General features: G+C 40.6%; 1 protein-coding gene across 2 annotated transcripts; it reads left to right on the top strand.

Annotated features, from left to right (window-relative positions):
* Positions 1–7,780: 7,780 nt before the first annotated feature.
* Positions 7,781–59,525, top strand: tent4a (terminal nucleotidyltransferase 4A). Of its 2 annotated transcripts, none has more exons than XM_052016524.1 (12): positions 7,781–8,645; positions 34,986–35,109; positions 36,689–36,735; positions 38,323–38,443; positions 38,535–38,642; positions 42,431–42,559; positions 43,269–43,482; positions 45,821–45,947; positions 46,021–46,124; positions 50,104–50,282; positions 52,953–53,018; positions 55,722–59,525. In XM_052016524.1, the coding sequence occupies exons 1-12, from the start codon at positions 7,807–7,809 to the stop codon at positions 55,896–55,898; spliced, it is 2,235 nt and encodes a 744-aa protein (XP_051872484.1). In that variant the 5' UTR covers positions 7,781–7,806; the 3' UTR covers positions 55,899–59,525. The 2 variants fall into 2 exon arrangements, with proteins under 2 accessions (XP_051872484.1, XP_051872483.1); XM_052016523.1 differs by having other exon boundaries at positions 52,953–53,120; positions 55,722–59,520.
* Positions 59,526–61,052: the final 1,527 nt, after the last annotated feature.

The following is a 61,052-nucleotide window of genomic DNA, read 5'->3' on the forward strand; positions in this document are numbered from 1 at the left end:
AGACCTCTCACACTGCCACTGGGTCCTACTGCTCTGCTGCTTTTTCTACCACACCCCTTGCCTTCCCTGGTCTCCCAAGCCCCCCCCCCCCACCCCTTGACCCCCCCATTCCTCTGAGCCCTCGACTTCCTCCAACACCACCATCCCTGACCCCTCTAATTCTCCCCTGACCCCAGCTCCAACCCCTGCCACATCTTTACTATCCTCTCCGACCTTCCCTTCTGAGGCTGAAAATCCTGTTCTTAGCAGGGGCCTTACCTTTGTCCCCCTATGCCCACAGCTCAGAGCTCCACACCCGCCATGACACTGAGCTCTTCTTCCGCTGCCATCTCCGGGCCTAGTTCTTTGGCAAGGATTCCCCACCCCCCACGGATGACCCCTTCTCCTGCCTTAAGCCCTTCTCCTCCTCTTGGACACCTCGTCCTGGTCTTTCTGTTTGCTCTGGATCTCTATTTCTAACTGCTGACGGGACATTAACCATCTCAACTTCATCACTCCCCTCACCTATTCCAACCTCACCCCCTCTTAACGCACTGCCCTCCACTCCCTCCGCACCAATCCTAATCTCACTATCAAGCCCCACAGACAAGGGTGGTGCTGTTGTAGTCCTGGCGGACTGACCTTTACATTGCCGAGGCCAGACGTCAAACTCTCGGACATCTCCTCTTACTTATCCCTCAACCTTGACTCCACCAAGGAGCATCAGGCCATTGTCTCCTGCACTATCACTGACTTCATCGCCTCAGAAGACCTCCCCTCTACAGCTTCCAACCTCAGTTTCCCTACCCTGCACTGCCTGTTTCTACCTCTCACCCAAGATTCACAACCCAACTGCCCTGGTAGACCCATTGGTTCTGCCTGTTCCTGCCCCACTGAACTTGTGTTCTCATATCTTGACTCCATTTTGTCCCCCTTAGTTCAGTCCCTTCCTACCTATGCCCGTGACACTTTACATGCTCTCCATCACTTCAACTTCTATTTCCCCAGCCCTGACTGCCTCATTTTCACCATGGATGTCAAGTCTCTGCTCACTTCCATCCCCCATCAGGAAAGCATCAGGCTCTCTGTTTCTTTCTCAATAACAGACCCAACCAGTTCCCCTCCACCACCATCCCCCGTTGTGTGAAATGGTTCTTTTCGGCCTTAAGGATGAAGGACTCTGGACATGAGCTTTGGATATCAAAACTAGTTTAATCACAAAGGCAAATGCGGGATCAGAATGGATGGGAACAGCTACACTCACACACACACAGGAGACCGCAAACGTGAGGGGGAAATCACAACACACACACATACACACAAGCACACAATAACAATGTGCAACTTCAGGATATAATACTTCAATGCTAGACCCACACTAGCATTGGTCCTTAACGCTCCCTGAGTCTGAGTAAAACACTCCCAAACCACGTGGTGATGCACTCTTACCAGTGATCTCTGCAGCGTTGTCTCACTACTCCTGGGGTCGTCAAAGAGGGAGAGCTAGGGGATTGCAACCCTTTTTATGGTGCTAGGAGGCTGGGTGGAGCCAGAATGATTTAAATGGGCCAATGGTTTGGAGGTCAAGGACAAAAGGTGCCTGCCACAGCCAATGGTCGGGCAAGTTCCGAGACAAAAGGTACTCTCACGTCTGAGGGGAGGGGTGGAGCCTCACCTTGATTGACAGTGGTATCACTTCCAATCAGAGGAGCAATGCTGTCCTCTGACCAGTAGGGGTCAGTGTCATCACTGTCACATGACAGCCATGTGCTTTCTCACTGCACCCCGTCTGGTAGAACTGGTACTCACCCTTAACAACTTTTCTTTCAGCTCCTCCCTCTTTCTCCAAACTAAAGGTGTAGCCATGGGCACTAGCATTGGTCCCAGCTATGCCTGCCTCTTTGTCAGCTATGTTGAACAGTCTATGTTCCAAGCATACACCAGTAATGCCCCCCAACTCTTTCTCTGCTACATTGATGATTGCATTGGGGCTGCTTCCTGCACCTGTGCTGAGATTGCCAGTTTCATCAACTTTGCCTCCAGCTTCCACCCTGCCCTCAGATTCACTTGGTCCGTCTCCGACACCTCTCTCCCCTTCCTGGATCTCTGTCTCCATCTCCAGAGACAGATTAACCACATATCTTCTACAAACCCACTGACTCCCACAGTTACCTTCACTACACCTCTTCCCACCCTGTCACTTATAAGGATGCCATCCCCTTCTCCCAGTTTCTCTGCCTCCACTGCATCTGTTCCCATGTTGAGGCTTTCCATTCCAGGACATCAGAGATGGCCTCCTTTTTCGGTAACCGGGGTTTCCCTTCCATCACCAATGCTGCCCTTGCCCGTATCTCCTCCACTTCCCACACATCTGCCCTCACCCCCTCCCCCTGCCGACATAACCTGGACTGGGTTCCCCTAGTCCTCACCTACCACCCCACAAGCCTCCGCATCCAACATCATTCTTCGCAACTTCTGCCACCTCCAACGGGATCCTACCGCCAGGCACATCTTCCCCTCACCCCCTCTCTCCACTTTCCAAAGGGACTGCTCTCTCTGCAACTCCCTTGTCCACTCATCCCTCCCCACCGATTACCCCCCTGGCACTTATGCCTGCAACCGCACCAAGTACTACACCTGTCCCTACACCTCGTCCCTCACTACCATTCAGAGTCCCAGACAGTTCTTCCAGGTGAGGCAGCGCTTCACCTGAGTCCGAGGGTGTCATTTATTGCATCCGGTGCTCCTGATGTGGCCTCTTGTACATCCGTGAGACCCGACGCAGATTGGGTGACCACTTCATCGAGCACCTTCGCTCCATCCGCCGCAACAGCCAGCACCTCCCGTTGGCCACCCACTTCAATTCCACATCCCATTCCCATACTGACATGTCAATCCATGGCCTCTACTGCCACGCTGAGGCCAGACGCAGGTTGGAGGAAAAACACCTCACATTCTGCTTTGGTAGTCTCCAACCTAATGGCCCTAACATCGATTTCTCCAACTTCTGGTAACCCCACCCCTTTTTCTTGCCTGTACCCCCCCCCCCCCATCTTCCCTTAGTCCTATGGTTCCCTCCCCCCACCTTGATAACCTGCCCATCATCTCCTCCCCCATCCTTTATTCCATGGTCCACAGCCCTGTCCTACCGGATTCCTCCTCCTTCAGCTCTTGGCCTCTTCTACCTCTTACCTCTCAGCTTATTACATCTTCTCCCCCTCTCACCTGGACTCACCTATCACCTGAACTCACCTGCCTCTCCCCCACCTTCTTATTCTGGCTTCTGCCCTCTTCCTTTTCTGTCCTGATGAAGGGTCTTGGCCCAAAATGTCAACAGTTTATTTAACTCCAGGGATGCTGCCTGACCTGCTGAGTTCCTTCAGCATTTCTTGTGTATTGCTCCAGATTCCAGCATCTGCAGAATTTCTTGTGCCTCTGAGGCAGAATTTGTTTAGCCAGAGGGTGGTGAATCTGTGGAATTTATTGCCATGGATGCTGTGGAGGCCAAGTCATTGGGTATACTTAAAGTGGAGGTTGATCGGTCCTTGATTAGTAAGGGCGTCAAAGGTTACGGGGAGAAGGCAGGAGAATGGGGTTGAGAGGGAAAAATAAATCAGCCATGATCAAATGGCAGAGCAGAATCGAAGGGCTGAATGGCCTAATTCTGCTCATATCTTATGGTCTTATGATTAATAATAGAATTAGTTAATAAAGGTTATTCACTTTATCTCCATTCTATTGGACTTATTTGACCCCTATGGGCCTGTGGGAGCATGAAAAGCAATCAGAGGGAATACTGGCAGCAAAGGCCAGTGGAGGGGTTGCATAAAAACAAATTTTAGGAAACATAGTTTAGGATTAATGGTTGGTCCACCAAAACCATCTACTACAAGGTTTTGCCTTTCCAGGTAACAAATCCTCCTCAATGAATCTACTGTAATCCTAGTCCAACTCTACTGTGAGACCAACCATGATTCTAATTTCACCCATGTCTTTGCCAATAATGTTTGTAAGCTTTGCAGCACTTTTAAAGTAATAAAATGTTTCAAAAAAATTAATAAATAAAACTTAGTGAGCCATACAACTTCCCACTGGATACAGCCTTCCATTTGCAAAAATTTCTGTCCACCATTGCCTCTGCTACATAGCACTGAATCAATTTTGCATCCAATTTGCTATTTAAGGAAACATTGGGAAAGAAGAAAGGTAATTTTTAACGAATGTCTTAAAGGACAACAGATGCAGGTTTAAGGAGGGAATCCCAGACCACAGGGCCAAGTCAGCTGAAGGCAGAGCCATGAAAGGATGGTTTAAATAAAACTAAAGAGGCACGTGATAAGAAAAGGGGAAACAAATCTGAGTTTCTCGAGTTTCTGGAGATAGGAAAGGGCAAGGAATTGTGTACAGTCTGGCATACAAGAAAATAGAAGCAGGAGCATCACTTTAAATACTTTTAATGATCCAGCTTCCACCACCTGCAGAGGTAGGGAATTCCAGAGATTCACCATCCTCTGAAGAAGAAATTTCTATGTACATCATTTTTAAATGACCAGCCCCTTATTTTGTAGTCATGTCTCCTTGTTTGAAACTCTTCCACTAGTGAAAACATTCCAAATTCTATCCTGTCATGCCCCCTTGGATCTTATATGTTTGAATAAGGTCATCATTCATTCTTCTAAACTCCAAGGAAAACAGACCCAAAACTATCTACTCTCTCCTGGTAGAATGCAACTCCTATTCTTTTGATCTCTGCCTCAGCTAATAAAGAAAAGAAGTTAGCCCTTTTAATCACCAGACTGTGCTGCTTCTATGTTCTATGTACTTTTAATAAGTTGTCAACATACAGCCCAAGGTCTCTCTGTTCCGCCAAACCTCTCAGTATCCTCCCACTTATGTATTCTCAGCCTTGTTGTACCTCTGCATTGAATTCCATTTCCTCTTTATGTGCAATTGATGCATATGACAATAAACTTGACTTTGACAACCTTAGTGAGCCCTGCAATACCCTACTGGATACAGCCTTCCATTTACAAAAACATCTGTCAACCATTACCTCTGTAACATAGCATAGAGCCAATTTTGGTTCCAATTTTCCACACTTGAATTGCTTGGGTTTTTACTTTTTTGACTAGCCTGCCATCTGGTAACTTGTCAAAAATCAATGTCGACCACATCAAATGCACTGAACTCATCAATACCCCTCGTTACTGCCTCAAAATTCAATCAAGTGGTCAGACACCATATTTTCTTAGAACATAGAAATGGATTGTTTGTGATTATTCTGTACCTTTCGAACCAAAGGTTTATACTGTAATGGATTTGAATATTTGGCCCACCACCAAAACTAAATTAATCTAACTGGCCTGTAATTACTTGAGTTATTGCTTCCTCTGTTTTCAGATAAATTAAATAACTGTAGGTTTAGTGGCCGTCTAATAGTATATCATCACTTTTGCAGCCAGAGAGGATTGGAAAATACTGGCGATGTTGCCATGATTTCCTCTCTTGTTTCTTTTAACAGCTTGAGAAATATTTAATCTGGTCCTGGTGATTTAGCTACTTTTGTAAATGTTAAACACCATCCCAACTCCCTTCAGACTCTTTATTCTGTCCAATATTTCACTTACTTCATTCTTAACAATAATCATCACATGTGCAGATAGCCATTCATCAAGAACCTTACCAATTTCCTCTACCTCCACACATGGACAATTTTTAGATCCCCAATAGGCTCCCTTTTCCTTTTGATTTTCCTTGCTAATATTATTTTCCTTTTTTTTCCTAATTTCTCTTTTTACTTGATTGCTACACTTTCTATTTTCTCCTCGGCTTTGAGAATTGAGCTCCTGGTGTCTGACGTGAGCTTTCCTTATCCTTTATGCACCTTGGCATCTGGGGAATTGAGAATGGTTATCCTACCTTTTTTCTTCACAGGGACGTACTTAGCTTGAATCGTCTGAATCTCCTTGAATGCCTTCCACAGCTATGATACTCATTTACTTTCAATTAACTGCTTTCAAGTCACATCTCAGCTTGCAAAATCTGTCTTACTCCATTTTAGAACCTTTACTATTTTATCCATGTTCTTATCCACAACTATGCTAAACCCTACAGAATTATGATCACCACTATAAGAAGGTTCTCTCACTGATATGCGTTCCATCTACCTAGATTCATTCCCTAAAATCAAATCTAGAATTGCCTCCCTGTTTTGGGGCTTATTATACGCCAGTTAATAATGTTCTCCTGAATGCAATTCAGGAATTTTTTGCCACCTATAGCCTTTATGCTAGCTAATGATGGCTAATATTAGGGTAATTGATAAGACCCACTAATGCCACCAATTTCCTTTGCACTTGTCAGAGAGTTGCTTGATGATTTGCTCTTCCATTTCCTTAAGTCTGTTTGGAGAACCTTAGTGTACACCCAGCTGTGTGATCACCCCTTTTGTTTTCTTTAGTTCAACCAATAAAGCCTCATTTGACATCATTCCCTTTCACAACTGCAATTATTTCTACTAGTCACCCCTGCCTGCTTTTATCCCCTGCTCAGCCTCACCTGAAACCCTGTCAGCAGGAATGTTCCTGCCCCTCTTTCTATTGACAAAAACCTATACTTAATCTAATAGTCTGATTAGTCTGTACGTAATTTAATAACCAAGACATCCAAATTCTGCTGAATTTTTTGCTATTTTGACTAAATCACTAAACACTACTGTGCTAATATTGCTAATATTGTCAAAAATCTTGGTTTTGGCAAAGTTCAAACTGTACTATAGACTATACTATTGCAATCAAAATAAACAGAATATGCTATAAACACTCAGCGGGTCAGGCAGCATCCGTGGAAAGAGAGAAAGAGTTAACATGCCAGGTCAAACTGAGAGAGAAAAATAAGTTCGTTTTAAGTTGCAGAGAAGTTAGAAAGACGAAAGGGACGGGGTGAAGCCAGGTCACATGGGTTAATGCATGCAATTATTTGGTGATTACACTTATTTGTCTGTGTTGTTAATAGGTCAGGCTGCACTACTGGAAATAAGCCAAAATGAGGGGGAGAAAAGTTCTGCTCCCCCATTATTTCACATCGTCAACGCGTGTAAAATGTTTCACGAATAAAAGCGAGACAAGATTGCAACTTTATTCCAGGGCTCGCTGTAATTAATGAAGACAATCAAAAACGAGTCGATGAATGGGTAATAACACAAAAACTGAAAATTAACAAACACTTCAACCATGCATCAGAGCGGGGGTGGAGGATTGCCAGAGAAAACAAAATCCAATGCCTCCCCGCACCACCACGCCTCTCCCTCTGCCTCTGCCGGCAACGGCGCATGCGCGAGGGAGGTGGGCAGCGAGCCGGCGGCGGGGAGGGGGGCCGAAGTGGGGAAGAGCGCATGCGCGAAGGAGGCGGGCTCTGAGCAAGAGCGGAGGGGGGAAGAGAGTGAGCGAAGAGGGCGCATGCGCAGAGGAGGCGGGCTGTGGACAGGAGCCGGCGGGAGGGGGAAAAGAGGTGGGTGGGGAGGACCGAAGAGCGGGAAGGGCGCATGCGCGGAGGCGGGCTGTGAGCCGGCGGGAGGCGTGGGGAGAGACAACCGGAGAGGGGAAGGGCGCATGCGCGCCTCTGGCGGTTGGAGACCCGGGGGCGAAGCATTTAAAAATGCGCGCGCATGCGCGGCGGGGGCGGCCAGGGCAAGGACGCCATATTGTCAAAGTGCAGCGTTAGTTTGTGTGTGGGGTGGGGGGAGGAGCGACGACCCGGTCTCGGGCTTTCCTTTGTAAAAAGGGGGGTGGGGGGGGAAATTTACACAGAGAGGGAAAAAAAGTTTACATGCAATTTTTTTATAAAAGAAAAGGAAAAGCAGATCGCAGGAAGAGGAGGCGAGGACGGGAGGCAAAGTCAAGTCCGGAGGAGGCTGCCCGGTGTGTGGCCGCCGAGCCGGTGGGTCGTGAGGTGATCGGCGCTTTGTTTTACCGGAGCTCGGCCGGGGCTGAGTGCTGTTTGATGGATCCGAGGGTGGCTTGGATACAGCCGGAGCAGAAGGGACCCGCCAATGCCTTGTGGATGCAGATCTGGGAGACGTCTCAGGGAATGCGCAGCAACTCCGCTCACCACCACCACCAGCACCACCACCCGCTGTACCTGAACTCGCCGGCGCTCGACACCGCACCAACCGGAGGCGGAGGGACCCCCGGCAGCCCGGCCACCGAGCACGGTCACAGGACGGGTCCCCCGCCCGCCGGCGGTGGCGGCCCCGACACCGGCATAGGCCCGGGGCCAGGGCCGGGCAACGGCGAGGGTTGTAGGGCGCTGCAGAAATCGTCCTCGGCCTCGTCGTCTTCCTCCTCGTCCCCTTCCCCCGAATCAGGTATCGGCAGCTCCTCGTCTTCGTGCTGTTCCACCTCCTCCTCGGGAAGGACTAAAGCCGGCACCGGCACCTACTTCAATCATCACAATCTCACGGAAATGAATGGTGGTGGGAATGGCAACAACTTGGTGAAGAACAACAACTACCACAATAACAGTTTGAAGAGCTTGGTGGGAGGGAGAAGGAAGAGGGAGAATAAGGCCAGCACTTACGGCATAAATTATATGCTGAGCTCCAGCAATGGGAATTACTACAGCGGGACCCCCTGGAAAACCATGAAATATAACGTGGGGGTGACGGGGTAAGAGACTCGGTGACCGCGTTGTGTGTGTATCTTATGTGCAAATTCGGGGCTTCTCTTCGGATATTGGCAGCTGCATTCGTGTAATGAGCAGGGGGCGGGGTACCTCGTGTATATCAATTCATTTAAATATAATACATCTAGTGAAGTCTGTTTCAATGATTGATTAACTTTAAGTGTCGTGTTACGAAAATATATTGGAGAAAACACTGAGGCGTGTAGAATGTGGAGGCAGTGCTTGCAATGTAAGGAGCACATGGGCACGACCTGAGATGGGATGCTGTGTGTAAATCGCTGCATGTAATTACACCTCATTTTAAGTAATGTATAATTTTAAACAGATTTTTTTTTAGCAGTGTAACAGTGACACTAGAATAGGCCGCTTAATTTTGTGTTTTTTGGTTGGATCTTAAACTAATTTGAAAACAAAATAATAGAATTAGCCAACCCGGTAACCTTAGTGCCTAAATTCTGGTGAGGATGGCTAACAGCCTTTATAAGGGAGATGTAGAAGCCCCCGACTGAGATGCTTAAACTAAAAAAAATGGCGTTGACTGAGGTAGGTGGGTAAGGTTCGTGATGAAGCATGGTCGGTAAAAGCAATAGTATTTTCTAGAGTTATCGGCCTGCGTGCATTTAGATAAGCTTTTGATAACCGTGTATTGGATTTTGCTCAAACTCACAGAAATTGATATCTTTGCTAAACTAAAACGATGTTTTTTTTAAAGGCGTTTAATTTTGTAAAAGAGCTGACTTATTTCTGTTACCACATTGGACCTGATTTGAAATCGCATCCACGTACTGACAGATTTGGATAGGTGTTTAGAATTTGATTTAAATCTTATTCTATTACCATTGTCTGAAATTTAAGAAACTTCTTTTGCAGCCAAGGTTTTATAAAATTTTAGGAACTAAAATGTTACAAATAGTTCCAAGGAAATGACAGCATTGGTTGTACTAGTTTTAAATGTGTAACTTTAAAAAAAAAATGTCCTTCTCTACAATCTGGCTGAGATCTTAAGTAAGAAAAAGTGAAATTAGGTGAGACCCAGAAACCAAGAAATATTTCAGGACTTCAAAAATATTAGAGGCCTCAATTAATCTGTCTCCAACAAGTTTTATTATTATTTTTTACCAGAAGCATCATAATTTGAGTCACTTATAATTTACTTTTAAGTGGGCCTGTATACCTAAAATTGAATATAAATTGTTTTTCTGCTAGATCAGTCTTCATAATGTACATGTAGTTGAAATAACCAGGTAACTGAGATCGTTAGTAGGATTTTACTTTTATCTAAAGCCTGTGCTGAAAGCTAAAAATTGGTATTACTTCTTAATTTAACTGCAGCAATTTTCAAGTTTCGAGGTTTTAAGGGGAAGTCACACTGTCAGCATTAGTGTTGTATAATTGAAATTAAATTCTTTCATTAAAGTTAACAACGTTGCAGAATAATTCAGTGGGAGTGAAATTAAGGATGTATTAGAGCTTAACTTTAGACTATTTTATAAGAAAAATAAAGCATGGGAAGCTTGTGGTTAGGGATTACATTTTCCAAGGCACTCAAGCTTCTTATGTAAGAACTTTAGTTTTTGGATCATTGACAGCTAATAACAGATCCCGTGGTAGGGAAAAATTTCTGCTGTGGGTGCTGTTCTTGTTGAAAATGATAAATAATAGTAAATTCCAAATTTCGGAGTAAAATATCTGCAGACTGGTTGAACTTCACAACAGTGAGCAGATTGATGCCATTGTGACCAGAGGTCCAAATGTCATTAGGAAGTGTTCCACAGGAAGTGTTCCCCCATTCATAATGGAACATTACCTGATTGCTTTGTATAAGGAGATGGTTGGACCTCTTTAGATCTTTGTAGTTTTGGCCATTGGTTAGAGTGGGGAGAGTGTGGCAGATTTGTTTTCAGCTTGTTGGGATAAGTGGTGACTCCAGGGTGGATGACTATCTGGCCAGTCCATCATGGTGCTGGAAGCCATTCAGATGGGAGAGAAAACAAGAATGTTGTCAGAGCAGGGGACTGTGTAAGGAAATATATCTTTTGAATCTTTGGAACTCCCTGCCCAGGAGGGCTGTAAAGGCTCAAGCATGCAAGTACTGATCAATAGATGTCTCAATGTTAGGAGAATCTTGGGTTATGGGAATGGTGCTGGAAAATGGTGCTGAGGTAGAATATTAGCCATGATCCTAATGAAGCAGGCTTGAAGGGCTGAATGGCCTGTTCCTGCTGTTTCTTATAGTATGGATGGCTAACGTTCTTTGTAGAATGCAAAAGGTTCTTTTCCTTGTCTGGTCTCTGTATGAAACATTTGTGCACAGCAAGGAAGAAATTTGTGGTGGGAAGGGAGGATCCAGTTGCTGTGGTGTAGATGAGGACCAATAAATAGGATCAAGAAGGAGGTTCTGCATAGTTGACACAAGGAGGTAGACACCAAATTAAAAGCAGAACTCAGGTGGTAATCTCTGGATTGGGACAGCGTAAATATGATTTGAGAGATGAATGCTTTGCTCAAAGACTGGTGTGGTGGAAGTGGATTCTGGTTCGTGGTTTTTATATCTGCACCCGAACTGCGCTGGGACCGTTGTTCCAGCAGATCACAACTGGGAAAAGTAGTGAGGATTATAAACTGAATTGTGGATGCAAGGGATCAAAATTGAGATGATGTAACAAATCAAATTGCAGAGGCAAGTTTAGAGAAAAAGGTTTTATTATGGGGAATAGATTATGATAGGAAGGGGTAGAGAGTACAACTCTTTAGGCTTGGGTGCTGATTTAGTCTTGAGATGACAAAGATAAATGGACAAAACTAAAAGCTCTATCTGAGAGTACGCAGCATTCAAAATAAAGTGAATGAACTGAGATCACAAATAGAAATAAATTTGATCTTCTGGCAGTTAGAGACGTGGCTACAACAGAGATTGGGGCCTGAATGTTGAAGGGTACATGACGTTTAGGAAGAACAGGAATTTGTAACAAAAAAAAGTGGACAGTTTATAAAGAAAGAAATAACGGGAGCTTGTCAGAAAGGTGTGCTGATAATTATGGGGATTAATTTCCATATGGACTGGAAAATCAGATGGTCAAAAGTGGTCTGGATGAGGAGTTCATAATGTTTTCTAGATAGAACAGCATGTTCTGGTACCAACCAAAGGGCAGCCTATACTAGATGAAATAAAAAAAAATCTCCTTGGTTTCTCTTGGTAACAGTAATCATTAAGTAATTAAATTTTGTATTCAGTTTGAGGGAGAGAAGAATGCGTCTAAGACGAGTATTTTAAACTTAAATAATAGCAATTACGTGATGAAGCAGAGCTACATAAAGTGAACTGGCAAATTAGGATAAGAGAGTGGTCAATGAAGATGCAGTGGTAGACTTGAGGATCTTTCTAAATACATAGAATTGATACGTTCCAATGAGAAACAAAGAATTCCAAGAGACAATACCCAGAGGGGTGAACTTGTTTAAAAAGTTAAAGATAGTATCCAAGAGGAAAAAGGATGTAATTGCGTAGAACCTGGTGGCAGATTGGACAATGTGAATAATTAAAAGTTTAAAACAATGAAAATCAGAATATAAAACAACATTAGCTAGAAATATAAAAAGGTGGATTAATATGGATACTAGAGAAAAGTAGTGAGAGTCTGATAGAAAATGAGTCTGGGGAATTAATGATGGAAAATAAGGAATTGCCTGTTGAATTAGACTGGTGTTTCTGCACCAGTACTCATTATTGAGGATGCAAGTAACATCCCACACAAAGCTGTGAATGGGGGGAAAAAAAGAAAGGAGGAAGGAGTTCTAGAAAATTACAATCACCAGCACTGATCAAATTGCTGCCGGCTGATACGTGTGAGCCCTGATGCACTTTATCCGAGTACCTTAAAAGAAGTGGCTACTGAGAAAGTTGATGCATTGGTTTTACTTTTCCAAAAATTCTTAGATTTGGGGACATTAGATTAGAAAATAGCAAATTTAACTGCTTATTCAAATAGGAAAGCAGGAAACTGAAGACCAGTTAGCTTAGCATCATCATTGGGGAATTGTTATTAGCTATTATTAGAAATGCTGTAGCTGGACATTTGGAAATATTCAAGGCAATCGGGAAAGGCCGACATGGTTTTATGAAAGAGAGGTTGTGTTTGAGCACTTTATTGGCATTCTTTTGAAGAAGTAGCATGTGCTTTGTATAAAGGGATTTTAGTAGATGCGCTACACAGCTTTCCAGAAGGCATTCGATAAGGTACCATGTCAAAGGTTATTGCAGGGAAAAATAACTTGTGGTGTAGGAGTTAATATGTAATGAGTTCTCAAAGACGAAATGTTGAAACGCTTAGCAGGTAAGGCAGCATCTTTGGAAAGGGAAACAATTAATGTGTCAAGCTTGGGACCTTTCATCAGAAGTGGCAGTTTTCAAATTCCATCTGAACATTTTCCTGTGGAGGGAGAAGGTGGGATTCTAGTACAAATTACCATCAAAGAGGAGCAGCTATTAGATTGCTTAGTGGGCTTTAAGATGGATAAATCCCCAGGGTCTAATAAGTTAAATTCCAGGCTGGGAGGTGAGGAGATTGCTGAAGCACTGACAGAATTTTTCAAATCTTCTCTGACTACAGAAGAAATCCCAATGATGAGAGAAGAGCAAATGTACTACCTTGATTCAAGACGGGAAGCAGGCATAAGCTGGGTATTAGCAGACCAGTGACACTTAATGTCACTGATAAGGAAGTAAATGTAGCTGCTGCTGTGGGAAATGTATTTGATGTAGTCTACATGGGCTTTAGTAAAGCCTTTGTCAAGTCCCCACATGGAAGAGTAATAGTTAAATGGTAAGAACCCATGGGATTGAGGGCAGATTGGATCTGAAATTGGCTTGGTAGAGGCGGAGGATGATGGTCAAGGGTTAATTTTTGTGATTGGAAGCCTGTGGACCAATGGTGTACCTCGGGGATTGGTGCTTGAACTCTTGTTTAATACATCAGGGATCTGGAAGTACACTAGTAAGTTTGGACTTGATGTGAATATTGGTGGTTTCATTGATAGTGAGGAAGATATTCTTTGGCTAAAAAATAATTTTGATGAGTTGGTACGATGGTTGGAGGAAAATCAAATGACATTCAATTGCATTTGGATCATTAATATCCCCCCTGCCAAACAATGGCCTGGGGGTTACCCTTGACCAGAAAATAAACTGGAGGAGCCATATACACAATGTCATACAAGAGTAAGTCAGAAGGTAGGAATGCTGTGGCAACTAACTTGCCTCTAAACTGCTCAGACTGTTTTTTGTTCATCAGGAGTGTGTTGGAATAATCTCCACTTATCTGGATAAGTGCACCTTCAACAACATTCAAGAAACTCTACACCATACAGGTCATAGGCTGCTTGATAGGCTTCCCATCCACAACCATTCACTCACTCCATCAGTGCACAGTACAGTCTACTGGATGTACTGCAGCAACTTTCCAAGACTCATTTGACAGCACTTTCCAAACCCATGACCTCTCAGCTGGAAGTACAAGGGCAGCAAAAGCATGGGAGCACCACCACCTGGAAGGTGCCCTCCAACCACACACCATCCTGACTCAAAAACATCATCATTCATTCCCCATCTTAGAGGGGCAACTTGATTCTGAGGTGTCTTGACAGAGTAATGTTTTCTCTTGAGGGAACATTTAGAACTAGGGGTCACTTTTTTTTAAACAAAAATGCGGCATTGGCCCAATTAAGAGAGATGAGCAGAAGAAGGTTGAAATTCTCTTCCTCAAAGGTCTTTGAAATTCTCTTCATCAAAGGGGTAGTGGATGTAGAGTCTTTGAATGACTTTACGGTAGATGCTTAATTATTAAGGGGTGAAAGGTTGTTGGAGGTAGGCAAGGACAGGGTTATATTTAAATCAGCCATGATTTTATTGAATAGTAGAGTAGACTTGAGGGGCTGAGTGGCCTCCTACTACTTCCTATTTGTATGTTTGTATATTAGAGTATTGGTGAGAGTGCAACTTCATACCATTGATCCATGTCTTTGACTGTGGTGTAATTGGATAGATTATGTATAGTTCAAAACCAAAATCCTTTCTGTGCATTGGCTGTACACTAGCATTTTGCACAGAAATTTGGTTAGAATTGAGACTAGCTTTGGAGTACAAGTCTACGTTCAGGATGTTGTCTGATTCCATGGCATTGACTGTATCCAGTTCTGTCATTTATTTGTATCATAGTTATAGAGCATGGAAACGGGCCTTTTGGCCCAAATCATCCATGCTGATCAAATTATCTTCCTGAGCTAGTCCCATTTCTCTCCTTTCCCTCTCTCCATTGGAGCAGATTGATGGAGGGATATCTAGCAAGGCATGAGGTCATGTTAGGGTAGATGGGCAACAAGGTCAGCAAGGAAGTGATGGGCAAAAGGGCCTTTTTCTGTGCTGTACACTTCTATAATTCTATGATTCATCAGTAGCAGGCAATTCCAGACTTGGACTGCTTCTATCCTGCTGTTGTCAGACTCTTGAACAGACTGCTAGTACACTAAAGGTGAACTCTTAATCTCCCAGTCTACCTCATCGTGGCCCTCACACTTTATTTGTATATCTGCACTGCATTTTCTCTGTAACTGTAACGTTATATTTTGTTTTCTTTTTACTACCTCAAAGTACTTGTGTATGGAATGATCTGTCTGGATGGCACGCGAACAAAAGTTTTTCACTGCATCTCGGTACATGTGACGATAATAAACCGATCCAATTCCACCTCTTGCACTACAACTGATGTTACAAATGTGGAAACATCTATGTACGTCAACAATCATACCGTAGACCTCTGGACCTGCCTGAAGCCATATATTCCTTCTCTTTTTCTCATGGTCCTTTGTGTAACTTCTTTCTCCTATTCTGACCTAAATCTGAGTCTCCATCTTCCTGCTTCATCAGTTTATACTCCACCCCTTCCAAGTACATGACTAATTTCTCCTCTGGTCCCTTGTCCTAGTTCCACTGAGGTGCAACCCACCTGGTCTGAGCTGATCCCACCTCCCCAGCAATCTAAAGCGTTCGTTCCTGCACCATTTCCCAAACAAGAAATTTACCTGCACCATCGTCCTGTTTCTCTCCCCACCAGAACATGGCACTGGGAGTCATCCAGGAATCACTAGCTTTTCAGATATTAAACTATTGTCTTAAAAACTTCTTGCAGGACATCATCCATTTTTCTTTGTCATTGGTATTACAACTTTGGGCTCAGTCCCTTCTTCCTCTTGAGTCAAGTTTATTGTCATGGGCACAAGTACATGAATGCACAGGTGCAATGAAAAGCTTACTTGCAGCAGCATCACAGGGGGTGCATGTCATCATATAAAGAGTATTCACAAGAAAAATGTGAATTAATCATGTTATATCCCACTTTTACAAGAAAGAATGCAATTAGAACAGAAAAAGAAACTGTCGATTTTGGTGCAAAGTGATTAAAGTAGTGATAATGTTGCTAAACTGTAGTGATTAGGATTGTGCCAGTTGGTTCAAGAAATGAATGGTTGAAGAGAATTAGCTGTTTTTGAACCTGGTGGTTTGGCACTTCAGGCTTCTGTACAGTGATTACCCTGCTACGGGGGAGGGCTACACACCACTGATGTTGCAGAAATGTCTATCTCCCTACTAACTATTGAAACCCCAATGACCACTGCTATTCCCTCCTCTACAGTCACTTGTTCAGTGGAATTAATGCAGGCAAGTGGGATTAGTATATTCTTTCTAGTCACTAGTTTAGAAAGGATGTCATTAAGCTAGAGATGGTGCAGAAAACATTCACAAAAATGTTGCTGGGACTGGAAGTCTTGAGTTATAAGGAGAGACTGGATAGGCTGAGTCTGTTTTTCCTGGAGTGAGAGAGGCTGAGGTATATAAAATCACAGGGTGCATAGATAGTGTAGACAGCTAGTCTTTTTCCCAGAGGAGTCTAAAACTAGGGGGAAGTTTAAGGTGAGATGGTTTAAAGGATGATGGTTTAAATGAGATGAAAAGGTTTAAACACAGGGTAGTAGATATATGGAATGAGCTGCCAGAGAAAGCGGTAGAGGCAGGTACAATTATAACGTTTAAAAGACGCTTGGACTGGTACATGGACAGGAAAGGTTTAGAAGGGTATGGCCCAAATGCAGGCAGTGGGACTAGCTCAGGAAGGCACCTTGGTCGGCATGGACGAGTTGGGCTAAAGGGCCTGTTTCTGCGCTGTACAGATGTATGACTGTGTATGTAATTGCCTGTTTGGCCCACATCCCTCTTAAATCTTTCCTATCCATGTACCTGTCTAACTGTCTTTCAAGTGTTGTAATTGTATCTGCCTCTGCTGCTGCTTCTGGCAGCTTATTCCATTATACCCACCACCCTCTGTGTGGAAAAAGTTGCCCCTCGGGGCTATTTTTAAATCTTTCCCCCTTCTCCTTAAATCTTGGTTCTCTAGTTTTAGACTCGCCTACCTTGGGAAAAAGACTGTGACCATCCGTCTTATCAATGCCCCTCATGATTTTATATACCTCCTCTAACGTCACCCCTTGTCCTCCTACGCTCCAGGGGAAAAAAGCCCCAGCCTCTCCTCAGAACTCGAGTTGTCCAGTCCTGGTAACATCCATGTGAATCTTTTCTGCACCCTTTCCAGCTTTGTGACATCCTCCTACAGCTGGGCATCCAGATCTTCACACAATACTCCAACGAGGAGTAAATTGAATTAGCTGCTGATGTACTTGTGTGATGATGAGATCTTGGGAATATGCTGAGACAAATCATTCACCTGGAATTCTTGGCTGGATATGATTGTAATATGGACATTGGGAGTACGATATAACTACGTTAACAGATTTATGTTAACATCTAAGTTCTTGAAAACAGTAAATGATGCAGTTGAATCTGGATGGGAGAGAATTTGCTTTTTTCTTGGATATCTTATTCAAAGTTGGCAAATGTAGTTGTATAAAAGGGTAAGGCAATACAGGTCCTCCCCATCTTATGAGCAGCCAACTTATATACAGCCTATGCATGTGAACAAGTGTTTGGGAGACTGATGGTATGGATTCGCTCGCTGCTGTTTCTGCTGTGAGAGAACTCAGTTTACAGGTGCAGTTCTGATTTGCAAACTGTTCAGGTTATGAACTGTTTACAAGAATGGAACCCTGAACAGGAAGGACCTATTCCAAGCATTTATTACTGTGTGAGCTTTGAATTTTATAAAAATTGTCAAGCTAGAAAATTATTATACCACCTGATGCTCTGAAAGTGCACAACTCAGATTATTTCAAAAGCAGTAGTGGAGAAATATTATGATGTGTGAACCCTATGGTCCAATGTAAAACTCGCCGCCAAAAGATCATTGTACAAAATTACACTTGAGCCACGTTTCGGATATTGTGATGAATTTTGGTCACCTTCCAAGGTGGGAAGTGTGGTTTTCCCCCAAAATAGGTGGGAGGAGGGAAGCTGCTAGAATAATTCTTGGTTTTAAAACCCTTAGTTTTATTAGTTCAATATAAGTTGATGTTACTGGCAATGCTAGCATTTTGTTCATTCCCTAATTGTCCCTTAAATCAAGTGGATTGATGCCTTACTGTGAGTCTGGAGTCACTTTGTGTAGTCTAGGTAAAGGTAGCACATTTCCTTCCCGAATGATATTAGTGGACCAATTATTACTTTCTAACAATCTGGTAGTTTCATGGTCATTGTTACTGATGTTTTTTAATTCCAGTTTTATTAATTGTGTTTAGATTTGTTTATTGCCAGGGCAAGATTCAAACATCTCGATCAATAAGCCAGGTCTCGGAATGCTTGACCAGTAGCAAAGCCACTTTGTTGATGTACCCCTTAGTCAACTGATTTTGTCCATTCACTAGTTATAACTTTCCATAAAATTCATGAGTTGGCATTGCATGATCTTGAACCATTCATGCACTGTTCTCAAGCAGTGGATTTAAAACAAAAGGTGCTGTGTGGTCTGCTCTTGCTCCAATTGCAGCCCTTGGTTCTTATAGCTGCATTCCACCATATTGGTTCTTGACCAGCTAACTTGGGAACACAGGCAGTTTGTACTTGCACGTGGTCACTTTCTCTTCTGTTCCTGCAGGGGAATGCTCAGTCACTTTAATGTCCATGTTGCCACAACTCCCAGATGGTTGCAGTAGGAGTGTGGGATACTTGTGTTATGAGGAAGTTCCTGTGTGACAGGTGATTTTTCTGTGGTAGTATGACCATGTCGAGTGTGTCTAGCAACTTTGTTTGCCATTTTCTTTCTCAGTTCACCACAGCATTTTGGATGTTTGAGGATGCTATTCAATTAAGGATGTACAAGCTGTTGACATTTGTTGTCATTAGGCAGTCTGTAAAGATTCTGCAGCTGCCGTTCAACACCATCTGAATTTCTTTACTTTCCTTTTCTGCACAGAGTCTTCCCATTCCAGGCAAGCATTCTCAGTAAAGGAGAAACATTAGTCTGAGTGTGATGTTTGAATTTAGCGTTGGTGTACCCACCGTTTCAATTTGCAACCTTCCAGATGTTGGGTACTAACTTCTCATTGTGGTTCTAATAAGGAAATGAAAGGTGCAAGCTTCCCCAGCGCTAATCCGGATTTGTGTATTGAGTGAGATGAGCACCATTTCAGTTATGTTTAGCTTTAGCTTTTAATTTGTGTTGCAATTGTGCAGGTGGGAAAAGCTGACCTGTAATTTGTTCGGGTTTGGTTTTAGTAGGATAGTATGTTGTTGGTCTGGTTAATGCAAAGTTATGATGTACTTGATCTGTGCACAGTGCCCTGCTATTACTAGCCCTTTGGCATTGATAAAGTAACTGTGTTTGGGTGGATTGGTCATTCCGTGGAAGTGTTAGAGCAGGGGTGCTAATGGCGTGTAGATGCCAGATTTTCACTTAGTAGGAGTGAATAGATACATGAAGATGTAGCTAAGTTGTACATTGAACAGAAATGCTCTGTTTAAAATCTGTGTCTTTTGAGGCCTTAACTGTATTTGCTTTTTAATAATCTGAGATGAGAACCTCTGAGTAAAGAGAAACTGTGGGCATGCATGTTGTTTAGTGAATGCACCGCCTACTTGCTGACAAAGAACCTAACAAAACTGCATTTTGTGCAACCAATTGCAGTAAGACTTGTCTAATGATGTATCTTTCTCAGAAATACTCCCTTCATCACCCCACATGTCAAGTTTCCGAAGTCGCTTATCTACTGCAGCAAAGAAAATAAGGTGTTCCCAGATCTATTTTGATTCTGCAATTGACTGAGCTGGAGGAGGTACTCAACGTGATTACTGACAATTCACCAACTGATTTCTGCAGCTTTTCCTATGCATGAAGTGTACAATTATTTTAAATGAGCATACAATTTAATTACACTATATGGAAGGAAAACTTTTCCGGATGGATGTTTGACATAGTACAAATGCAAGCAACTATAGTCAGAATATATCTTTCGTCAGGGCATCCAAGTAAAGATTTTTGTAAATTCTGACTTTGCATAGCAGTTGTTCAGTCAATTCTGAAATATTGTCACTCATTCTGGGTGGTTGCTGTTTTTACATGGACCCTAAAAGTGAATCCTTGTGCATTGAATTAATCTTTAATCCACTCTTTTACAATCTGACTGTCACGCAGACTGTCCAGTTTTGTTGTATCGTCCTGGAGCCCATTTCAGCCCTTGGTCTTGGGGAGTCAGTCCATCCAACTCACCTGGGCCTTCTTTTTGAGGGGTTGGCTGAATGGACTATGTCCATGACCAATCGCCTTCAGGCTGCAAGGACACTCCAGGTATCAGCAATAACTTAAATTGTTAAATTAGAAAAATTAATACCATATACGGTACAACCTCCATAATGTGGATGTTGGGGGTCAACTTTAACATCTTAGAAGCTATTTGTGTAGTAATTGAAACTAACAGTTGCTTAAGTTTTGTACCCACTTTAATGCCCACTATATACCTGAAGCCATGATATAATATAACACTGCATTATATCAAGGTTGCAGTGTAATTATAAACATTGAAATAAAGTAAAATAAGTAACCGGCTTTGGTGTCCTCCTTGAAGTGAATGAAATAACCATTTGTGGTGAATCCATCCCTGATGTAGGGTTATGTCCCAAGTGCACCCAGATTCACTCTCCAGCACATTAGTGTTGTGCTGTTGGGCTCAGTGACAAGTCCAGCAGGAGAGAAGGTGATCGGGTGCGAGACAGCTAGTGTCTTTAATGTATGTGTTTTGCCAAGTATGTACATGGAGCTGACAGTGTTAACACTGACAGGTTTTTGGGGGGGGGGGGGGAGGGGAAGAAGGATGGGAAGTTAAAGTGAAATACTTCCCCCAAGTGGAAGCATAGAAAATGCTGAGCAGTCTCTCTGAAGCTTTGCCTCAAATAGCCATTTCTAGTGCAAAAGAAGAGTGTCATTTACGTGGCAAAATCAGACCTGCCTATAAAATAAATAAAAAGGAAGTTGAATTAATTCCATTAAACTTATTTCCATCCCATTCATGTAATTTCTTATTTTTGCTGTTATCACCATCCATCCCATCCCACCATCCAGCTGGGTTTTAATCAAATGTGTACAAATCATTGTCTCTCAATAACTATGCAAGTGATTTGCTGACTTAGTCAATTGTAAATGTACATAAAATGTATTATCTTTGTCACCAAGTAAACGACTTCTTATAAACATAAGACCTTGATGTTCGTGAGGATGTTGATACGCTGGGGCATGTTGACATGAGGAAAGAGGATGTGTTGGAAATCTTGAAAAACATTAGGATGGATAAGTTACCAGGACCGGATGGGATGTCCAAGGTTATTACAGGAAGCGAGGGAAGAGATTGCTGCGCCTTTGGCGATGATCTTTGTATCCTCACTAGCCACAGGAGCAGTGCCAGATGATTGGAGGGTGGCAAATGTTGTTCCTTTTCTCAAGAAAGGTAGTAGGGATAACCCAGGGAATTACAGGCCAGTGAGTCTTTCTTCATTGGTGGGCAAATTCCTGGAGAAGATTCTTACAGGATTTATGGACATTTGGAGAAGCATAGGCTGATTAGGGACAGTCAGCATGGCTTTGTGAGGGGTAGGTCGTGCCTTGCAAGCCTGATTGAATTCTTTGAGGATGTGACAAAGCACATTGATGAAGGTAGAGCAGTGGATGTGGTGTACATAGATTTTAGTAAGGCATTTGATAAGGTTCTTCATGGAATGCTCATTCAGAAAGTCAGGAGACATGGGATCCAGGGAAACTTGGCTGTGTGGATTCAGAATTGGCTCGCCCATAGAAGACAGAATGGTTGTGGATGGAGCGTATTCTGCCTGGAGGTCGGTGACCAGTGGTCTGCAGGGATCTGTTCTGGGACCCTGTTCTTTGTGATTTTTTATAAATGACTTGGATGATGATGTGGAAGGGTGGGTTGGTAAGTTTGCAGATGACACGAAGGTTGGTGATGTTGTTGTGGATAGTGTAGAAGGTTCCTGTAGGTTACAACAGGATGCTGATAGGATGCAGAGCTGGGCTGAGGAGTGCCAGATGGAGTTCAACTGGGAAAAGTGTGAAGTGACACATTTTGGGAGATCAAATTTGAAGGCAGAATACAAGGTTAATGGCAGGACTCTTAGCAGTGTGGAGGAACAGAGGGATCTTGGGGTCCACGTTCATAGATCTCTCAAGGTTGCTGCGCAAGTTGATAAGGTTGTTAAGAAGGCATTTGGTATGTTGGCCTTAGTTGGCGTATTGAGTTCAACAGCCGCCAGATAATGTTGCAGCTCTATAAAACTTTGGTTGGACCACACTTGGGAGTATTATGTTCGGTTCTGGTCGCCTCATTATAGGAAGGATGTAGAAGCTTTGGAGAGGGAGCAGAGGAGGTTTACCAGGATGCTCCCTGGATTGGCGAGCATGTCTTCTGAGGATAGTTTGAACAAGCTAGGGCATTTCTCTTTGGAGAGAATGAGGAGGAGAGGTGACCTGATAGAGGTTTACAAGATAAGAGGCATAGATTGAGTGGACAGTCAGAGACTTTTTCCCAGGGTGAAAATGGCTAACATGAGGGGGGCATAATTTTAAGGTGATTGGAGGAAGGTATAGGGGAATGTTAGGGGTAAGTTTTCTACACTGGGTGTATGGAATGCACTGCCGGCAGGGATGGTGGAGGCAGAGACATAGGGGACATTTAAGAGACTCTTAGGCACATAAATGATAGAAAAATGGAGGACAATGTGGGAGGGAAGGGTTAGATAGATCTTAGAGCAGGATGAAATGTCAGCACAACATAGTGGGCCAAAGGGCCTGTACTGTGCTGTAATGTTGCATCTTAAAATGCTAAGAACCATTTGTGGGTCTGGCAGCATCTATGGAAAGAGAAACAGTTAATGTTTCAGACTGGGAAAGAGAGGAAACAAGTTTGCTCAAAGTTGCAAAGAAGATGGGGGAGGATTGGGTATATTACAAAGAATATTTCTGATAGAGACTAGGGCGCTGAGGTGATTCCAATATTTACAGGACAATCTGGTTAATAGCTAGAGAGGGAAAACAAAGGGTCATGTAAAACTAAAATGCAGGTCGGAATGCTGAATCTGAAACCAAGAGGATGATGTTGGGAATGCCATCAGTGGAAAATGAAACTTGATATTTCAGGTCAGGCACTCTTCAGAACTCAATTCTCAGAGCAATGAAGGTGATTTTGTTTTTGAAGGAGAAGGTGATGCGAAGGATGAATAGAATAAAAGGAATATAATAAGGTGAGACCAGGTCAAATGGATAATTTATCTGGTGATCATGCTTTTATCTGTCTTATGTTGTTTAGAGTAGGGCTTTGGGACAAACCCACCAGGTCAGGCTTCACTAATGGAGAAGGAAAAACTGAGCCACAGGTGGATTATTATAAGTATAGTTTCTTCACCCATGTGAATTGAATGTAGGTGCTTTGCAAAGCTGTCGCCCAGTTTTTATTTGGTTTCAACATTGTAAAGGAAACCACATTGAGAGCACTGAATGCAATACACCAGATTTGAAGAAGTGCAACTGAATCATTATTTCCCCTGGAAGGACCATTTGGGTCCCTCTATGGTAGGAAGGGTGGGTTAAACAGATGGGTGTTCCATTTCCTGTGCTTTCATGGAAGAGTACTGTGAGAAGGGGGATTGATTGGCGGAAATGGAAAAGTGAACCAGGAAGTCTCTTAAAGAGAATGGTCTTGGAATGCTGGGAAGATGAGGTAAGATGTCTTGTGGTGGAATTCTGTTGAAGGTGATGGTAATGGCAAAGGATGATCCACTGAATGTGGAGGGTGGAAATGAGGTCTCGGAACCTATTCCTTGCTCTGGCATGGAGGAAAGGGGATGAGGGAAAGGGCGCAAGAAATGCTAACGTGCAAATGGGGGCTCTGTGGTGTAAAGAAATCCACAGTTAAGGGTAAGATCCGCACCTTTAAGAAATTTAGTCATCAAAGGTGGAGAAACTGAGCAAATGTAATGAATGGAATCCTTTCAGGAAATGTGGGAGGAAGTATAGGTGCAATAGCTGTGGAAATCAGTGAGTTTGTAGTGGATTTTAGTAGCTAACCTATATCCTGTTAGTGAAGGTTAGAATAGGAGAGTGGTGTAGTGAAAAACAGACTAATAATTTAGGTAGTTAGCGAGTAGTTAATGTTGATTCCTGACAGACTGAGATAGGATAATTAAATGGGTGAATAAGGGAAAGACAGAATATTTTCTGTCTTTGTGGAAGAAAAATCCATTTGACCTGATCTGGGAAAAGTGGAGAACTACAGCTTGATTTGAATGAGAAGCTCAAAGAAATTAACTTTCATGAAAAATTGTTCTTGGGAGAAATTAATTGGGCTGAAAAACAATAAATCTCCAGGACCGGATGTTTGGGGTATTGAAGAGGTGGTGGTTGCACTGATTATCATCTTGCAAGATTCTGGAACAGTTCCCACAGATTGGACAGTAGAAAATGTAATCCATTATTTAGGAAAAGAGGGAGAGAGAGCTGGGAGCAGGTATTTGAGCTCTCAGAAGCTTCAATATAGTACCACATGAGATTATTCAACAGAATCCAACTTCATGGTATTGGAAGCAATACACTGGCATGGATTGAGCATTGGATGAGGGGCAAAGAAGAGAGAAGGAATAAACTGGTAATTTTCTGGTTAGGTGGTTGAGACGAATGGATCAATGCAGCCCCAGCTATTTGCAATCTTTATAAATGATGTGGATGAGGGGATCAAGTACAATATACCTGGGTGGCAATGTGGATTATTGAAAAGGGTGTGCAGAGGCTTTGAGATATAAACAGGCTAAGTGAGTAGGCAAGGTCTTGTAGCAGATATAATGTAACATGGGTAAATGTGTAATTGCCCTTTTTGGCAGAAAATGGCAGAGTAATTTTTAAATGGTGATTGAAAGGTGTTTGTTGTTTTGAGGGACTCGTATACAAGTTGTAAAGTTAATGTGCAGGTGCAGCAGGCAATCAGGAAAGATGCACTTGTAGATGTGGAATGTTCAGATCTTATTGCAACACATAAAATTTCTGTGGCATTTGGTATGGTAGATGCAGAGATTGGTATTCTTCTTGGCTGGGGTATCTGGAATTGGGGGGTCATAACATTAAGGGAATGGCAATCCTGGACAGGTGAGAAGCAATTGCTTAACCCAAAGGATTAGTGATCCTTTGGAATTCTCTGCCCAAGAAGTCTGGAGGTTCTGTCACTGTCTATAATTGGAATAGAGAGCATTAGGTGTTTAAATATTATGCAGTCTTGGGCTTCACTGAGATGGTCCCTGCTGAGATCTGTGACCTCCTATGACTTCAGATACAGCTTTGCCATGGAGGACGTGGTCACTTTCATTTTCCTGAACTTGTGATCATTCCAGGCTGTTAGTACTGCAGATCTGTGGCATTTGGGAGGTTATCCAAGTTGTATACTTGAGAGAAAACTTCCTGTATTTTCTTAAGCCCACAGGAACAGAGGGCAAGCGTGGAGATTTCTTTGGCTTTGTCGGTTTCCTGGAGTGTAGGCATTCATAGACTGCTCTCGTGTAGTTTTTCTCCTTGCAGAGGAGTGCCTGCCTCCTGCCCTGGAGGCTTCCTGTAGTTTCTCTACCCAAAGAATATTCCTCCTGCAGATAACGTTTTCCTCCAGCCTGTTCAGATCCCTCTGAGCCCCTGTGAGCATTCCACCAAAGCTCTCATCATTATAACATTCTTTAACCAGGAGCGTTCTCCTCTGGCTAGAAATGTGCTCCTTGTGCTTGTAGCCCTTTAAGGCCTGGCTTCTGAAGTAATAGCTGTAAGGTTAAGTGTCAGCAGCGGATCAACAAAAAACACGCTGAAACTGATGTGGTATTTGACAATAATGTATTGCAAAACTTGCATTAGAAGGTTGTAATCTTTCTGATATTTTTAAAATAATGTTACGTGATGCACAGCATTGTTTTAGCAGTGGTTGAAAAGCAGCAAAGGAATTTCTAGGACAAAATGTTTTATATCTGATCAAAATGGATATTTTATTTTTAAAGATAAGGTTGAAAGATGGAGCCAAATGGTTTTGTTGGAGCATTACCCAAAGCATCAGTGAGCAGGTGATTGGTGATAACAATTGTTAGCTCTTTTCTAATTTTTTTTTAACTAATAGGCTGGTATTTGGCTTTTAGATTTGTCATTCATTTTGCATCTAGTGGATATGATTGTCAGAGTTGTGTTGGAACAACTAGGCTTGTTTCAGTTTGAGGGTATTGTCCTCGTGTACCATTCTTCCAGCCATTTTATAATGTCTAGTGGGAAATCAGCATTTCACATGTAATGAATGCAGGTGAAATGTGTTGGTTCATCAAAATACTGGATCCGTCTTTGATTTGTTCCAGTTAATGTGGTGTTGAACACTGAGAATGAATGATATCTTGTCTATGCAGAAAGTTGAGAGCTATTTAGTACGTAATCCCATTGTTTCATGGACAGGAGTGCTTGTGATCTTTAAGCTCTGTAGAAAGAATTCAGTGTAATTCCTTTGGTTTTCCCTACACTCCATTTGGGTTCAGTCAGTCAGCAAGCTACTCTGGGCAGAGAAGACCCATGTTTGAATATGTTCTACAACTTCAGATGCTTCATTGTTTTTTTGAAAGGGAATCTACATGGAGAAGCACAGATGTGATTGAGGCATCTGGGATGGCTGCTAAATATATTTGATTGAGTTGAGCTGTTTCTTGAAGTTTGGTCCCTGTTAGACTTTACAGGGTTCAGATCAGCTTAGTTGGTTGTTGAAAAGGCTTTGTGATGTACCTTATCGAACCTTGCAGAGATTGGAGGGCAATAAAGGATTAAGGAACCGAGTGGCCTGCTCTTGCTCCCAGTTAGTATGTTTGCAGTAACCAATATTCATCCTTCGGTTCTACAGTTAGAAAAAGTTTGTTCTTTGGTTCCAACTAGCTTTTATTTAAAGAGGATGTCTCTGTAGAGCCTCATTTCAGAGAGGTTGACCAGGATGTTGCCTGGATTGGAGAGCATTATCAATAAGGAGAGGTTGGACAAACTTGGATTGTTTTCTCTGGAGTGCCAGAGGCCAAGGGTTGGCCTGATAGAAGTATTAAAAAAATTATTAGAGGCATGAATTGGGGAAATAGTCAATCTTTTTCCCGGGGTGGAAATGTCAAATATGAGAGGGTGTAGGTTTAAGCTGAAAGAGGAAAAGTTTAAAGGGGATTTGCAAGGCAAGTTTTTTTTTACACAGAGTAGTAGGTGCCTGGAAATGCTCTGCCAGGGGAGGTGCTAGAAGCAGATACAATTGCAATGTTTCAGAGGCATTTGCACAGACACATGAACAGGTAGGGAAGAGGGGGATACAGACACGTGCAGGCAGACGGGAATAGTTTAGATTGGCATCATGGTTGGCTCAGACGTGGTGAGCTGAAGGGCTTGTTCCTGTGCTGTACTCTGAAGTAAAAATTATTTCAATGAGTGGTTAAGTTTGCTAATCTTTTGATAGGTATTGGCGAATGAAATACATAAATATTTATATGCCTCATTTAACCTGTTTAAGATGTACACAGAGCTTTGGACTTATTTCTAGCTATTTGGTTGAAATGGGAGATGTGAATTTTCACAATATATAAAAAGTTTACTGGATTTCAGCTATACTTGCCATATTTAATTTGAGTCTTTTTAATTTTTAGGGGATGGCATTTTTTTAAATTGGAAAGATTGTATATCTATAGTGCTGCAGAAGAATTTGTTCGTGTTTTCATGTGCAGTGTACTTCTGGTGTAGATGACCCCATACGTTGACTCCCACAGTTAGAAATTAAGCCATAGTGCCCCAAATATTGCTGTACTTCTATTTTGAGAGAGAGTTATCCAAATAATCAAGGCTTTTCAGTTATGTCATGCAATTTTGGTCAATTCATAGCATTTTCTTTTTACTTTTGTACCTTAACAGGCACTTTAATCTCAGTCGATCTCTTACACAACAAATGGAGTGTCAAAGTAGTCTTAAAGGATTAGAGAACAAGGGATAACTGATCGGAGTGCACAAATATAATCTGGTAATTTTTTTCTCTCCGAGTATTTACCTAGGTCACTCTTAACAGTTGCTCTTGAATTGCTTTTGCCTTTTTATCCAGTGCATTGCAGATCACAGCAGCTCAGTGTTTAAATTTCTCTTCTTACAAAATTGTATGTAATTTTGAATACCCCTGTCAATTTTTGGTTGTAAAAGTGAGTAACCTCAGCTTTTCCACTTCTTTCCCAGTATGACTGAGGGCTCATGCCAATTGTGATTTTAATCATTCTCCTATACAGGCGCTCCCCAGGTTCTGAATCCCCGACTTGTGTACAGCCCAGGCGTACCAATGAGCATTTGGGAGACCAGCAGGATGGATTTGCTGGCTGCTGCAGGGCTGCAGGCATCTTCTGCTGCCTGGGAGCTCGACTGGCAACCTCATTTCTGCCTTGCAAATTCCAGGTTACGAACAGTTCACAGGAACAGAACCCTGCTGTGACCTAGGGAGGATTTGTATACCATTCCTAGGATCTCAACATTTCACAATGTGCTCAGAACTGAACACACTACTTCAGCTAGTTCTTTCATTTGGCTTGTAAAAAGGAGCAGCTATTGTTCTCCATGACTGTGCTTCTTAAGCCAATTGTCTTTATAAAAAGCATTCCTATCACTTTCCCCTTTAGGACATTTACTGCATTCTTGTGCCCTTCAGTCTGAAAGACAGCACTTATTATTTTTTGTTTCAAGGCAATTTTGCTACTATCCTTGCTGCTACTATCCATTAGTATTGCTGACAAATCTGTGATGTGTTACTTTATCAAATGCTTTATGAAACTTTCTATCCACATGGACTCCCTCTCAATTACTTAAAACAAGATGAATATTGTGAATATAGATGAGTGACATGGCCAGACTGCTGCCTATTGGATTGGAAAGCTTCCACAATAATGGCAAATGACCACACCGTTCAGCTTCTGTGATATTGGTAAAGCGACCATTCTCTAAATGGAAGTGTAAGTGATTATATGTGATTGGTCACCATGTATATTTTGAAGATACAGGAAACAAATCAAAAACAAAAATGGTGTTGGGTGTTCCTTCAAGCAATTTGACCATGTTACTTGAATAGGCACATATAGTATATGTGGAATAATATGGATAAATGTGAAGGGAAACAAAGGCAGATCATTTAAATGTCAATAGATACAGGGATTGGAGTGTTCTTGTGTATCAGTTACCAAAAGCAAACATGCAGCTACAGCAAGAAGTTAAAAAGACTTTATTGCTAGACATTTTCAGTTTCTGAGCAAGGATGTCTTGTTACAGTTATACAGGGCCTTCATACGATCTCACCTAGAATATTGTATGCACTTTTGCTCTCTTCAGCTTAAGAATTCTGAATGTTAACAAAAAGAGATTCAAAATAACAGTAATATGGGATTTTACATCAGCTTGCCAAGTTTTTCTTGTATCCAGTCAAAGCAACCCATATACAGTATGTGAACAATATTTTGAGTGGTGTTGGTTCATTTTTGTATACAGCAGGATTTGGGGTGGAAAAACTTGGCACACTAGTAAATGTCTTTATTTTAAGGTAAATTTAGTAATGGAGGTTCAGATTCACATGAGATGTAACCGCAGAAAATTGTATAGAGTAGGAATCAAAAAATGATTTTAAAAATAGAAAGGAATTGCTTTCAAAAATTAAACACCGTTGAGATAATATTGAATAGAATACCTGTAATAGAGCAGATATTCTTTTATAGGCAAAGAACTAAATATGGTAGAATTTTTTAACACATGGCTCTGACATCCACCATCATGAAATTATTCGGGAGGTTGGTCATGGCACGCATTAACTCCAGCCTTCCAGACACCCTCGACCCACTGCAATTCGGCTACCGCTGAAACAGGTCTATGGCAGACCTCATCTCCCTGGTTCTACACTCATCTCTGGAGCACCTGGACAATAAAGACACCTACGTTAGACTATTGCTTATTGACTACAGCTCATAATTTCAAGCAAACTCATCACCAAACTCCGAGACCTGGAACTCAACACTTCCCTTTGCAACTGAATCCTTGACTTCCTGACCAACAGACTGCAATCAGTAAGGATTGGTAGCAACAGCTCCGCCACGATTATTCTCAACACTGGTGCCCCCATAAAGTTGCGTCCTCAGCCCCCTACCCCCTGTACACTCTCAACTGTGTGGCCAGATTCTGCTCTAACTTGATCTACAGGTTTGCAGATGATACCACCCGTGGTGGGCCGAATCTCAAATAACGATGAGTCGGACTACAAGAAAGACATGGAGAGCCTAGTGGCATGGTGTCATGACAATAACCTTTCCCTCAATGTCAGCAAAATAAGAGCTTGTCATTGATTTCAGGAAGGAGGATGGTGCACATGCTCCTGTTTACGTCAACGGTGCTGAGGTTGAGAGCTTCAAGTTCCAAGGAGTGAACGTCACCAATAGCCTATCCTGGTCCAACCACGAAGATGCTAAGAAAGCTCACTAGTACCTCTACTTCCTTAGGAGGCTAAAGAAATTTAGCATGGCCCCTTTTAACCTCACCAATTTTTATCGATGCACCATCAAAAGCATCGTGGCTTGGTATGGCAACTGATCTGCCCGTGACAGCAAGAAACTGTAGAAAGTTGTGGATGCAGCTCAGCACATCAGAAACCAACCTCCTTTCCATGGACTCCATGGTCTACACTTCTTGCTGCCTTGGCAAAGGAGCCAACATAATCAAAGACCCCGCCCACCCTGGACATTCTCTCTTCTCCTCCCTCCCATTGGGCAGAAGATACAAAAGCCTGAAAGCAAATACCACCAGGCTCAAGGACAGCTTCTGTCCTGCTGTTATAAGACTATTGAATAATTCCCTACTATGAAAAGATGGACTCCTGACCTCTCAATCTATCTCGTTATTGCCTTCCACCTTATTGTCCATCTACACTACACTTTCTCTAACTGTAATGCTTTATTTTGCATTCGTTTATTGTTTTACCTTGTACTACCTCAGTGCACTGTTGTAATGAAATGATCTGTATGGATGGTATGCAAGACAAGTTTTTCCACTGTACCTTGGTACATGTGACAATAAAGCAAATTACAAATTCACATGTCCACAGAAAAATAAGTGAGATAATAAGGAGCATCTGTACTTCCTCAGGAGGCTAAAGAAATTTGGTTTGTCCCCTTTGACTCTCACCAACTTTTACTGATGCACCATAGAAAACACCCTATCTGGATATATCACAGCTTGGTACGGCAGCTGCTCTGCCCAGGACTGCAAGAAGCTGCAGAGAGTTGTGGACACAGCCCAGCGCATCACGGACACCAGCCTCCCCTCCTTGGACTCTGTCTTTACCTCTCGTTGTCTTGGTGTAGCAGCCAGCATTATCAAAGACCCCACCCATCCGGGACATTCTCTCTTCTCGCCTCTCCCATCAGACAGAAGATACAGGAGCCTGAGGGCACATACCACCAGATTTAAGGACAGCTTCTACCCCACTGTGATAAGACTATTGAAAGGTTCCCTTATACAATGAGATGGACTATGACCTCGTGACCTTGCACCTTATTGCACTGCACTTTCTCTGTAGCTGTGGCACTTTACTTTGTACAGGTAAAAAACAGTAACAGTACTACATCAATGCGCTTTGTACTAACTCAATGTAACTGCACTGTGTAATGAATTGACCTGTACGATCGGTTTGTAAGACAAGCTTTTCACTGCACCTCTGTGCAAGTGACAATAATAAACCAATATCAATTTAAACATTTGAAGGGCATAAGAGAAGATGGTGAGGAAGAAATAGAGATGGGTATCATGCTTGTTTAAAAATTTGAGTGACATAGAAAAGGTAATGTAGCCATGTGTAAGACTGAAAGAAGGTGGGTAGTGATAAGATAATAAAGGGTCAATTGCACTAATAGGAACAGTAAAAAAAATGAAGAGGTGAAAATCTGTGAATACATAATGAAAATTTGACTTCTTAAAAACATCACAAAAGTATGTACAACAAGCAGCTTTCTGTAGACAGTGATAAAGAATTCCACAAAAAAAATCAAAGCTTTAGCAATACTGCCACATCCAATCATGAATAATGATGAACAATTGAAGAATTAATGGAAGATCGAGATGCCATGAACATTCTACTACTTACAACTCTACCTCATTTTGAGTGATCATAAGTCTAGCAGGTGCTGCCAAAGACCTGGCTGAGTTTGCAACCATTTTGATTCAGAAGTGCTGGGATAAGCATCCTGAGACCAATTCAATTCACTGTACGTAATATCAAGAAATGGCTGAGTGCTCGAGGGGAGGACTGTGAACCCCAACCAGTCCGAGATGTAATGCTGAAACTGTGCCCCCAAATTGGCCATGGTTCTGGCATCTCGTTGCGACTCTGAAATGTTTCCAACTGGCTGTGGGCCAGTATGAAATGAGGACAGCATGAGAAGCACAGTGGGTTTTTTTAGATCCAGAGGGAAAACCTCTGCCAGGATCTATATAAAATCTAGAAAGTTGTCACTTGACATGTCTTTCTCAGTTGTCTTGGCTCTGAGTACATTTAAACAATGAGTTACCTTGAGGACTATGTGTGATTTTTCAACATGCATTTACATGTACAGTGGGATCTGAATTAAGGTGTGTGATTATAGGACAAAGGATTGTTTTCCACTATTTCATTCATCACATTTCAGAACTTTCTGTAGGCATGGACTTTCTTGATTTGTTCTTCATCTGTTATCTGTATTCTTTGGTGGAGATCTCTGACTTGGAAATATTGCCATTTCTACGTCGCTGGGTCAAAATGCTGGAACTCTCTCACCCTAAAAGCATCGTGGGCATATCCATACCTCAGATCACAGTGATTCAAGAAGGCAGTTTGCCACCATTTTCTCAAGGGAAAAGTTTAATCTTACCAGATTGAAATAGGTGTCTTTCAACATTTTATTTTTAGTTATTTCCTCGTACCACTAGTGGGTAAAATGTTTTGAGATTTTTAAAAAGAGAAAATGCTGGAAATACTCAGCAGATTAAGCAGCACCTGTGGAGAAAGAAATGGGAATAATGTTTTCTGGTGATGATCCTTCAAATGCTTTGAGAAGTGTTCCAAGGGTGAGATGTATTTTGACTACGATGCATCTATTCCAATTACAAATGTACTGCATGTTAACTAGATATAATATGGATGCAGGATTGCTGTACCTTGACAACTTGCCTTTTGAGATGTGATTGGAATTTCTATAGTAGCTGTTAATATAAAGTAAGGAAAATGTGTTTAGTTTCACAGTTGATGCACATTTTTCTCAAATTTTTTCCCCAGGAAAATGTACTTGTTTTGGATAAAATTCTTGAATTGTACCGTTAATTGAGTAATAGCATCTTTTTTCCTTGCAATTCTGCTTTTTGTAGTAATGTTCACAATGAAGTTTTTGTTCTAAGCAGTTCATGCTAGTTTTAAAAAAAAAATGAAAGACAGCAATTTTTAACAAAACCTTAAACATTTTAAACACTGTAAAAACAGTAAAACAGATTCGGATGCTGGTAACTTAAAACTTTATTCCTTAGAGCATAGGAAACTGAGAAGAAATCTTAGAGGTATTTAAAAATCATGAGGGGCATAAGTAGGATGAATGAACTTGGTCTTTTTTCCCCCCAGGGTTGGGGTATCAAGAACTAGTGGACATAGGTTTGAGAGGCAGAAAATTTAAGAGGAACATGAGGTACAATTTTTTTTTTACACAAGGTGGTATCCATGTAGAATGAGCTGCTAAAAGAAGTGGTTGAGGCAGATACAGTAACAACTTTTAAAAGACAGTTGGACAGGTACGTGGATTGGAAAGGTTTATAAGATTATGGGTCAAACGCTGGCAAATGGGACTAACAAGGATGGGGCATCTTGGTCGGCATGGACCAGTTGGGCCGAAGGGCCTGTTTCTGTGCTGTATGACTCTTATTACTCAATGTGAATGTAACTTAATTTTTCACAGCTTCACATATTTTTGATAATAAACTCTGTTTCCTCACCTGGGTTCACTTTCCATGTGTACTGAGTAAAGTGAGAAAATGAACAATGAAATTCAGTGAGTTTTGTCTTGGACACCTGGTTTTAAAAAAAAATCTTCAGGATTTTGAATGTGTTTTATTGAAGCATCAGTATGTGTTGCATCTACAAGGACTGCAGTTGAATTGCACCCATTTGTACAACAAAACTTGGAAGCTTGGAAATGACACAAGTTGATGGCCCAAAGGAAGGGAGCATACTGTAACAAATGCAAATAGAAATGTCCAATAGACAGTAAAGCAGTAAAGTTGGAAAGGTAAATGGTCAGAGCTATTGAGGCTGTTGTAATGTGAATAAGTACAAAGTAAAAATAATAGGTTTGATAAACTTCAAAGAATACTGTCAGTATGCTAAGCAGAGGACTTGGGATTCTCAACCAGCTTAGGAAATACTAAACTACATTCTACAATGTTGCTGTGATGGAAGTGTGTAATTTGTGTAGCAAATTAACTTTTTAAGTTATTAAAGAATTAATAAATGCAGATCCCTACAATTTTCTTCCTGAAAGTTCTGTAAACAACTCAAATTTTTTGGTCTGGTTAATGTAAAACATGACTCCAAGTAAGGAATATTAGAAGCTATTTTGCAGTCAAACTGAAATATTTCTTAATGTGTGGAGAAAACTGTTAGAATGTAATTAAGTTTTTTTAAAGTTTAAAGGAAAGGCTCGTGATAATACACAGGCTGGGAATAATATTTCATTACTGAATGTTAACTTAAATTTACTACATTTTTAGACTTCATGAAGAAGTCTTGGACTTCTACAATTTCATGTCACCACGGCCTGAAGAGGAAACCATGCGCAAAGAAGTTGTAAAACGAATAGAATCTGTTATCAAGGAGCTTTGGCCTACAGCTGATGTGAGTATTATAACATGCAACTACTTATCCACTGAATTTATTTCTCTTTTTCTTATTTACACTGATGAGAGGGGTTCAGAATTTATAAAAGGCTTAATTTAAATTGGTCTCTTTATTGCCAAATAAAAATCTGGACTTGAATAGAAAAAAATCCTGCATCAGATCTAATCCAAAGAATTGCAAAGTAGTTTTCTGTATATTTTTGTTTAGATACTGATGTGTGCAGAGATGTATGAATATTCAGAGGCTGAATTGAGCATACATTTAAGGCATCTAGGTAAATTGCTGTTCCAGATTCTTGTATTGAAAGATTGCTGGAAATAGTACATTGATGGAAATATTTTAGATTGATTTCTTGATTTTATAGCTGGATGTGATTATCCAAATGATCCAAACAACAAACTGATGGAGAAAATTATTGTTCAATTTCATAACAAGATTGCTGTATCTTTAAACTAGATCATTTTCTAGGTCCTTTTTTAAATTACTAGGGATGTAAAATTGGAAAACATTTTGTTGTTTGTAAATTCATGTGTCAATGTTTATACTGCCATTTTTAGAACACAGCAGATGTCTGTGGTTAACACCAAAATACTGACAATTTTAATAAATGCATAAATTGTAATTGTTAAAAATAAATTTGCTCCAGATTTTTTGGTCACTGGCGAGCAGATATCTCACCACTGATCCATTGCTGCCTACACTTTGTCTTCCTTTTCAAAGCCTCATATTGTTGGAGTAGGGGGGCAGAACAAGCCCCACTTTCAAAATATGTTGGAAATCTACTTTAACAGGTAGATATGCCACAGATCTGGTCTAGTGTGCAGGCAAAACTTTTTTTAAAAAAAAACACACAATGCCTGAATTTAATTATTAACTATTTCAAAATATTAAACTTGTGAATTATTACTGTATTGTTTAACACTGCAGTTACATTCACAATTTTTTTGACAGCCTGTCTTAAATGCCAGAGTCTTAATTTTTGTTTTCATAACTCTTTATGCAGTTTAAACTTTTCATACTCCTTGAAAGAGGACATTATGGTACACTTTATCCTTCAGTCCCAGCAGTTTTCTCAGCAGCTTGCTAACTCGGCCGTTTTTGTCATTGTTAAACTTAAGCTTTCTTTCATTCATTGGTGATAAGTATGTTTCAGGGGAATGCAAATCATTATTATTCATTGACGCAAGTTATCCCCTGCTTCTTCAGTTATAGTCCCTTCGCCCTGTAAGAGTAGATGCCTTACTGCAAATTTTACTCATTTGGAGAGCTACAATGCTTCAAGAAATTAAATTGAAGCTAAATGTAGTTGTTTCTGATCAGTATAACAAGGTATTCCAATTTAATTTTGATCTACTTATACGTTTTGCTATCTACAATATTTTCTGGAAGAAAAAACAGTTTAGTTTTATCCCTATATGAAAACTAACTATCCTTCGGAGTCAAAAATTCAACCAACTTGGGCTTTGGACATTCAATAAAACTTACATGAGGCAAAATGATAAAGAAAACTTTGTAGTTATCTAGTGCAGGGAATGAAAAATGATTTTAAACTGATGCATGTATATTTCATCTACAGGTTCAGATTTTTGGAAGTTTCAGTACAGGTCTCTATCTCCCAACCAGGTATGTGAAGATTATCTATTATAGCAAATAAAGAATTTGTTTGGTAACATGTTTTCTCTGGAATTATCTTAACATGCCTCATTTAACACCAAGGTTAAAAATGGACCTTGCATTTATAATGCACCTTCTATAACTGATAATTTCAGAATATCCCAAAGTCCTTTCAAAACCGACAAAGTCCTTTCATTTTGAAACATGGTCTCTGTTATAAAGCAGCCAATTTGGGCATTACAAGCTAATGACTAAGTAACTTTTTTAGTGATGTTAAGAGATAAGTATTAGAAATACTGGCTTGGTCACCAGTGAGAACTGGAGCATTCCCTGTCCTTTGTCCTTTGTGCTTGTTGGTGGTGGATAATTTTCACTTGACAAATTGCCTGAAAAGCAACATCTGAGAGTGCAGTACAGCATTCAAGTATCGCTCAAAATAGAGTACTACCACGTCTGGATTGGAAGGAAGTATCAGCTTTCTTAACCACAGTTGGCAATTAACAGGGTGTTGCAACCACTGATTTGTGAAAGTTCTTGTGGATATTGTCATACAATTTAATTTTAATTTCTTCTGTCATTTTCACTCTGCTTAAGGTGTGCTTACTTAAAATTTCCTTATTAAAGATATCATTATATATTATGCATGCAAGGTAAGAAGTAAAAAAAATTGCATAGTCATACTAAAATGGGACTAGCTCAGACATGGATGAGTTGGCCTGAAGAGTCTGTTTCCATGAATCTTTCCTCTTGCGTGAGAATAGCGAACCAGTGGTCAGCTGTTTAAGACACATGAAGCTTTATTATTCTCTTAATTGTCATGAGTTTTGGGAAGGGGTGGAGGAAAGTATAGACTTGTGAATACTTTTTAAGGCAGAGGTACATGCATTTTGACAAGTAAGGAGTGAATTGTTTCAGGGGTATGGAAATGTGGATTTGAGAATGCTATCAGAAGTGAAGGGTGTAGCAAGTTTGGCTCCTAATTTGTATGTTTGTGTGATTGCAGTAATTTTCTCAGGCAGAGGTGTATTTGTGTGCAGATTGTATCCATGCTGTAAAGCTGCAGAAAGCGATGTGGGCATATCAAGGCTGAGAAAATGTATGCTCATTTAAGGACAAAGATCCTCTTCTCCCCCACAAGTTTGAGTCTGGAAGGAAAACATTCTGAAAGGAAGAGAGTTTTCTATAAATCAGGTGTTTATTGGAATTATGATCAACCTAATTAAAAAAAAAATTAAATTTGTGGAAATAAATGAGTTTCTCAGACTCTATGGGATTCCTGCTCTGGCAAACATCTGTACATCTCTAAAATTATTATTTTAAAGCTGTGACTTCTTACTTTTGCTTTGATAATTGTAAAAGATCCACTTGATGTTGGAAGCAACAACAGGGCAAAGGCATGTTCAGTGCTCTTATAGTTTTAAGTAAAATTGTTTTTAATAAAAATAGAATTCAGAGTGGATGGATGATCCAGTTAATTTTTAAAAGAAATGATGAGAAAGAGTGATGTCTACGGTTTAAAACTGGCTTGTCTCTACAGAAACTGATTCTTAACTAGAATTTACTAGTATTTTTTTCTTTATTTCTTTTACCTTGCAGTGACATAGACCTGGTAGTTTTTGGGAAATGGAAGAACCCACCTCTACAGCTATTAGAGCAAGCACTACGAAGACGGAATATTGCTGAACCATATTCCATTAAAGTACTTGACAAAGCTACAGTAGGTTACTTGGGAGAATGTCTGCTTTCATTTTTAAAACTATTTCCTTCAGTGTGGTTCTTGATTTGAAAAAATATTCTTAATTTTACAGGTGCCAATTATAAAACTGACTGACCAGGAGACAGAAGTCAAAGTTGATATCAGTTTCAATGTAGAAACTGGTGTGAAGGCAGCTCAATTTATCAAAGACTTTATTAAGGTAAATATGACAGTTGTTACATAGAATATATGTGTGCCCACATGATTGAGAATAATGACAAGAACAAGTCTGTACCTTCTGGGTGGCATCCAATGTGTGGAACATTGATACTCGTGTACCAGAGTATTTGTCTCTAGTTGTTTTGGTCCAACCTTGCCACTCAGTGAAAACCTCGCTATATCAAGTAAATGTGGTAGCTACCCCAAGTTAAGAGAAACCATACACTCACAGCTTTCATTCTGTGATATGAAGTGCTGGGCCTGTAATGTTAGGATCCTCATGCACAGGCCCAGTAGTGACTCATACAAACATCGTTTGCTATCATTGCCCAGGAACTTTGACATTGCTGCTTCCTAGTGAGACACAACAGGCAAGAGATGGCCACCTTCTGCAGGAGAAACTATAAGAAGAATGCTGTCTTCATGGTGAGCTGTACCACTGAGAATGAGCTAGGTGGCATCTTGGGCAACTCCCCCTTGGAATTAGGTAACAGCTTGTGACCCACTGTCTCACCCTGACGTGAACCAACATGCTGCTTTATGCCCCAACCCTGAAAATTTAAGGCCAAAGAGGATCTGATCATGGAAGTATCCTAGTCTGTATCCCAGAGGGAGATGAACTGATCCTCCTGGTCAACTTCAACTGGGGTGGGAAAAGAGACAACCTTTGGGTAAGGAACAATCAGTCAGGGAGGGGTTGGTAAGGCTAACTTCAAAGCAGTCCTTTGGATAAAATGCTTTGATTAGCCCAACAGCAATTGGGTTATATCATTGCCTGAGGGAAGGACTGCAAAAATGTCCGTTTGACAGGTATCAACTACTGCTGAACTGTCATCTAATCCTCTCTGTTATCTCTATCAGCCTGACAACAGAGTGGCATCGGTTGAAACTGCCACCTGTAGATCAATGTTGAAGCTCTCAAGGACTCTATAGAGGCAGTTGTTCTCGGACGTCGCTTTTCAAAGTTGTCAACTCGCAGTCAACGGGAGCCGCAGGGTGCATATGGGCTGTTCTGAAGTTGAGTGTAATTGACAATTAAGAAGAGATTCTTACCTTCTCCCAGGATTGATTTAATGAGAATGGTCAGGAAATTGAGGAGCTAAGTAACTGCAAACATAGTGTTCCTGGATTGGAAGCTCCTCCATTCAAAGGAAACAAAACAAAGGTTCGGCAGAAACTTGTGACTGAAAGAGCAGTTGGTGGTTGAAAAGAGCACAGGAGGCTCAGCAATTTGCTGACGGCCAAGTTATGCACGAGTTCATCTGAGCTGTCAAAGCCATCTGGGGCCCAGATATCCAAGGCCACACCCCACTGAGAGCCAAGATGGATGTGAACTTATCAAGGACAGAGGCAGTTAATGGCTGCTGGACCAAGCACTTAAAATCTCTTCAGCCAGGACCTTGTCACTGATGCAAACCCTCCTGACTCCATCCTGCAGCAATTTGGAATGGCTTTGTCACCTCTCCTGACATAAAAAAAAATCAAAGGCTCTATATCAAATAAAGAAAACATTTCAGGACCGGATGGTATCCCTGTTAAAGCTCTAAAACTCCGGATTTGTGACTGAGGCTCTACCATGATCTCCTTGTCCAGATCTCGAAAGAGGAAGATACACCAGGGAACCTCATGCTGTAATTGTGATAATCATCAAGAAAGGAGACAAGTCGGACTGTGGGAACTGCAGAGAGGTCCCCCTGCTGTCTGCCACAGGGGAAGCCAGTGCCAAATTGCTTCCTCCAGTGGCCAAAGAGCTGTTCCCTGAATTGCAGCATGGATTCAGACCAACTTGAGGTACAGGGAGCAACAAATCTGAGGAAGTCAGACTGCAGCTCCAATCACTGTACGTGAATAATTTAAAATTCACTGAAGCCTTTGACACAATCAGCTGGGTGGCAGTGTGGAGTGTTCGCCTCCACTTCGGCTACCCACAGAAATTGGTTTTCCTCCAACATTTCCTCATGGCATGCATCCTAACCAATGCCATAGTCCAAACCAATGGTTCTACAACAGTCAATCTCAGTGAAGACTGGTGTCAAGCAAGGCTGTGTCATTGTCCCAACAATTTATTCCAATCTTTCTATTTGCTGTGCTGCACTTCCCCTACAACAAATGTCCTGCAGAATGGAACTGATCTTAAACTAATGGGAAACAATTCAATTTGCTACAAATTCACCCAAATCTCAGTATTTAAGCTGCAGTAAACAGATGGTGATTAAATTTACATGCAATTAGAGGTTGAGCTGCAAGCCCTCGGATGTTTTCTCTGAAGTATAGGAGAAAGTAGGCCTGGCATTCAACATCCTTGAGACAAAGGTACTCTACCCACCTGCTGCAAGACCCATTGTTTTCTGGTTATCCTTTTAAAATTTCTAGACATAAATTTTTGTGATCATTTTCATGAACAAACTACAGTTTAGCTTTCTTGCACAGATTCCAAAGAGATCAAGAATCATTAGCTGGTAAAAGCAGTGTTCTATTCGCCAAGTCTTGTTAGTCTTGTTTTTAATTGTTGAACTCTTCCACATGTGCTAACAGGCTTACTGGTCTAACGTGAGGCTAACTGTTTTCCATAGATTAGAGTTAGTTTCTCTCCTAAAACAGTGACTATAAATAATAGGTAAGCTTTTAATTTGTATAGAATATAGTTTACTATATATTGAAAGTTTTCATCTAAAGCTAAGACCAAACATATTGCAGTTTAGTTCAAATCTGCTGTGACCTTTACAATCATAAACCACTTTATCTATAATTGTTGTCAGTTGAAACCATTATTAAACTGACAAAAGTGGAACTGGGGATTGAGATAGGTGTTTATCTGTTGAAGGAAATGTTAAGTTTGATATGGTAGGACTAGATGGCAGATGCAGCCTTTCCTGGCTGCTCTTTGTATTCCTAAGTGCTTGGCTATATCATTATTAACAGGACAAATGTTAGAAATGTTGTAATGTTTGACAGATATTAAGGTAACTGGCCTGTTGTATGCTGCTTTCTGTCTCTCTCCCTTGATTGAATAAAAGAGCTGCATTTAATATTTTTCAATCTAATAAAACTTTTCTGAATTTGGGGGATTTTAGTAAAATATGTGGCTAATGAGATAGCTGATGCATTGATTTTACTTTTCTATCTTGGGTTGAAGTCCATAAAGACCCAGAGACTTGTCCACCTGCTCCAACAATTTGTGCAGTTTCACATCCCTGGTGATTTGGAATTTTGGAATTCCGCCCTCTGCCTTCCAAACCCAATTTCCAGCTTTTTCTGGGAGGTTACTTGTAACAGCTTCACTGAAAAAGACGCATTTTAGTCTTGAAATGTAATTTTTTGGGGGGAAAAAAGCAATTTCTTGAAATGATTAAAATAAAAGGGGCTTATGTGCAAACATTTTCAGTAAGGACCCAGTCCTGTCTTGAAACTGCTCTCTGCCGTGTGCCAACTTTTGCCATTTACAAGTTCTGTGGCATAATTTTTGTTCATTTCAGTGGTGCAGAAACTTGGTTGACTATTAAGCCATTGGTATTACTCCATGCATTTGTTTTGTTGTCCTGTATATTTGAATACTTGACCTACTCAAATGGATACTGGCGTCATGGGTAACTAATGTTCTGTTACTTAGTGTTTATGCTGTTAAATATTGTACACCATATGAGAGATCATTATTCTGAAGAGAGTTTTATGGCATCATAAATCAATTATCAGTTTTCTGATTCTGGTCCCTTTTAAATGTTTTGGCTTTAATCCTTGGCAATTTTTGTCTTATTGAGAGTTAACACATGTATTTATTTTTCTTCACAGGGTTACCCAGTGTTACCTTACTTAATACTGGTCTTAAAACAATTTCTTCTTCAGAGGGATTTGAATGAAGTCTTTACTGGAGGAATTAGTTCTTACAGCCTCATTTTGATGGCTATTAGTTTCCTACAGGTAAACAGTTCTTGAGTTTAAGGGGCTAAATTTTGCTGAGAAATGTCAGTTATTCAACATGGAACCAGAGGGGTTTAAATATTTATATGGCAGCGCATTTGAGGCTTGTGCTCTTGTGTCGTCAAATGTGCAAGTCCTGGATATATTAATGGGGAATCACTTCTCAGATACAGCTTCAGGTTATTTCTGGTGCGCAATTTGACACCACCTTGAATACAAAAGGGATTGTTCATAATAATTACGGAGGTAAGGGAAAGCTTATTTTGCGTTAATTTGCAATTATTTACAAATGTTTTTATTTAACCTTCTTAAAGTTTTTAATTACTTCAGTTTAAATTTGAAAACTCTTAACTTGCAGTTAAGAGAAAGAAAAGCTGGGAGGAGGATGTTAACAGCCCTGAAAGGTTTGAAGGGTTTCCAAGTGTATTTAAAGGGAAGGGCCTCCTTGCAACACTAGAGGTCGTGCTTTTATCCAAACTGTTACATTGGCATTTAGGATGTTTTTGGCCAGCAAGGTAGGCATTTAGACAGCTAAGTACAGGCATGAGTAGACTATAGATGGTCATTCTCAGCTGGGTTTATTGGGCTGGCAAGCTCTGGTCTTGCACTCTTTTATGTCTAAAATAGTCAGCTTATGAAAACTAGTGGATTTACTTCTTTGCAAGGGTGGATATTTTCAAGTAAACTCTGAATCTCTTGAATATTTCAGTTGCATCCAAGGATTGATGCCAGAAGGCCTAGTGTAAATCTTGGAGTTCTTCTGGTGGAATTCTTCGAACTGTATGGAAGACATTTTAATTACTTGAAAACTGGTATTAGAATAAGAAGTGGAGGTGCGTACGTTGCCAAAGATGAAATCATGAAGAACATGACCAATGGGTATAGACCATCCATGTTATGTATTGAAGATCCTCTGGTTCCAGGTAATTCAAACTGATTAAGAATGCATTTTGCTTGACTGCCTTGCATGCCTTAACCAGGAGGCAGGCTTGGAGCATGCAAGATAGTTTCATCATTACACTACAAATAAAAAAAAAAGCAAATGTTGGAAGCATGATATAAAAGCAGAAAATGCTGGAAGTGCTCAGCAGGTCAAGCAGCATCTGTGACAAGAGAAGGGGCCAACATTACAGGTCAGAGACCCTTCATACAGATGAGGGGTCTTCAGCCTGAAGTGTTAACACTGTTTCTCTTGCCACATATGCTTCCCGACCTGTTGAATGTTTCCAACATTTTTTATTTCTATTCAATGAACATAATGTCTTGCTCTTCAGGCAGTCCCTCAGGGTAGTGGAAATGAGTTATCTGTTGTTTTTGTGGGTTCTGAGGTAATGGAAGCCATTATGGAAATGCAGATGGTCTTGCAGATGGTTCCACAGATGGGGCATGAAGTGCCTGATAGAGCAAAGGGGTGGGTAGTTTGTGAGGTGGTGCATGCCATTTACACAGGGTTTCTGTGTATTTTTGATACTTGGACTGAGGTTCTTAATACTATCCTGAATGCTCTTTCTCCCCATTGAGTAGTCATAGGCCAGGAATCCTCAAGGGACAGGGGGGGTGTTGAATTTTTCAGAGGACTTTGAGCAGGTCTTTAGATCTTTTCCTCTGCCCACTGAGTAATCTCTTCCTGTGACAAAGCTCAGAGTGAAGTGTCCGTTTTGGGTGTCAGGTGTCAAACATGCACAGTTTGGCCTGCCCAGTGGAGCATAAATTCAGTATCTCACTACTTATTTGTGGGGAGAGGATATACAGAGTACCTCAGATGTTGTGACCAAGAAGAGAGGAAGTCTGACTGTGGTAACTACAACTGGGAGAATCACAGCAGGGTCCTCCTGAACTACCTTTTCCCAGCTGAAGAGCTGCTCCTGGAATCACAATGTGGATTCTGCCATCCAGAGGCATGCTAGATATCATGGTACAACAACGCAGTGGTGGGGGGGAAGAACGCAGGAAAAGCACCAACTGATATACATGTTCAATGTCATTAAAACCTCTGACTCCTTCAACCTGCCTCAAATTCAGCTGACCACAAAAATTCATTGCCATTTTGTGTTTTCTTCACGAAAGCATGCAAGCCATAATCCTAACCTATGAATATATGACAGAAGAAAATCTTGGTGCAGGCTTGTGTCACTGCCAAATGCAGGGGGAGATCTTTTGCATAATGTACATTATTTGTAATGCACTGGGTGATTACCTGAGCAATTCAAATTTTCTTAAAATAGCAGCCACATCTGTTCTCCTTCCTCCTATTATCAGGAAATTATTTAGTGGAATTAGTTACCTTGCCACAAAATCAACCTATTTAAAAGTATAATGAACTCCCTATAATAGGTATACCAGATGCTGATTGACCCGCTGAGGATTTCCAGAATTTTTAAACTCTGTTTGTCTGAACTTGGTCCACAGAGCTATATAGAAGTATCTGGGGGACAGGGGCAAGCAGTTGTTCTACAGTTATGCTACAGAGCCAGCTAGAACAGTTATGCCTCTCAAGCATTGTATATGTGTGTGGGAGAGAAGAAATTGCAGAGTTTTTTCTTTTAAGGTCTGCAAGTTAGCTGGTTTTCTTCAGAAGAACTTGATTGGACTTCGTATTGGTTTATTATTGTCACTTGTACTGAGGTACAGTGGAAAAACTTGTCTTGCATACGTTCTGTGCAGTTTAATTTCAGATAGTGGCACTTCTACTGGCAAATGCTGCCTAATTGGAATATAATGTTCCACAGTAAAATAATAGGCCCAAGTGAGTTGGGTGCAACTGGTGTCAGTTTATTCCCCATTTCAATTTATTAATCTCTCACTTGGAGTCTTGACACTGCCTTGTTCAATGGAAAAAGGGAATGATTCAGAGTGAAATGTTCAAAAGAAAAAAATTAAATACCAGACATTTACTTAAAATTAAACCCCTTTTGTTTTGATCCCTTTGAGCAATGTTCATTTTTGTATGTAGGAAATTACTTCAAGCTACAGTGAAAGCGATGCATTTTGGTGAAGGTACTCTCATGATGAATCCATTCACAAGTGGTAAAGGTTGCAAAACAGATCTTGAATTTGGGTAGTTGTTGATTTAGTTTACAGAAATACCAATATTTACAAAACTTTAACAATGGCCAGATAAGACTGCAATTAATATTATTCAGAATTGGAAAAAATGGTTTGAGCTCGGCTGTGCTGTCTCAATTTTTTTTGTTCGCAATGTGTTTCATGTTAAGGACTCAAGGCTGACTGATATTATTGAATTTTGCTGTCTCCTGGTAGGAAATGATGTTGGGAGGAGTTCATATGGAGCCATGCAAGTCAAGCAGGTCTTCGATTACGCGTACATTGTCCTAAGTCATGCCGTGTCACCGCTGGCAAGATCTTATCCAAACAGAGATTCTGAGAGGTAAGATATTACAACATTGAAATGGATAATGAAGAGTTTTCATTGCCTTATATCTTATGTATTTTTTTTTCAGCACTCTTGGAAGAATTATTAAAGTGACCCAAGAGGTAATAGATTACAGGGAGTGGATCAGGAAGAAATGGGGTGCGGTGAAGATCCTAGGATCATCTGATTCTGGTTAGTAATGCTTTCTTATGGTGAATCGACGTAGATAAATGTAAATCTCAACCTTTGCTGACCTCATAGTCGGGTAAATGTACTTTGGGTCTTTTTAACGAGCTGCTTTTTCCTCACCTGGTTGTACTTTGCCTTAGCTCTTAGTCTGCCTTCATGTAAATTTTTTTGCTTTTTTACTACATTTACCTGGGGTCATTTTTATTTTAAATAGAACCATTCACCTAATATTTTCTACATGTAAGTTTACATCTTAATATTGTACGTTGGTGTTTAACTTGTGATTTTGGGAATTAACAGGTAGAATAGAAGTATTGGCATGCTAAAATATAATCCATACAAGACAAAAGCAATACTTTCCAGAAGGCATTGTAGTAAAGTCTCCAGAAATAATCTGGAAAACATTGGCGTTTGGAAAAATTTGAAGGGGAGGGTAGTAATTGTTTCCTGCATGGATTTTGAGAAGTTGTTTGATAAAACTTCACTTAAAAATGACGTCTATGGTAGTAAAGGGTTATTTACACCATGCTTGGGAAACTAACTTAACAGATAGCAGAGAATAATGGTAAATGCTGTTGTTCAGACTGGAGGATGCTAGACAATGGTGTTTCCCAGTGATTGATGCTTGGACTTTGGGTTAATATTGATGACCTAGGGGCGCACACAGGTTAAAGTTTCCAAATTTGTAAATGACACTTATCTGTTGAAGGTGTAGTAAACAGTGGGGAGAATAGTAAAAGTCTGTACGAAGACTAACTGAATGGGCAGAGAAGTGGATGAAGTTGAATGGAGAAGTGTGCAGTGATGCACTTTGTCAGAAAGAGTAAGGAAAGGCCATATAGACTAAATAGCACCATTCTAAAGGGAATGCACAAACAGACTTGTGTGGCAGGATATAGTAAGTGATTTGGGAATAAAGCATATGGAATCCTGGCAATATCATTTAGAGGCATAGAGAACAAAATCAGGGAAGTTATGTTAAACCTGCACTGAACACTGTTCAGGTTCCAACTGGAGCATAGTTTCCAATTTTGGTCATTGCACTTTTGGAAGGACATCAAGGTCCTAGAAAAAATGTTTTACTAGCATGCTTCTAATTGAGGGATTTCAGCTGTTGGATTAGCCTGGAATTGTCCTGCACAAGGTAAGTGCTTATGCATTGGGGTTAATATGTTTCAGCATGGATAGAACATTGGGTAACTAAAGGGAAAACCAGTCATTATCCAGTTTACAAGCTGTAACTACAGGAGTGGTACAGGGATTAGTGTAGGGGGCCTCGACTACTTAGTCTGTTTAATGACTTGGACAAAAGAACCAATTTTTCTGAAAATCGGAAGATGGGCAAAGAAACGGTATCATAAAATTTCTGTAAAGAGAAAGATAAGTTAAGCGAGTAGACTAAAATTTGGCAGATGGGTTATAATGTGATGGAATATAATAATACAAGATCAATCCAATAAGAATGGGGGGGGGGGGGGGAAAGTATTATTTAAATGAAGAAATCCTACAGAGTGCTTGGAGAACTCCTGGATGGGTTCCAAGGGGAAATCAACTAGGGGCATGGTTTCGGAATAAGTGGTTGCTCATTTAAGACAGAAGTGAGGAGACCTCTAGTTGTAGTTAAGTGTATTGCATTTGCTGTCAACAATAGATATAATCATGCTAATGTTTTTTTAATTGTTGAGGCTCTGCCTGTTTCCTCTGCCCAGGAGAGATCCCAATGACCCAAAAACCTGAAGCCCCACCCCACCCCAAACCACTCACCCGGCACCAGCTTTTTAGCTATGCATTCATCTGTCTTATCTTCCTATTTCTGTACTCACTGGCATGTGACACAGAGAATCCCAAGATTACAACCCAAGAGATCCTGGTTTTCAGTTTTCTATTGCACTCTCTAAGTATCCTTCATAGGACTACATTTCTCTTACCTTGTTGTTAGTACCAATGTGGGCCATGGCTTCTGGCTGCTCATCCTCCTCTTTCAGAATGTTCTTTACCTGCTCTGGCATCTGAGAGGCAATGCACCACCCTGGACCCTTGCTTGCAGCCACAGAAACTCCTGTCTGTCCCCCTGATTATTGAGTCTCCTTTCAATGCTTGTGTAGACTGTGTCCTTCCCAGTTGAACAACAGCCAGTCCTGGTGCCACCCATTTAGCTGCTGCTACTTTGCTCTGACAAGCCATTCTCCCCTCCTACTCAGCAGTATCCAAAGCAGTGCACCTGTTAGGAGAATAACCACGGGGGGGTTCTTGCACTGCCTGCATGCCCTTTCTGGTGGTCACCTATCGACTATCTGGTTGAACCTGTGTGACTACCTTCCTGAACCTCCTATTGATATTTTGTGCCTCCTCTATGCTTTTCAGCTGGTCCAACTGCAGCTCCAACCAATCCATGTGGTCTGAAAGAAGCTGCAGCTGGACACACTTCTTGAAACACATTCGTCAGGGACAATTGACTTCTCCCTGATCTCCCACATCTCGCAGAAAGAGTGTACCACTCTGCTGACTGACATTATCAATCCTAACTATTTATGGTAATAAAAAGGAACAACCTTACCTTGCCTAATTGTATATTGCTGCTCATCCTTCTCACTGAAACCTCACTTGTCAAAGCCTCTGTATTTGTCCTCAACCACAGCACTTTGACCTCAGAAACAGCTGTTCTGAAAATGGCTGCTCCCAATATATCTACTTCTCATTCACCAATCGCACAGGTACCATCAGTCCTGCTGACAAGGGCAGGGTGGTAGATGTTGTCTATATGGACTTTAGCAAGGCCTTTGACAGGGTCCCACGTGGGAGGCTGGTCCAGAAAGTTGAATCACATGGGATCCAGTGTGAGCTAGCCAATTGGATACAAAATTGGCTTGGTGCAAGGAGTCAGAGGGTAGTGGAGGGTTGTTTTTCAGATCGGAGGCCTGTGTCTAGTGGAGTGCTGTAGGGATCTGTGCTGGGTCCACTGTCATCTATATTAACAATTTGGACGAGAACATAGTTGGCATGATTAGTCAGTTTGCAGATGACATCAAAATTGGTGGTATAGTGGACAGTAAAGAAGATTATCTGAGAATACAACAGGATCTAGATTATCTGGGAAAGTGAGCCAAAAAATGGCAGATGGAACTTAACTCTGATAAATGCAAAGTATTGCATTTTGATAAGTTAAATCAGGGCAGGACTTAGTAAATGGCAGGGCCCTGGAAAATGTTGTAGAACACAGAGACCTGGGGGTATAAGTAGTTCCCTGAAAGTGGCAACACAAGCAGACAGAGTGGCAAAGAAGGCATTTGGCCTGCGTGTCTTCATCGGTCAGGGCTTTGAGTATAGAGTTGCGATTACGCGTTACAATTGTACAAGATGTTGGTGAGACCACACTTGGGAGTATTGTGTGCAGTTCTGGTTGCGCAGTTAGAGGAAAGATGTTAAGCTGGAAAAGATGCAGAAAAGATTCACAAGGATGTTATCGGGACTGGGGAGGGCTCAACTTGTAAGGAAAGACTGGATGGTCTGGGGTTTTTTCCCCTGGAGTATGGGAGGCTGAGGGGTGATGTTATAGAAGTATATAAAATCATGACTGGCATAAATAAGGTGAATGGTCAGTCTTTTTTCCCAGGATAGGAGAGCCTAAAACTAGGGGGGATAGATTTAAGGTGAAAGGGGAAAGATTTAGAGGGAACACGAGGGGCAACTTTTTCCAGAGGGTGGTGGGTATTTGGAGCAAGGTGCCAAAGGAAGTGGTCAGGGTGGCTACAATTACATCATTTAAAAGACATGGCTAGGGAAGGTTCTGGGGGATGTGGGCCAAACACAAGCAAATGGAACTAGCTCAGTCCCATTTGCCTGTCACTTACTTTCTAACATTGACATGGAATGAAAAACTGTGAAGGAAAACTTCATTTGTATAAAAACAGCTGCTTTTTAAATATTGTTTAAACTGTTGATTCCCTATTGTATTTCTGTCTTTTTGTTTTTCCCAAATCAGATAATGGTGTTAAGATTGAACCAGTGGATAAGACAACTGGTAATGTCAATAGAGAACACCAACAGGGCCGAGATTCTGAATCTCCCTACAGCCAAGCATCACCTATGTCTTTATCCAGCCCACAGCAGCTCTCATCTGCCTCCTCTTCATCAGCTGCTTCACTGTCTGGAAGTGATATAGTAAGTATAGTCATCCAACAAACTAAACAGCATTAGTAGTTTGTGTCCAATATTGCACTCAAAATTGCATCTAAAATACAGTGTATTAATTATTTGGAATAATAGGTCATTAAGTTCTCATTATCTTGAAATTGATCTTGTGAATCCGGTTTGTAGTAAATTCTAACATATTGACATCAGTTACAATAGCACTGTGAAAGTGTTTTTAATGGTGCTTTTGACAGGATTCTGATTCTACACCATGCACAACTCCAAACCTTCACCACTTTGGCATCCCTGCATTAGCTCCTTTGATGGCAACTTTAGCACCTACACTGCCCATCCCAAGTGGGAAACCACAGCCAAATATAACAGGTGCATTGATAGTGACTTCAAATTCTCAGGTGAGAAAGCTGTTGTCCTTTGAGTACTTCAATCTCCCTTTTCAACTTTCAAAGTCAGCAGGTCTTGATATGACATAAGCAAACATGTAATCCAAAGTGGCCAATTTTTCAGTGCGCAGGCCAGCAAAATAAAAGTTTTTAGTCCATTGCACATTAGGATTTGCCAAGCTTTATAAAACAGTTGTGTGCTCTATCCTTGTTACCATTGCCCTCTTTATTCCAAAAGAATCCTAACTAATCATGACCTCTAGCTTGAGTTTTGTTAAATATTTACAAATTCTGTGAAAGGGCTCCTTATGTATTTCTCAATGGAAATTTAACAAAGGAAAATAATCAGTCTCTGGTTCTGCACTACAGAGTGCTATTCTAGCAACTGTTTTAATTTGAATTACTGATGGGGAACATCCTGAGCTTGAATCTCCCACTTTATGAAGACTTAAAAATCAAAATGCTTATTGAACAAAAACCATTTTATAAAGAATCATCCATTCTTTTCCTCAAAAAATTTTCCAAAGCTTAAAATTATTTTGATCCTTTCTACTTACTTCATTAGTCAATCATTTTCTAAAAATGTTTTGTGCACAATCAGTCCCATTTCTTACTGGTTGAACTCTCTTGGTGTGGTGAGTGTGACTGCTGTAGCTCCATGTTTGGGAAGCAGCTAGTTATGACTGAATGCATTCACCCCTAGTGGAGGCGGTAAGGTGGTTGTAAGGAAGAGAATAAAACTACATCACGGCAAAATTTGGGGCGTGGGGGGGGGGGGAGAGAGATGATTTTAATGGAAGCTTATTGAAATATATTTTTGGCCATACCTATCAAAAACTTTGTTCTGGTTGTGTGTTGGAAATTCATCAAACATAGGACATCTATAGTAAAAAAAGTCTCAGTAATTCAGTTCATCTAATTGTTTTAATTATTGAGATGTCAAACCATGTACTGTGGTAAAGAATTAAGAATAAAAAAATTTAGTCTGAATTTATAATTTGTAAGATGTATTCATGTAATGTAAATCCATAAGATGGCAGATACCACTTGGGATTCATGCTGTTTCTGGGAATTGCAGATAAACCTTATTCCACTTTATAAAAACTTTGTAATCAACTTTTAATTTTAATATCTGATTATTGGGCCACTTGTATAGCAATTTAGATTGTGCTTGGCAAACCAGTGAAACTGGGAAGACGACAGAGCCAGTTGCACATCATGGGACCAGTGCCACATGCAGGCCAGGAGTAGCAGACTTACTTTTTGAAAAGATTTAAGTTAACACATGAATAACCCAAGTTTCCCTCTCAAGGCCAAGGTTGCTGAGGCCAGTTATAACTCACTGATCATTGTTCTGTCTAAGAACAGTTAATTCAGCACAGAAAAGTGAAATGGACTTCACTTGTATATATGACTCCACCACAATGGCCTAGATCATTGATCCATCAGGGGAGCTCAGTGCAGCTATAACTATCTAAAACATTAGATGGATCAGACCATTCAACTCTTCAATCCCACTACTTTCACAATCACAGTTTTCTCCCAAGTAATTATAATCACTTGGTCTTTGATATCTCATTGCAAAAGTGTGGGGGGGGGAAAAAGTTGTCCAAAGTTTGTGCCTATTAAAATGCAATGCCGTATTTGCAGAAACATGCAACAAAAACGTCCTATTATGATCTGAAAAGTTTCACTGAGATTATGGAATTAACTTCTCCTATCTATTCCACCATTGTAATTTTTTCTAATTTGTCACTGTCATTGATACGAGCTTTTGTTCTATACTCCTGTAAACTTGGCTTAATTCAAGACATCTACTTTAAATGGAATATATATTATAGAAAAGGCCATTTGGTGTAACCAGTTGATACCAGCATTTACATGCCACTTTAGACTCTCTCTCGCATCATCCTTTGTCTAATTCTCAGCATAACACACTCTTCCCTTTACTTCAGGTTTTTGTTTCCTTTAGATGTATCTATGTTATTCATTGAAATCGCTGGATGTGTTTAACGTGGAGAATCATGTACCCATTTATGCTTTTGACTAGCTGGAAAATTTAAGTGCTTAACATAGCCACATATATACGCGCATGCGCACGCACACACACGCTTGTGATGCTGATAATGTTTAATATGTGGTGTTTTAGAATTAAATTTTTTCATTTAAGGTTTTAAAATATATAGAGCAATGAAGTATTATCAATGCAAGTAATTGCATTAACAGGATTAAAAAAGAATCTCCACAGATTTAAAAAGAAACAAGTTATTAATTTTGTCAATTTTTCTACCATCTCCAGGCTAGGATTGGTGTCTCACCAGCCAGTATTGGTGTTTCCACACACCCTGCACTTCCTTCCAGGCAGGTTTGTATTGAAGGAGCACCATTGAATCCTGTCACTGCTGTATTCCCTATCCCCCCTACTGCATCCCCTAGCCTTCTCTCAAGTCTATATATACATCACAAGGTAGGAACCAGTGAAGTGAAAACAAAGATCGAGCTTTGCAGTACTAGTACTAGACTGAACTTAATACATTTTTAGACTGCACGATTTGCAAATCTCCTGAGTAGTGATACTTGCAGAATAATTTTGACATGGGGTAATATTTTGTAGCAGAGAATAATTTTCTTTAAAACTTGTTGAATGGCTCAGCAAAGTTTTTATTATTTGTCAAAGCTTTGTATCTGCATATGGAAAAACACCAAAGGTCAGATCTCATTTTCCCCCATTGCTGAAGAATGATGCCTGTAACGGAAACTGGAATGAAAAGTAATTAGTACACCTTGTCAGATGAGGGGGGCAGATGGGTGGGAGAGGAGTTTGTTTATTTTTGTTCAGCATTTGTATATGCATGTTAGATCATGCTAAATATTAGAATTTGTCCATTAATTTTCATGTACCTTGTGTTAACAACACTAGCATATTTTGGTATTTGGATTTAAGACTTTTGGGGAAATCGGATAATTGTAATAAGAACAGCAGTCCTCAATGTACTGACTTTTGAACAGGTCAAATGAGCGAATAACAATGAGCCATCAGGATTTTATGGGTTAGAGTTTGAAAGCTAGAACTGTGTTCCTTCTAGAGATGAAGACGTGTTCTTGTCACCACACTGTAGGAAGGATGTGATTAGCACTAGAGAAACAACAAAGGATTTTAGAGGCACGACTAAGGCTGGGGAGTTGTAGTTAGGAGGAGAAATTGTCTCGGCTGGTGTTATTTTCTTCGAAACAATGGAGATTGATGGGATATAGAAAAAAAATTATTAAAGACGGAGATAGGATAAGCAGCAAGGATCTAGTTCCCACATCAGATTGGTAGGGTTGTGGATAGCAAAGAAGGTTATGAAAGGGTACAGAGAAATGTAGTTCATTTGGAAAGTTAGGTGGAGGGGTGGCAAATGGAGTTTAATCGAGGCAGGTGTGAGAATGCATTTTGGGATGTCAAATACTAACAGGACAGGAGCAGTAAATGATTGGGACCCCAGGAGTGTTGATATTCTGAGGGACCTTGGGGCGTACATTCCCAGCTCTCGGGTTGTGAAGAAGGCATTTGACATGCTTGCCTTCATAAGCCAAGGTACTGAGTATAAGAGGTGGGATGTCATGTTGCAGCTGTACAAAACATTGGTCTGGCCAAAATTGGCGTATTGAGTACTGCTCTGGTTGCCACGATACAGGAAGGATGTGGGGGTGTTATAGTGCAGAAGGAATTCACACGGATGTTGCCTGGAATGGAGAGCTTTATTTCCAAGGAGAGATTGGATAGGATGAGTTTATTCTTACTGGAAAATAAGAGGCTGAGGGGTGACCTTAAAGGCTTATAAAATTGAGGGTCATAAGTAGGTGGATAGTCCTTTTCCTAGGGTGGTGTAATCTAAAACTAGAGGGCACTTTATTACGGTGATAAGGAAAAAATTTAAAGGAGATCCGAGTGGCAAGTCTTTCATGATTATATGGTACAAGCTCCAGAGGAAGCGGTCGAGGCTATTACAATCACAGCATTTAAAAGGCATTTGCACAGGTACTTGAATAGGAAAGGAGAAGAGGGATACAGGCCTGTTGCAGGCAGATGGGATTAGCATAGGTACGCTTTATGTTGGCATAGACAAATTTGACTGAAGGTCCAGATTCAATGCTGTACAACTCTGATTCTATGACAGAAGTCAGTAACTTGGGGGCATCAGTTTGTTACTTGGTTACAGAATTAGAAGTGAATTAAATTACTTCACTCAGTGAGTGGAAGGGGTCTGGAACTTGCTGAAAGAAAAGCAGAGGTAGAATCCTCACCAACTTTAAAATTACCTTGAACAGTTGGAAAAGCCATAACCAGCAGGGCTCTGGACCAGGAACTGGGAAATGGCATTAAACTCTACCGTTTTTAACCAACAGGGGTTTATATAATGGGGTAAATTTTATATAATGGGGTAAAGGGCTTCCTACACTGTAAATTTCCATGAATGGAAGGGGTTAAATTTCTACCAGCTATTTTAACTTCTTTCAAAATAGTTTAGAGGATCAAATCAGGTTTAAAGTTTGCCAATGTCCAATAAGTTTAAAAACTCCATTCCCCAAACTAAAACAGTTGGATTGGCATTTGGCTAAATTTTGGGGTTAATGCAAGGAGGAATTTTAGGTGAATGTGCTAAATTCTTGAATGCTGTTATAACACTAGTTTTGAGGCCACTATTTAAACTGCACAACGTTTTGAGTTTAATTCCTAGACAGCATTATTCAAATCTTGCAAGACCTAAGAGTGAATCATTATAATTGCGCAAAGGAGCAGAAGATAACTTTCGTGTCCCTATTCCTGATTATTGTTCAATGATGCTCCTAAGGGTAGTAATATTCTTTTCATTGAGTGATCACAACAACACATGGGTAAAGTCTGAGGAACTAGTCATCTACAATAACATTTTACATTCAAATTTTGAAGATGAGTACAGAACTTAAAATGAATGCTTTATTGTTTTCTTGACATTTTAATGATTTTAATTGGTCTCTTGGAGATGAGCATTCTTCTTTCCTGACTTTTTGTTTCCCTTTTTGTCTCTTATAACCTTAACAGCAGCACAATGGGCCAAAGTATTCGGTGAAGGGACTCCATAATCAAGGCTCCAGTCATAATTCAGTGGGTGGCATGAAGCAGCCAGTCATTCACAGAGGGCATAACCAATATAATCGCAACATCTCAAAAAGGAGAAGACAGACGAGGGATACCATAACTGTTAGTTTAAGTCGATAGGGATGTGCCATTGGACATCATCCTCGGTCTTCACATTAAAACTGATCTTAACATCAGACTGGAAATAAAGACCAGCATTTACTTGCAGTTAGTGGGTATTGGTTAATATCTGCAACTGGCTGTTTGCATGTGTCCGATTATGATGGTTGAACTCCATCTTACAGAACATATCATCTTGTGCTAAGTATTTGTGAAGCCTTATTGGATATGGAGGTTTTGCTTTCCATAGTTCTCAAGTCGCTGCTGGAACGGCTCCGGTGATAGACCTGCAAGAGCTTGAAGCTTTCACCACAAAACTCTGCAGTTGATGAGCACTTCCTGCAATTCTTCACGGCAGAGGCAAATGTAAGGAATACTTTAACCCGAGGGTCATTCTAGTAGCTGATCTAGATGGACATTTTCAGGGCAATTAGTTTTGCCGCTTCTTAGTCATGGTTTCATACATATATCAGAACTTTTTACTCTGTACATATTGAACAAATTGTATCATTCGTGCAATAACTGTTTTCAGAAGTTTTTATTTAATTTTCATATGATGTTATTATCACATGTTTAAGTTATATTTAAGTGGAGGAGGGAAACATTTTTGAAGTTTACAAATCCTTTCCCAGGTTGCATTATCTAAGTTTGTAGAGGATTCTTAGTTTGGCAGGTTTGATATTTAAGCTGAGTGTGCTAACACTGTAAGGGATTTTGTTGAGTAGTTCTGGCTCCTTGATTCATTATATAATGCTCAGTACTAACCAGAAGTTTTAAGGGAAGTTAGCGCAACTGGAATCATTTTTTCTTCTGCTTTTGGTCATTATTTGTGTTTTAGGCTGCGTTTTCTCAGGGTCTGTTTATAGCCACCTTGAATCTATAACTTCTGATTTGAATAAGAGCCAGAAACGCAAGTCTTAACAACACTGAAGAAGCATACTCAAATTTTGTCTGAACTCTGAGAACTTTGTTCAGTGTTTAAGTTCATGCTAGTCATAAAAACATAACCTGTTAATGTTGGGGTCCAAATGGCATTTATGAACGATGTTCCCAGCTAACAGAATGTGGTGGAAGGAATTATGTTGATTCTATTAAAGAATCTGTATACCAGTATGCATATGTTCTATTAGGAGCAAAAAAGAAAAAGTACTTCTTCTACTGTATGCATTTGTAGGAAGTGTTTTGATGCAGTATTGCAATGGACAACAAAGATTTTAACTCATCTGTAATGCTGGCACTTAATGAATATTACTCATGCATACAGTTAGACTATGCAAGATTTTTTTCATGACAACCACTGTTTTGTTACCTTTTTGGAAGAGAGAAAAACTACAGCCTGCCTAGCCCTATGTTTTAAAGAATGTACCACAGTTGCCCTGAGGGATTTGACATGCCTTCTGTATTGCCTGAATTAGGTTGAAATTTAAACACAACAAAATCTCATGAAGAGGTGCCGACCCAACTAAACACTAATAGGTGGATGAAGTCCATTTGTGGAGGTGGTTTTGTTTGGAGATGATGTTGCCATGACATTCAGGAATTTGTAGGTAAACACTTGGAAATTTTTCAAGTTTGGTCTTTTCTCAGCAACAGTATACAAGGACATTTCATAATGTTACTTCTATATCATTGTGTGATATTGAGAGCTCACTGCCATGATTTTCTGTTGCATGCTGTTGACTTGTTTAGCTGGTGTGCTTTATATTCTAGAACATTCCAGTAAAGTCCACACTTTGTCTTCGTACACTGTAATTTCATGAAAATAATCTGTAAAATTTGTTTTACAGAAGGGTCAAATTTGTAGGAATTTTGTTGATGTAACATTCAAATTTGCTAATTGAAAGTCAGAAAAAAAACTGCAGTTGCTGGGGATCTGAAATAAAAACAAATTGCTGGAAACACTCAGTTCAACCAGCATCAGTGGAGAGCAGAAGCCGTTCTGCTCTAGGGCCTTCTACCTGAAACTTTAATGCTTTTTCTCTTTCCCGAGATGCTGCCTGACCTGCCGAGTGTTTCCAGCGTTTTGTTTTTATTTAAATTTGCCAAACTGCCCTCATGAAAGTGGACATTATAATACAGTGGAAACTTTCAAATACAGGTTTTCATGTCTCCGGTGTAATTAGCACAATAATGAACCTAAGGAGTTATGAATTTATAACAGATATTGCAGAATAGTGCAGTGCCAGAAAATTATTTTTTGTTCAATCATCAGTTCTGTATCAATAATTTCTGTTCATTATTGCTCTGTAGAATGATAGGTATGATGCAAGGCCAAAATAGAAGTTGCATAGCTAGACATTCCAATGCGCAAACACATTTTGGGGCAATATTTTGGGTGTAATGTACTCTAGATGCTGCATATCATTCCACACACTGACAGGAGTTTCCCATGCCACTGTTTAGATACTGCGTTTCATTAATGCTGGTCATTTAGGTCTCAGCATTTGGGTTTCTCTCTACCTGTGGTTAGCCTAGCTGGGCCATCTGTGCTGTATAACTAGAAAAGCTTTCGGTTCTCCTGATTGCTTTCAGAATTAGGATTCCTGTCCATAACCCCCCCCCCCAACCCAACATTTATCAGTGTGATTGTGAGTTAAAATTGGACACGGTGAGTAGATATTGTGAAGTTTTCTAATCTGAAATAAAAATTAATGCAATTAGGGTGATGCATCTTGCACAAAACATAACAAGCATTGTTTGGATATCCGAATCATATTATGCTTTGATTTTCCACAAAGTGCCCACGAAGAGCTTAAAGCTGTAATCTGAGTTCTGATATTTCCAAGTATATCTGTTGCATAGTCCCAGGGAATGTTTGATTTGTATATTGAAAGAATGTCCATTTCACTAAACTTCAGTCATAGTAAACAGTGAAATTGCTTTTTAAACAAAAAACAAAATTGACCCAGTGTGTTGAAACTCTTAAACTTAGCTGAATTTGTGTTCCCTGTTGACAATGATGCTACCTTTGCTGACTTTATAGCATCTTGTATAACACTAAATCCTAAATTGTCATTTTACTTTCAGACTTTGTTTACTTTAATGTTTTATTAATGGTTTATCATTGCAGTCAGAAAATGTAAGGTTTTCTACAATTGTTTTGTAATTCCACTGGACCTAAACTGAGAGGGCTAAATTCGTCAGAATTAGCTTCTGTAGTAATTAAACTCTGCCGGTTACAAAAATGGTGAGAACAAATTATTTTTATGAAATTACTGTATAAGGTATCAGTTTAATCATACTGGTGATCCCACCAAACAGTACAGCTCAAACCAAAGCTCAAATGATAAAGGGTGAAATTGTGCTGAAATGATTTTCTATTGATCATAACATCTAGCTATATAAGCTTCAGCAATGGCAGAAACACATTACTTTGTAGATATTTGGTTTATGCAATTAATATCTGAAAGTGCTGTGTATTTTGTGGTGCTAGATAACCATCTGTATCATGTTCAAATTCTGTCATGGTGAACAATGAATTGGCCTGATTACCACTGTGGGGCTGTACGTTCTTGCGTACAAAAAAGAATCGTGTTTAGGACTCTACTGGGGCAACTTGTTACGGCAAGTGAAAATTCAACATATTTTTTATGTATAGTTTTCTATTCTTTGATTATTTTTAATAAACTTACTGAAACAATTGTATTTGATCTATTGTACAAATACATTTGTGTTTTAACGAGTGTGAGCTGAGTCACAATTGTTCCTAGTTTTTAACCTTTTCCAACTGATTTGCATCGGTAGATTTTAGAATTATTCCTAATTAGTTTTAGAACTAATTCTAAGCTGAAACCATACACGAGTCTAATTTTTTGCCTTCAAGATTATTACTATTGCATCTGATGCTTTCTCGTTGCTTTACAGAGCGCAGTTTTAGCCAAGTCATTAGTGACTTGATTCTGTCCCATACAATGTAACATCCACTTAACGCTTTCACTGTTTTCCACTCCCAAGAGTCCTGGGCATGCTGTCTTTCAAAAGATGCGACATGTAATGGTAGTTATTCATCTTTTTGTCTGGCAAGGCCTCAAAACCACCTCTGCCAAAACTACAGCCTCTGCCATTTTCCCCCATTCCCTTCTTTCCCCAGCCTGTCAGGCCAGACAGCTAATATTGCCTGAGCCTAAGCCCCAATCTCATATTTCCCTAAGGTATCCACTCGTGCTCTCTCTGAGCTCTTATCCTCCCTCCTCAACTTAGCTCCTCAAAGCAGTACTTACTGTGAAACAGGCGACCATTCAGTCCATGCTGACACGAGGGGAAGCAATCCCATTCATCTCATTTCACCCTCCTATTTTTCCTATCCCGACAACATTCTCACAGGTGAATTAACTCCCCTTTTGATTCTTGGTTGTGGTAGCCAACTAACATCTTTCAGATGTGGGTGGAAGCTGGAGCATCCAACAGAAACCCACAATGTTGCAAGATGAATGTCCAAACAGACACAGCAAACAGCCAAAGTCAGGATAAAACCAGGGTCACTGGTGCTGTGAAGCAACAGCATGAACTAATGCACACCGTGCCACTCAAACTATTCCCACTTTACTGCCTGGTCCCAATGCATGCTCATGTTAACCCTTTCTCAATCAATTGTTTCCTGTATAAAATCTGCCATTGGTAACCTTCTTCAGATAGCCAGCCATCACCCTCTTCATTCCTGGAAACCACTGCCCCATCTCCAGCTTCCATTTGCTCTTAATTCTATATTTTAGCCATTCAAACTTGTTCCTGTCTTTCTCAGAAATTCTGAGTTTGAATCTCTCTAATCAGATTTTTGACTCCACCACAGAATTGGCTTTGCTCAATGTCACTAATGACAATCTATATGATTAGCACCAGTTCTTTGAGCCTCAATGGACCTCTCTTGGTCATGGTACCTTATGTGACTGTGTGGTTTTTGCTAGTGCATCTTTGAAGTGCATTGCAATATTATTGCCAAAGGTACGATATGAATGGAAATTGTTTTGTTCCTAATCTCTGTGCTCTTGCCTGTGCCCCAACATGGTAGATTAATTTTTAGCAGGAATTTAAATTTATGGTATCTACCCATCCATTCTGTTATGTTTTAGCCTAGTTTGTTTTGGAACACTGCCGCCCTGCCCGTGCTCCCCCTGCTGCCCCCCCCCCCCCTTGTCTCATTTACTGCCCTCTCCTATTGAACTCTCTGCTATATGA

The sequence above is a fragment of the Pristis pectinata genome, chromosome 5 (assembly GCF_009764475.1).
Source record: "Pristis pectinata isolate sPriPec2 chromosome 5, sPriPec2.1.pri, whole genome shotgun sequence".
NCBI classification, from domain to species: Eukaryota; Metazoa; Chordata; class Chondrichthyes; order Rhinopristiformes; family Pristidae; genus Pristis; species Pristis pectinata.

Coding starts and splice junctions, on each gene's coding strand:
- tent4a (XM_052016523.1), top strand. CDS start 7,807: ATGCAATTTTTTTATAAAAGAAAAGGAAAAGCAGATCGCAGGAAGAGG. Junction 36,736..38,322: donor GGTCTCTATCTCCCAACCAG/GTATGTGAAGAT, acceptor TTTACCTTGCAG/TGACATAGACCTGGTAGTTT. Junction 53,121..55,721: donor GTCTATATATACATCACAAG/GTAGGAACCAGT, acceptor TAACCTTAACAG/CAGCACAATGGGCCAAAGTA.